This window comes from Eucalyptus grandis, chromosome 6 (genome assembly GCF_016545825.1).
Source record: "Eucalyptus grandis isolate ANBG69807.140 chromosome 6, ASM1654582v1, whole genome shotgun sequence".
NCBI lineage: Eukaryota > Viridiplantae > Streptophyta > Magnoliopsida > Myrtales > Myrtaceae > Eucalyptus > Eucalyptus grandis.
The window spans coordinates 15637091-15709179 of NC_052617.1; the positions used below are offsets into that span (position 1 = coordinate 15637091).

At 40.9% G+C, this 72089-nt stretch overlaps 1 protein-coding gene across 1 annotated transcript; it reads left to right on the top strand.

Annotated features, from left to right (window-relative positions):
• Positions 1–26521: 26521 nt before the first annotated feature.
• On the top strand, positions 26522–40782 carry LOC104451591 (probable leucine-rich repeat receptor-like serine/threonine-protein kinase At3g14840). Its single transcript, XM_039315570.1, is given in 25 exon segments — positions 26522–26624; positions 26851–27037; positions 28162–28233; positions 28357–28425; positions 28497–28568; positions 28665–28736; positions 28898–28969; positions 29062–29133; positions 29219–29290; positions 29384–29403; positions 29406–29451; positions 29545–29616; positions 31169–31237; positions 32289–32354; positions 33250–33306; positions 33437–33469; positions 33607–33668; positions 33947–34326; positions 34523–34718; positions 35390–35533; positions 36436–36554; positions 36676–36886; positions 36973–37210; positions 38758–38908; positions 40133–40782. Coding segments are annotated over 25 exon segments (3051 nt in total). The 3' UTR covers positions 40529–40782.
• Positions 40783–72089: the final 31307 nt, after the last annotated feature.

Consider the following 72089-nt stretch of genomic DNA (forward strand, 5'->3'; position numbering starts at 1 on the left):
CTCTCTCACTTTCACACACCACTCTCTCACTCTCACATCAATATGTAAAAAGCAAAGAGTCTTTGTCTGTTCTTCCTCTTTCGTGAAGACCACTCTCTCCCTCTCTCTCTTTCTCTCTCTCTCTCTTGAAGGAAAATTTGTAGTCAAAGAAAGTTATTGTGCAAGAAAAGTTGAACCAAAGCTCACTCAATTCCAGATGAATATAAATACATAGAAGACTTGGACAAAAGCTTAACAATTCCATTCTAGATGAATGTCCTTACATTTGAGGAAGATTTGGGGTCTCCTCTCTCTCACTTTCAGACATCACTCTCACTCTCACATGCAAACGTACAAGAGCAAAGAGTCTTTGTCCATTCTCCCTCTTTCGTGAATACCACTCTCTCCCTCTCTCCCTCTCTCCCTCTCTCTCTCTCTCTCTCTCTCTCTCTCTCTCTCTCTGGAAGGAAAATTTGTAGTCCAAGAAAGTTATAGTGCAAGAAAAGTCGAACCAAAGCTCACTCAATTCTGGATGAATATATATACATAGAAGATTTGGACAAAAGCTTAACAATTCCATTCTATATGAATATCCATACATTCGAGGAAGACTTGGGGTCATCTCTCTCTCACTTTTAGACATCACTCTCTCACATTCATATGCAAATGTCACAGGCCGAGAGTTTCCTTGGCCTCGGAACGACCCGCGGGCGCCTAGCGAGCGGAATTCGCTAGGCCAGCCCTTTCTTTAGCTGTTCCACGAACGATACGGTGAATGATTCTTCATGCGAGATCCTACCACGCCCAGCTTCACTCGGGCATCTAGTCCATCGAGTAAGACAGTAGTTCTCTTTAGGCATAACAACTGGTTTCGACCTGCCATGGCCTCATCAGGAGAGTGGCATCAGCTCCCGACCAGTTTGTGTACGGGAGGCCTACCCCGTCTTCAGAGCTCCTAAGTGATGTAATCCTTCTATCCTAGAACTCCTAGCACCAACCGTCCTGACGCCACTCCCACGGACCAGTTGTGTTCTACCCTTCTGTCTCACACTCTTCACCAGATAATCCCAAGCGCCACTCACAAGTGTCATGAGTACTGGAGGATTCACGGACCATGACACAAACATACAAAAGCAAAGAGTCTTTGTCTGTTCTCCCTCTTTCATGAAGTTAAGACAACTCTCTCTCTCTCTCTCTCTCTCTCTCTCTCTCTCTCTCTCTCGGGGTTGAAGGAAAATCTGTGGTCAAAGAATGTTATTACACAAGAAAAGTTGAACCAAAGGTCACTCATACATAGAAGAGTTGGACAAAAACTTAACAATTCCATTCTAGATGAATATCCCTACATTCAAGGAAGACTTGGGGTCATCTCTCTCTCTCTCACTTTTAAACATCACTCTCTCACTCTCACATGCAGACATACAAGAGTAAAGAGCCTTTGTCCGTTCTCCTTCTTTCGTGAAGCTAAGACCACTCACTTAACAATCACATCTCTCTCTCTCTCTCTCTCTCTCTCTCTCTCTCTCTCTCTCTCTCTATGCATCAAGCTTGAGATTGAAATGATGATGATTCTCTTCTCGGCTCGATATCTCTTCTCTGTGCTCATCATTCTCAATTGAATTTTGGCAATTTCTCTTCTTGGCTCACTCTCACATTCATACTCCTTGTAGTTTCATTAGGGTCAAACAATTATTTCCACTACAATTGAATCTTTTCAATTTTTGTTAAATTAAAATGTTTTCAAGACCATGTCTTTACTCGAATATCCGTATACTTTCAGTTTTTTTTTTTTTTGTCGATTCTACTCTATTTCTACTCTAACTCTCACTCTCAGACTTTTGCCCTGCCTCCTTGCAGGGCGTGGGAGTCAAAACCTACATCTGAAATTACATCGTCCCCACCCCAACCCCCTTAAGAAGGTGGGGATTTGAACCCCTCACCTTCCCATTCTATGTTGAAAGGGTGGCCACTGGAGCAAACTCTAGTGGTTATATACTTTCAGTTGAGGTATAACTTTTTTTCACATTCATATAATTGAGTCCTTAAGTTAGATTTTGTTTTGCTTTAAGTAAGCCAGTCATTAGCAAAAAAATCATTATTAGTCCTCGTTAAATCTAATTGTCACCTAAGTTGCATAATCGGGAACATTGAAGGACGAGTTTACCGTTTCATGTAATGATACCCACAAATAATTCGTGCTGAAAACTCAATAAGAACTGGCAATTTTAAAATCGGTTAAGAAATCATGTTTGATATGTATTTGAGTCATTCGATTCTTTTATCCATTTATAATACCTTGTAACGAAGATGAAAAACTAGCAGGTGCTTATCAGTTGCATTTGTCTCGTAAGAATCAAGGGACACAATACACTTCTTCCTGTTTTAGTATTAAGAGCATATTTTGCAGTTGATTAGTACCTGAAGCTTGAGAGGGAAATATTTTCACTTTTCATTTCTTTTCTAGGCATACTTTTTGAAGGAGAGAGAAATTTGATGGATCTAGTTGATAAAGGTAGCTCCGATGTGTACTAATGCGACTCAAGCACTCCGCCACGACGTCATCTGTGGTTAGCATGCTTGAAGGCAAGGTTGCTGCTCTAGTCTTGGACTCGAGGCGTTATCATGACTGAGGAGAAAATTGAGGCCATGAGGAAGCATTTTAAAGGTGACGAAGATCATTTAGTTGGTGAGAATATCACCAAGAGTATGTCCATTTGATGGGCCATGGATTGGAACCGCTTCATCTCGCATCTGCTAATGATCTCTATCCAATACTTCGGATACGATTACTGGCGAAGAGAGAGTAAGAAATGGTTTGTTGTGTTCTAAGTATATTAGTTCTTGAATGAACTAGGGCTTTATTTGGTAATCCTTGCGACGGAACTCTTAAATTTTGCTTTGAAGTTTCTCTTTCGCTTACGTTTGAAACGAAAGGTATAGATAATATAAAGAAAACAAGTGTTATGCAGTGCATAAAATGTGTATTGTGAACTAATAAGTGGGGAAAGCCTAAAGACAATTGCTTGTGGTTTGGTGTATGTATTTGTGCTGTCTCTTTCCATATTGTTATTCAAAGAGAAACGATGTTGCAAGTTTTTCCTCTTCACACAATAATGATGTGGATGGTGGCCACTGCAAGGGAGGGAATCTATTACGGAAGCTTTTAATTTGGATGTGCAGACCCTGGAGTGCCATAATCTTTGCACAAAGGACACTTAAGTGCCATAACTTATGAAAGGTACACTTAAGTGCCAAAATCGGAGTAAAATGGATCACTTGAGTGCCAATCCGGCTAAAGTCCAGCCAAAACGTTGACGTGACATTTTCCAGTGAACCGAGCCCAAAATGATGCCATTTTGCACACCGACATAGCCAAATAATGCAAAAATGGCGTCGTTTTGGGCTGACGTGATAAAAAAATTAAAAAAATTAATTGAATTAAATTTAAAGCTAAATTTAGTTAAAATTTTAAAAATAATAATTTTACAAATTTTAGAAAAAAAAAAAAAAAAAAGGAAAGTGGGTGAGGTGGTGGGGGATCGCCCTCGCCCACCGCCGCCACCCCGCCCGGCCAGGGAAGGGCCGATGACGGCGGGGAGGGTCGGTTGGGGTCGACGAGCCACGGCTGGGGCCGGCGACCTCGGCCAACCGGTGGCAAGGGCTTGCGAGCCCTTGCCCCCCGGATCGAGACGAGGGTCGCAGCCCTCGCCCGGATCTGGCGAGGGTCGGCAGCCCTCGCTTGGGCGAGTCAAGGGCCGTCGGCCCTCGCCCGATTCCGGCGAGGGCTCGGTGGCCCTCGCCCGCCGAGCCAGGGCCGCCGCCCGGGGGGCGACCACTGGCGGGCGGCGGCCCTGGCCCAGCCCGAGCGAGGGCCATCGACCTTATTTGGATCGGGTGAGGGCTCACGAGCCCTCGCCGCCGGCCAACCGGTTCTTGACCCCTAGCCAAGGCCCAGCGACCACCGGCCGTCCCTCCCCCCCGTCGTCACGACCCTTCCGGTGGCGGTGGCTGAGGGTTGATCCTCGGCCGCCTCCCTCCCTTTCCTTTTTTTTATTAATTTTTTAAAATATTTTTAATTTTAAAATTATTATTTTTAAATATTTTAACGAAATTTAATTTAATTATTTAATTATTATATTTTTTTCCATGTCAGCCCAAAATGACGCCGTTTTTGCATTATTTGGCCACTTCAAAGATGCAAAACGGCGTCATTTTGGGCGCACTTCACCAAAAAAATGCCACGTTGACGTTTTGGCTGGACTTTGGCCAAAGTGGTACTCAAGTAATCCGTTTTTCTTCGAATGTGACACTTAAGTATACCTTTCATAAGTTATGACACTTAAGTGTCCCTTTGTGCAAAGTTATGGCACTTGAAGCGTTCTTCTAATTTGTTTGAATGGAGAGATGTGCGAAGTGGCACATTCTTACACTGGACGTGTTTTGTTCACGAGCTCAACCGAGTTACTTGTTGCTACTCAAGATTTCTCTTAGCAAATGCGAATTTTTTTCTGTGTTTAGTGTGGATGATGGTCAGCCAATTTCATCTTTCCCATCTTTGAGAAATGATGGAAGAGAAACTTGTATGTCTACCCACAAAAATTTATCTAAAGAAACTTGCTTGTCCAATTGCCGTTTCTTGCAAATGGTGGATTACTACCTCATCATCGACTACTTCCATTCCATCGATGGTTCTATATTATGAATCAATGCCTAAAATGATCTTAGGTTAATGTCAAAAGAATCAAACAAGTTGAAACCGAAACTGAAAGCTTAATGGTTTCATCTACTCCACCTGAGATCTGAGAGGTGGGCGTTGATCCAAAGGAAAAGTGTTAAAAAAGTCATAAACATTTTACATTTGTACCAATTTAATCTTAAACCTTAATCTTTTTATTTGGTGTCAATTCAGTCATTTCCATTAATTTTGGCTGGATTTTGTTGACAAGACGCTGGTCAACGACGTGGCACAATCGGCGTCAACTGGTGAGGCGAGTGGCCACGAGGGCAGCCTCACGTGGGGCAGCAAGGCTTGCCCATGGCTGGCGAGGCTCGACTCTTGCCAGATCCGACAAGGGCAAGCCTCACCGCCCCATAAGAGGCTGCCCTCACGGTCACCGACGAGGCTCGCCGACCGTCGCCTTAGGCCGGTCGCCGAGGTCTGGCGACCGACTAAAAGAAGGAGGAGGAGAAGGAAAAAATAAAAAATAAAAAGGAAAAAAAATAAAAATATATATATTATTAAAAGTTGTATACGTCAACACTAAATCGTGCCAAGTCAACCGAATGGCGTACAGTCAGCAAAATCCAATCAAAATTAGCCAGAAATGATTGAATTGGCACAAAGTAAAAAAGTTTAGGATTAAATTGACACCAAAAAAAAAAGGTTTATGACTAAATTGGTATAAATGTAAAAGGTTTATGACTTTTTTTAACACTTTTCCCGTTGAGTGAATATTGATCAAGTCGACACTTAACATCCCACGACGAAAATTGAAGTGTCCACATCAAAGGCGGGTGATTAGCCGCTGCTACTACCATTACAACCCAGCAAAGCAAAACAGCAGATCTGCTGCAACTTCATGAATCACAATTCCTTAACCGACAGACCTCCACCGAAATTGGAAACCAAATCCTGTCTCCTAAGTAACTAACCGAAAAAGAACAAAAAAGAAGGGGTGCATTAAGTGGAATCCGACAAGCACCTGTATCTCGGTGGACCATTACCTCTAGTAGTTACTTTTTCACTTTCTTATCGAATTAATAAATGGAATCTGACAATTCAATGCCATGCCATTCCTTCCTTCTCTCTCTCTTAACTATGTATTAAACAATTAGTAAAAATGGTTCGTTTTTGTGCAATGCAAAGCAATGAATTTTGGGAACTAAGTGAAGTCAATACGCTATGGAGTTGACATTGACCGTTGCTTTGTTGGATTTTAACTTTTGCAACTTGGGGGGTTAGAGAATGCAAGTCGGACCGCGTTCAATGAGCAGGCCATCGCTATAAGGTAAGATGACTTATTTTTCCATCTATCTATATTTCTTAAATCACTTAGGTTTAGGTCTGATTTATGACTATAGGTGCAATCGTTAGTGAAATTTTATTTAAATAGTGATATTTGGGAATTTTTTTTTGGGTCAATTTTATAACTATCATCAGTTTAATAATTGCATGTCACTATGAAAAAAAAATGAACTTAAATTTTAGTTTAAGATAAAATTGGTGGCAAGCTATAGAGGTAATTTTTTCATGATTCATGAAAGGGTAGGTTTTCAAATGAATACTAATGACCGATATCACTAGAAAAAAATTAATGGTTTAGATATTTTTTTATAGGACATAGGAAGGTTTAGAGATTGGAAATGAGTTAATGTCAAGAAATTGGCAAAGCATAAAAATGGTTTTTTTTCAAAATAAGTGGTGGATCTCATCTATTCACATTGTCTTTTAATCTATGTTCCTCTCATTAGATGATGGCATGTGCATTTAAAATCAAAATAAAGTTAAAAAATATCAAGATTAGAAACATGTAAATAAAATTGGAAAACAAAGGAATAGAGAAATTAAATACGTGTGGGTCATGGGTTTCTAAGATTAGACTTAAGGGAGAAGTGGGTCTCAAAATTTAAGATTGGTCACATTAGATGCTTCGACTGATATTATTTATATGCTGAAAATTATATTATGCCTACCTAATATAATAATTTTCCCAAATTTGACACATTCACCGGTTAAAGATCTTCAACCCAGCCCACACTTACTCTCATTAGTGTCCGAATCAACTTTCAACTGCATTAATGCATGTACCGATACGTTCACAATGCGATGTGTAAACACATTCATGGAAGCACCATGTAGATGTGAAAGATTGACATTTCTTGTGAACACGACGAAATGTCCGCGTGGAAAGTTTTCCTATCACAAAAAGAAAAGAGGTACATAAAAAATTCAAAGAAGCTCATTAGCGTAAATTTCGCGTTCTAGAGTATGAACGCAAAAGCAAATTGCCAAATCATGGAGGTCGGGTTCTTATTATTGGCAGGAACGAATAATTGTCTCTGGAGACTCCTGTTGCTAATGCATATGTCACAGTCCGTGATTCTCTAGTACCCGTAAGCCCTTAGAAGTGAAGCTTGGGATTATTGAGTGAAGAGTGAGGACGCAGAGATGATGAACACAACTTGTTCGTGGGAGTAGAGTCAAGACGGTTGGTGCTAGGAGTTCTAGAATAAAAAGATTATACTATTTAGGAGCTCTGAAGGTGGAGTTGGCCTCCCGTGCACAAACTGGTCAGGAGCTGATGTCGCTCTCCTGATGAGGCCATAGCAAGCCGAAACCAATTGTTGAGTCTAAAAAGATTTGCTATCTCACTCGATGGATTAGACACTAGAGTGGAGTTGGGCGTGATACGATCTCGTATAAAAGTGATACTCACCGTATTGTTTACTGGAACAACTATAGAAGGAAGGTTAGCCTGGCGAATTCCGCTCGCCAAGCGCCGCATGGGTTATTCAATAGCCAAGAAACTACCGACCCATCACAAATGGTATCAGAGCAAGGATCCCTCCAGTAGGTGGGTGATTCGGGGAAAAGCCTATGGTCTTCCCTATCTTGTGAGGGCGGGGAGTGATCGCCGAGGCCAGAGGGGCTCGGACAACATGCGGCTCTCGTCTAGCTTATGTGATGGCAATGAGGGTATAGAAAGGAACCAAATTACTCGCTAAATGGGGCTAACGTTCCTAGATCAATATGCAAATCTCAAGAAGAGGTCTACGATCATGTTTCCACCAAGGGAGACCTTTTGTTGGCTTGTAGAGATCAGGAGAAGCTTAGTAGGTGAAAGAAGGTGCTACCACAAGGGTGCAGTTGGCTAGGGGTACCACACTTGTCAGGGAGCACAAGTGATTGGAGATTCACAAATAACTTTGATCAGGGGAAGCAAGCAATAGAGTGAAGTGACTTGTTCTATTGGGCGAGCATTGTCATTTATGTAAGTCCTAGGGAGTGGCATTGATGGTTAGGGAAATGCAGGGAAGTGATAGAACAGCCTGCAATGAAGGCATTGCAGAATTAAGTGGGGGAGTTTGTCACAATCTATGATTCTTCCATACCTGTTAACCCTTGGGAGCGAAGCTTGGGATTACCGACTAAAGAGTGAGGGCGTAGAGATGATGAACACAACTGGCCTGTGGGAATAGCGTCAGGACAGTTGATGCTAAGAGTTCTAGAATAGAAAGATTACATTACTTAGAAGCTTTAAAGGTGGGGTTAGCCTCCCGTGCACAAACTGGTCGGGAGCTTATGCCGCTTTCCTGATGAGGTCATGGCAGGCTAAAACTAGTTGTTGAGCCTAAGGAAATCTATTGTCTCACTTGATTGACTAGACGCTTAAGAGGAGCTAGGCGTGGTACGATCTTATATAAAAGAGTTACTTGCCATATTGTTCACTGGAACAACTATAGAAAGAAGGTTGGCCTGGCGAATTTCGCTCGCCAAGCGCCACATGGGTTATTCCATGGCCAAGAAACTACCAACCCATGACACATGCATGCATGTTTCTTGTCATAGAATTTTACCATCCGTTAATGATTGTCCCCTCGTTGCATGGTTGACTGGGCAATTCTTGTTGAGTTCAAAAATCACCATGTCAACAATAATAAAAAGGTGTAATTAAAAGGTTTTCGACCCACAAAAAAAAAGTAATTAAAAGGTCAAACATCGAATCACCTTTAAAGAAGCGATGTTATAGTGTAGTTTACTAATAACGCTTTAGGCGACTAGGCAAGTAAACTGACTATGTTCTACTGTGAAGGAGTTTTATTTTTATTTTCAATCCAAGTTGAGAATTATAGTGACTGAAAATGTAATCTTTTGTACTGTCACGCTCCGAACCTCGAGCATGCGTGCATCTCTCTGTGGTCAATAAAATTGCGACATCCCAAAATGCGTCGCCGACCCATTCATTTTATTACATATGTGAAAGCGAATAAACAAATCCCTAAACAACACAAATATGGGATAGAAAAGTAGGATCACAATTTCACCAAAAATCATATTTTCATAGACAAGCTAGTATGTTTACAAAAAGATCTGCTTTCAAAAAGAAGCTGTCCTATGACCTATTAGTCGGATACATTCACCGATTCTTCAGACTCCACCTCCTCAAGCTCCCAGGGCTTCAGGTCCTCCACAACCCTATTAGGAGGATCAACTGCACCCTTGCCTGGAGCGTCATTGACCGCAACGGCAGGGATATTAAAACCCTGAAGGGTGTTGCAGAAATCGTTCCTGAATATTTTGAAGGCGACAAAAACGTTTCCTTCGCCCCAGTCAGGTATTCTGCGGTTTAAAGTCTCGAAGACTTTCTCGATTACCAGACTCAAGATTCAAGACTCAAGATTCGAGACTTAAGACTCAAGACTCAAGACTATTCTCATTGATAGTCTTTCTGATCCAGTGACGAAGGAAATCCAGAGCCGAAGTATATGGTTGAGGATTTAACCTTATCATCTGGAGAAGATCTTTTGTTTGGATATGTATAACGGATTCTTTTGTTCTTATCTAGATCAATTGAAGATCCGTTGGTCGACGAAGTATTCTTGGAATGTTCTATTCTTGGAAACCAAGATCCTGATTGTATGGGCGAACAAGATTGATGGGCTATCGTCAGGTTCCTTTTATAGCTCGAATGATCTTCTTGATTGATTCCATCCAACGAGTAGATTGGAGGAATTCCTTTGGTAAGTGCCAACGGTATGATGGCATAAAGGAGTATAAAAAGGAAGACGTTCTAGTTGTTTTGAGTACGCGATTGATAGAAAAATTCCAGAGTCTGAAGCACCTTGATTATTAGTCGATACAGTCTGAGCGAAATTGTATACACAGAGAGTGTTTATACTTGGTGATACCTTGAGCGAGTGTGGTAGATCATCTACACCGAGAAATCAAGGAAGATCAACACTGTAACATCTCTTTGTTCATAGTGGAATCCAGCCAAATTGGCTGTCAGTGCAGAAGAGTGGACGTAGGCTTGAATCAAGCCGAACCACTATAAACCGCGTGTTTGATTCTCTCTTTCCTTACTTAGTCATACATTGATTATTATTTTCCGCAAATCCTTCAACTGACTAAGTATTGCGCAAGTATACATAAATTATCAAGAAAAATCTTTGTATACCTATTCACCCCCCTCTAGGTACTCGTACTAGCAATATCAAAGGGGATCTTCCCTATACCCATTGAGCCCATGCCGAAACCACGCCCTGAATCGATGAGATACCCTCTGAAGTAGGCCCTCATCGACCCAAATAGTGGTCATAACCAGCTCTTGGATCCAATGACTCCCGGGGAAAGGGACGTCTATACTCCACTCAGTAACCCCTTGACGCTGTCCAAAATGAACTTGAGGGACCGCCATCTAAGGACCTGAAAAGATTGAGCCTATGACGGCGTGAAGCAATGTCTCAGCAAGTTCACCCCCTAAAACCCGACTAAGAAGAAAATACGCATAGAGGTAGTTTAATCACATATCGCATATAACTCACCTCACCTCAGTTCCTTCATGCATGTCATACAGCTCATATCATAAATGCATATAATAAATGCACACATCAATTAGAACATCTCACTCAATCTCAATCAATCATAGGAGTCCCAATTATAGGGCCAAATCATTATAACACATCCCATTCCCTACCACACAATTTTATTCCATAATCCGACGCGGCTATTTCAATCAATCACACATTCCAATTGGTTACGGCCCTCGGGGCACGACCTACTCGACGCGATCTTCTAACGTAACCAGGCATCATCTCACCTCATTGAGCACGACAATGTCTACACGAGATGACAATCTTGAAGGAGCATCAGCCCAGCCTCTACTGCAACCGGCATCCATTATCCAAGGGCATCTCATATAGGGGCAATGTCCACCTGACGCACATCAGGGAAAAGTTCTCATAACCATCACACGATCACTCAATTTCGGTCAAGGACATCGTGCATTGCACTCAAATGTCTCAATTAAGATAATACACTTGGCCTATTTTCTTCGTATTAAAAACACCTAGTGAAAATAATCGTGTGTGGATATACGGTCAGATCGAACTTTAAAAATTGATATCATTCCTTTTTAAATTCCACTATTTGATATAGTATTTAAAAATATTTTCGTGTCAAAACCCGACACTCGGTATTTTCAAATTAAATACTAAAATTTCCTAATTTTGAAATAAATACTAAAAATCACAATCACCACTCAATTTGCACAAATTAACATTCAATTTCATAAACTAAGCACACCACTGCAATCAACACGAAATTTTGGTCACCTGCCATCCCGATATAATTTCCGGAAAATATTAAATAATTAAATAAATTACAAAAATAATTAAATAAATGCAAATTAATCCAATAAATGCACACTTAAGCCTAAATGATAATCTAACCACCTAAATGGGCCTAAAAAAATAATGCACCTATCTAATTAAATACTACACTCTATCTAGCCCTTAATTAATCTAATCTAACCACCTAACAATCTTAATTAAGCAATTAAATCACTAGTTATAACTAACTAACCACATAAGCCATACTTAGCCTAATCTAATTACCTACTAAACGTTATCAACTTCATAAACAGAGTTTAGCAAGTAAACTCAGCGGATTAGCGAGCCGATCAATCCACGGCGACAGCAACGCAACGGCGAAGGACACACAAGCTTGGAGCAACACTAAAGGAGATCAGGATGGGCTCGAAAAAGCCCACGAAGCCCACAACTAGGCTGTGAGCTTCGGTTTCTATCCAAGGCTAAACCGAAGGGCTTCACGGTTGAAATGGCGAGGAGACGGGTGGCGGTGGCTCCAAATGGGTAGCTCCGAGCGGCGAAAGTAGGGTGACGGTTGCTCCGGGCAATGGACGAACAACTTGAACGACGGAGGTGGCTCGAGATGGCTACGACGTGGGCCTGGCTTTGTCGGACATGGGCTCGGGATGGTGAAGACGGGCGCACGGACGTGCGGGCTGGTGCACAGGAGCTCAGGTGACGCAATGGTGCTCGAATGGCGGGCGGAGGAGCGGTCGACAAGGTGGGCTTTCAGTGGCTTCCTTTGGTTTTCTTAAGCTCTCAACTAGCACAACAATGGATAAAGCAAGCCTAAGGAAGAAGAAGAAGACAACAGCTAAGGGGGACCACCAAAATGCCTCAAAGTCTTCTCAAAATATCCCAAATACTCATTTGCTTGGTCCCCACTTGTGGCTGCCTCAATCCTCAGCCATTTGCACACCAAAGCTTCCCCAACAAGCCATTCAAATGGTCCAAAATGTTGCTCCCCTCCATGTCTACGAATTTTGTACATTCCCCCTTTAATTTCATTCAATTCCAACTCAAATCAACCCACATTGGTGCTCATAAATTCAGCCAAAGTGTCAACATCCATCCCGTGATTTTTCCTCATCAATTGAACCAACTTAGTAGCCAAAAGTGTGCTAAAAATGGCCCTCTAATTTTCCTAGTCCAAAATAGCCCAACTTTGGATTTTTGCCAAAAACTCGGGTTTGTAGAAAAATCTTTGGAGGACAAGTCAATGTTCTTAAAATAAATTGTGACATGACATAACTTTATCAGGTTCAATTTCGCGGTTAATTTCAACCGGCTGCAATTTTAACGTGACCTAGCCTACCGGGTAGCTTTTAGAAATTTTTAGCTCATTTGACCCGTGGTTGATTATTTTCGAGCCACATTATACATCTTCGACTCATTGGCGACTCTCAATTGTCGTGAAAATCTCGAGATTTCAAATAAGGGTATAGGGTACATAAATGACAAAAAAATCAGTTTAGTGCCGTTCAACGAGAATTTTGCAATTAGGTGAAATCACCCATACTTTAATCACATGCTTTTGTCGAACCGACCTATCTCCGACCTCTGATCGATTTTGACGATGTTGTATTGACCCTTGTAGATTAGCACGGTCGAGTAGTTGATTTCTGATCGAATTCTCAAGCCTATTGTGTTAAAATCCCTTAACGGCTTTACCAGATAGACTAGTTATCTCGTGAGTAATCAGCTCATAGAAAAAGACTATAGGCGCGTTAATGAAAAGCCCAGCTCATTCAATAAAAAATAGAATCAGAAAATCAGGATGTCACAACTCTTCCCCTTTTATAAAAATTTCATCCTCGAAATTTAAACCATTACAATTCTTTAAACAAAAAGGTGGGGGTGTTGTCGTCTCATCGAATCTTCTGTCCCATGGTGTTGCTAGACCACTTTAACTAACGAGACTGTCTTGATGCGTAGAACTTGTTCCTTGTAGTCCACAATTTGAACCGGTCTCTCCACATACGATACTTTATCGTCCACGTCTAATTCTTTAAAATTCAGCATGTGGGTCGGGTCAGGCTTATACTTTCTCAACATCGACACGTGGAAGACGTCATACACTTGCGCCAATCTCGGCGGCAACGCAAGACGATACGCTAAAGTCCTTATTCTTTCTAGAATCTCAAAGGGATCAACGTACCTCGAACTCAGCTTCCCTTTTTTGCCGAAGCGCGAAATACCCCTTATTGGTGACATCTTCAGAAAGACGTGCTCACTAACTTGGAATTCCAATGATCTTCGACGCTTATCTCGCATAACTTTTCTGGCAACTTTGAGCGGTCTTTAATCTATCCATGATAACTGCAACTGCATCCACTGACTACTGAACCAACTCTGGGCTTGTGATCTTCCGTTCCCCGACTTCATCCTAACAAACTGGAGACCTGCACGCTCTACCATACAACGCTTCAAATGATGCCATTTGAATACGCTGCTAGTAGCTATTGTTGTAGGCGAACTCGATGAGATGAAGCTATTCCTCCCAGCACACATGCTCTCAACATGTTTATGAGAGTCTAAATTGTCCTCTTAGACTAGCAATCTATCTGCGGATGGTAAGCCGTACTGAATTGCAGCTTCATTCCCAAGGCGATCTACAGGCTTTTCCAAAAGGCAACTGTAAATCTCGGGTCTCTATCAGATATGATTATCACCGGCACTCCATGTAGACGAACAATCTGACGCACGTACAATTCTGCATATCTGTCCAATGCAAGGTCTTTCCATACAGTGACAAAGTGAGCCGACTTCGTCAATCTGTCGACCACACCCCAAATGAAATCATTACACCTCTAACTCCTCGGTAAGCCCATCACAAAATCCATCATGATGTGTTCTCATTTCCACTCGGGAATCTCGAGAGGTTGCAAAAGTCCTCCCGGCTTACAATGTTGTGCCTTCACTTGCTGACACGTCAGACATTTGGCGACATACTTAGCGATATTCGCCTTCATATCAGCCCACCAATAGTGTTGACGCAGATTCTGATATATCTTCGTACTACTTGGATGAATGTTGTAACTGCGACGATAAGCTTCTGACCAAATCTCCTTCTTAAGCGCTGCATCGTCAAGCACACACAATCGTCCTTAGAACCTTAGTGTTCCGTCTTTAGAAATCTGAAAGTTAGCATTTCTCTTTTCGGTGTCCTCTTGTAGGATCTTCTGAATCTCTAGGTGTGTTAGTTGAAGTGTCTTGATCCTTATCTGTACTTTCGGTTCAATTCTAAGGGTGGCCATAAGATCTGAAAGGTGGCTTACCTCAAATTTGAAAACCGAATCTCGAGCTCCTTCGAGTAAGACCCACTCTTTAATCACCATCTGCGCAACTGAAGACTTCCGGCTCAACGCATTTGCAACCTTATTAGCCTTTCCAGGGTGATACAAGATGTTGCAATCATAATTCTTGAGAAGTTTCATCTAGCGACGATGTCTCATATTCAACTCCTTCTAAGAGAATAGAAACTTGAGACTTTGATGATCTATAAAGATCTTGAATCTTTCTCCACACAAATAATGTCTCAAAATCTTGAGAGTGAAGATAATCGCTGCGATTTCTAAGTCATGTGTCGGGTAATTTAGCTCATGAGGTCTCAACTGACGGGACGCGTATGCAACAACTCTACCATGCTGCATTAACATGCAACCTAGTCCTCTAAACGACGCATCATTGTAGATCTCGTACCCTCCAAGACCAGATGGTATTGTCAACACTGATGTGGTAGTCAGCTTCTGCTTAAACTCTTAGAAACTATACTCGCACTTAGCTATCCACACAAACTTCTCTTCCTTCTTCGGTAGTCAAGTTAACGGCGAAGTTAAAGCTAAAAATCCTTCCACAAACCTTTTATAGTAACCTACCAAACCCAAAAAGCTTGTGATCTCTGTCACTATCGTCGGTCTTGGCCAGTTGATAACTGCTTCAATCTTGGTCGGGTCCATGGAGATTCCTTCACCTGAAATCACGTGACCTAGGAATACCACACAAGTCAACCAAAACTCGCACTTGCTGAACTTAGTGTACAATTCATGATTCCTCAATGTCTGAAGCACCATCCTCAAATGCCTTTTGTGCTCCCCAGGACTTTTCGAGTACACCAGGATATCATCGATGAACACGATCATAAATTGATCCAGGTACTCTTTGAACACTCAGTTCATCAAATCCATGAAAGTAGCTAGGTCGTTCGTCAAACCAAACAGCATTAGCATGAACTTAGAGAAACGCTGACTTCGGTATGTCCTCCTTTTTGATCCTTAGCTGATGATATCCTATCCTCAGGTCGATCTTAGAGAATATCGACGCTCCTTGCAGCTGGTCGAACAAGTCGTCAATCCTCAGCAGTGAATACTTGTTCTTAATCATCACTTGATTGAGCTGACGGTAGTCGATGCAAAGGTGTAACAAACCATCTTTCTTCTTCACGAACAGCACTAATGCTCCCCAAAGTGATGCACCGAGACGTATGAATCCATTTTCAAACAACTCCCGCATCCGCACCTTTAGTTCTTTCAACTCAGACAACGTCATGCGGTAAGGAGCCCTAGAGATTGGCTTCGTCTCGGGGGCTAACTTAGTCACGAACTCAATCTCTCTTTTACGGCGCGACACTCCGATAATTCGAAAACTCCCGAACCACCGCAATATCTTCAATCTTCGCCTCCTCAACTGCCGTATCCACGAGAGTTGCCAAGTAACCTGGATAACCCCCGTCTAACAAATGGGCTACCTCAAGCGACGAGATTAAGGTAATCGAGGGTCCTCCTCGGCTCCTAATAAACTCGAAACTTTCACCCGCTAACGGGTTAAACTGAATCGCTTTACGATAGCAGTCCATCTTAGCTTGTTGCTTGGTGAGCTAGTCCATGCCAATTATTACATCAAAATCATACATGACTAGAACTATCAAATCTATTATCCCATCTCGCTCACCAATCACTAACATGCAACCAGGACAATCCACCGTAGATAACACCTTATCCTTTAACGGTATAGATATACTAACCGCCGACTCCAACATTTCAAGACTCAATCCTACTAGCTTAACAAATTGCTCAGCTATAAATGAATGAGTTGCACCAGGGTCAAATAAAGCATAAGTAGCATGGTCATTCAATGAGACCGAACCTGTGATCACATTAGGCGAGTCCTCAACCTGTCTCCTAGTGACGACGTACACTCTTCCTTGCGCTCGAGGTCTGTTCAGTCCACCTGGTGGTGCGTTCTATGGTGCAAACCCCCTATTTTGATCCATCGGTGGTGGCGGCGACAACTGTTGTCCCATCGATCTTCTGGGACAATCCCTGGCCAAGTGACCCTACTGACCATACTTAAAGCAAGCGCCCGGCCTAAAATGGCACGGGGCTGATCCATGTCGCCTTCTGCAGAAGCGACATACTCCACCAAAGCTTGGCACTGACTTACCTACCCCCACCTTTCCTGTTAGGTGGGACAGGATACCTTCCTCCGACTATGGGCTTCTTCCCAAACCGGTTGCAATCTCTATTCAAACCAAACCGCGACCCAAATGCGGTAGCTTGCTCACTCAAATTTCTATCTATCAACTGGGCATGTCCATAAAGCTCATCATAATCTTTCGGATCAAGCGGCACCAATGGATTCTTCAGCTCTGGTCTGAGGCCATTCCTGAACCTCCTAACTTTGTCCTCCGGATCTTCCACCAGTTTGGGAGCATACTTCGACAGCTCTGCAAATTTGGCCTCATACTGGTCCACTGTTAGCATCCCTTGATAGAGGTGTTGGAATTCCTCCATCTTCTGCTCCCTTGCGCTACTAGAGAAATACTTGCCATTAAAGGCTCTAAGGAAGGTGTTCCACATCGAAACCACACCTTCAGGACTACTCTACCTCTGGTGGCCCTTCATTAGGTACTTGCGTTACCTTGCAGCTGATATACTGCAAGGACAACATTCTCTTCTTCAGTGCACATCAGCAGTGCAAAGGCTTTATTCAAGTTTTGGATCCAAAGTATTACAGCCTTAGGATCTCCTACACTGGTGAACCTCGGCGGGTTCAACTTTAGAAATTGCTTGATGAGCTTGAGTATTGGCCTCTCAGCAACTAAGTTCCCAGGCAGAACTTTGGCAGGTGCGGTAGCAACAGCAACGATAGCAATAGTAGCGGCTATAGCGGCGACAGTAGGGCAGCGACTTGATTTTGGGCCCGCTGCCCCATCAAAGCTCCAAGTGTCTCAAGCGCCTGTACGGTCCCATCGATTCTAGAATCGCCAAGAGCTGCTACCCCAGCACCGACTGGAGGCGATGCTACTCCACTTGCGCTTGCTTGAGCCGGCACTCTACCACAACCACCTCGAGTATCGACCCTTGTCGACGTCCTACCCCCAGTCACTGGTCCTATGGTCCTCTTTCTAGGCGTCCTTTGCTCTTGATCACTCATTATGTAGACTTTCTTCATAACTTGTTCCCAATTCCATATAGAATTAGAAACTAAGTGATCCCTACAAAACCATCTACTAAATAGCTATCAGTCATATGCATCAGTATAAAATAAAGGTTGTTCCTACTAACTATCCCATAACCCATCGCACTTTATCACTCCAACCACTAACCAGCTCTAGTATCACTCCGGGCGAGGATGTCACACCTCGAACCTCAAGCGCACACACATCTCTCTGTGGTCGATAAAATTGAGTCGTCTCAGGACGCGTCGCCGACCCATTCATTTTATTGCACATGCGGAAGCGAATAAACAAATATCTAGACAACACAAATATGTAATAGAAAAGCAGGACCACAATTTCACTAAAAACCACATTTTCATAAACAAACTAGTCTATCTATAAAAAGATCAGCTTTCAAAAAGAAGCTGTCCTACGACCTACTAGTCAGACACATTCATCGACCATTCGGACTCCACCTCCACAGGCTCCAGGGGCTTTGGGTCCTCCACAATCCCATCAGGAGGGTCAGCTTCACCCTTACCTGGAGCGGCGTTGACTGCAATGGTGGGGATATCAAAATCCTGAATGGGACATTCCCTATACCCATTGAGCCCATGGCGAAACCACGCCCTGAATCGATGAGGTATCCTCTGAGGTAGGCCCTCATCGACCCAGATAGTGGTCACAACTAGCTCATTGATCCAGTGACTCCCGGGGACAAGTGTGATAGCCTGATTTTTAGATTATGTTTTCGATAGAATAAGTTGGGCTTTTCATTGACGCGCCTATAGTTCTTTTCCCTGAGTTGATCACTCACGGGATAACTAGTCTATCGGGTAAAACCGTTAAGGAATCTAAACGCAATAGATTTAAGAATTCGAGTAAGAATCGACTGCTCAGCCGTACTAATCTACAAAGGTCAATATAGCACAATCAAAATTGATTAGAAACCGGAGATAAGTCGATTCGACAGGGGTATGTGATTAAAGTGTGGGTGATTCCACTTGATTGCAAAATTTCTATCGAACGGCACTAGACCGATTTTTCTGTCATTTTTGTACCATGCGCTCGTATTTGAAACCCTAAAATTTTCACGACAATTGAGAGACACCAATGTGTCGAAAATATACAATGTGACTTGAAAATAATCGACCACGGGTCAAATGCGCTAAAAATTCCTAAAAGCTACCCGGTAGGTTAGGTCAAGCTAAAATCGCGTCCGGTTGAAATTAACCGCGAAATTAAATCCGATTTTAAAAATTGAAAATTCTAACATGTCATAATTTATTTTAGGGATGTCGACTCATCCTCTGAAGATTTTTTGGCAAATCAGAATTTTCAGCGAAAAATTGAAGTTGGGTTATTTTGGACTGGAAAAATTAGAGGACCATTTTTTAGCGTACCTTTGGCTGTCAAGTTGGTTCACTTGGCAAGGGAAAATGTGAATTGAATGTGGGCATCATCTTTGACATTTTATCCTTTGAACTAAGTCCAATTGGAGAAGAATTGAGTTGGAATTGGAGGGGGAATGTTCAAAATTCGTAAGTCCATGTGGGGTGCAACATTTCAACAACTTAGGAGACTTGTTGGGGAAGATTTGTGAAGGAAAATGGGCAGAGGATATGGCTGAGGATGGTGGGGGCAAGTGATGAGTGTTTTTGATATTTTGGGGAGACTTTGAGGCATTTGGGTCCCCCCTTCAGCTGAACTCTTCTCCTTCCTCGATGTTGCTTTCTCCATTATTGTAGTGTTTTGAAGCTAGAAAAACCAGAGAGAGCCAACCAAGAACCAGCTAGCCTCACTGCGACGCATGTGCTCATCCGAGCCAGCGAACCGCTGTCCATCATGCCTCTCGCCAGTGACTCCAACAGCTCGTCCTGCGTCCTGCGTCTCCTCCATCACAATTGTAGCCCTGTCCGACTAGGCTACCGTCCACCGTCGTCGTCCCCGAGCCGCCAGCTGCCTTTGCCTACCCGCCTAGTCCAACCTAGCCCATTTCCAGCCAAGCCGAGCCCCGGTCAACCCTTTCCAACCCAACACAAAGCCAAACTCACGGCCCGAGCCGTGAGCTTCGTGGCCTTTTTCGGGCCCGCCCAAACCCCGTTGGACATCATCGTAGACCCAAGTGTCGCTCGCCGTCGCATCGCTATAGCCGTGAACTTTACTGGCTCGTTAATCCGGTAAGTTTACTTGCTAAACTTTGCTTATGGAGTTAATTATACTTAGTGAGTAATTATATTAGGCTAAGTATAGCTTAGGTGGTTAGTTTAGATGGATTAGTAATTTAGTTGGTTAATTAAGATTGTTAGGTGGTTAGATTAGATTAATTAAGGATTAGATAGAATGTACTATTTATGTGGATAGGTGCATTATTTTATTGGATTAATTTACATTTATTTAACTAATTTTGTAATTTATTTAATTATTTAATATTTTTTTCAAAAATTATACCGGGATAGCCCGTAGTTGGAATTTTGTGCTCATTGTAGTGGTGTGATTAATTTATGCAATTGAATGATAATTTATGCAATTGAGTTGTGATTGTTGATTTTTAGTTATTATTTCAAAATTATGAAATTTTGGTATTTAATTAGAAAATAATTTTTTTTTAAATGCAAAGATGGTCGTTTGCGATGAGAAAAAGGGATAGGGCAATGGCACTAATACTTATCTTCGACCATTGATAGAGGACAATGAAGTTATTGTGGGAGGAGGCTGATGCGTTTGATGCCTCCACAAAACAAAGTTTCAAACTGCAATCGACTTTTCAGCGGATGGTCAATGATTTTCTTGCTTATGCTAATTTATTTGGTTGGAATACAAAGGGATGCACTGTGTATTCTCCTTGTGCTGATTTGATAGACTCAAAATGGTTTAGTGATGGAAGGAATTTTTCTTATATGAGACACAGGTGAGGATAGAATTCAAATCATCCTTTCTGATTTGATAAGCAAGCGTGGTTCTTAGTCGTATAAGAAAAAGATTTTCCTCTCAAATTCTTCACTACTCACTTGATTGATGAAGCAAGCCTGGTGCACTAGGGGAATTAGATACATGTATCCTATTGAAGGCTATCATTCCCTCAATTTAGTGGTATGTTCATATCCTTTATACACAGATACCACATGTGTAATGGGTTGTTAATGAGGTTCAAGTCCGATATTCGCAATTGTTAGAATATTTAAATAATAAATCGCGCATTCATCTAATAATTTAAACTCTTAGAACAGTTAATAGTAGCCTCGCCAAATCTCATATAGTATTAGAACTAGAGGTACGTGCCTTCGTTGATGGACTCTTACTTGTTTCCTAACGTCCCATCCACACCCCCCATATTTGGAACGATTTTGGAGCGTCCTATTCCATTGGGATGGCATATATCCCTACCGTGCTTAGGACATTTCCTAAACTATCTTAAATATGCTCGAAAATTGGACACACAGAACTCTAGAGTGTCAAAACTTAGTATGAGAGGACACTTAAATGCTAAAAGTTAGGAAATGTACATTTAAGTGCCAAAATCTGAGCAAAATGAATCAGTTAAGTACCAATGGCGAGAAAATTCGACCAAAATGCTAATGTGACGAGACAAATGCAAAATAACGTCGTTTTGCACGTTGACATAACTAGAAAAGTCAAAATGACATTGTTTTGCATGTTGACATGGTTTAATAAGCAAAAAACAACATCATCTCGTCTTGGTTTGAATTTTAATATAACTTCAAAATATTATTAAAAAAGTATCACATCAACGCTAGTCGTCCACTTTAATAATTTATTGCCAAAATTGGTCGATGGTTTAATTGACAAAAAGTGAAAAGGTTTAGGACCCAACTAGCAAAATTGAAAGGTTTATGATTGAATTAGCAAATATGTAATAAATTTAGGACTTTTTAGATAATTTCCCCATGCAAAAGCAAATTGCCAAATCGTGGAGGTCAGGATCTTTGTGTCGGTAGGAACGAATAACTATCTTTGGAGACTCCCATAGTCAATGCATGCATGCGTGTTTCTCATTGTAGAAGATTGTCCCCTCATTGCATGGTTGACTGGGCAGTCCTTGTTGAGTTCAAAAATCACCATGCCGACAGTAACTAAAAGGTGAAACATCGGGTCATCTTTAAGAAAGGAACGCCATAGTGTAGTCTGCTAATGATGTTCCAGTTGGCTAGACAAGTAAACTGACTAAATCCTCCCTAACGAATTGATTTTTCTTCATCCATTGAGAATTATAATAACAGAAAAATGTAATATTCTTTACAATATCAAATGAAGAGTACATGTGCTTATTTATAGGTACATAATAAGTATCTAAATTAACAAATCAAGATCAATAAAAATATATACAAAACCACATAATAATATATAGAATTATAGAATATCTTAATTGAGAGATCTGCTCCAATCCCAATTAGTGAGGTTGAGGTTAGTTGAGAGCTTGTCGAACACATATGGCAAGGCAAAGGTTTAAGGGTTGTGATGGCACCCTAATGCAAGATCTTCTCCATCTAATTTAAGAGAACTCGTGCTGCAACAAGTGTTGACAGTGCTTTGTGAGTTATCAGCATTCTCTAGAGATCCATGTTTCAAGACGCTCAATCCCTAGTAGCTTGGTTAATTCTAAGATCGTGTTGCATTATTTGTTAGTCATATGGAAAAGATCTTTCCTCCCTGGTTCTTAAATATAATGGTTCACCTGATCATTCGCTTAGGAGATGAAGCGAGCTTGGTGGATCAACACAATCTGGATTCATGTATCCTATTAAAAGGTAATCCTTCCCTCAATTTAGTCTCTTCATGTCCTTTTCACATGCGCACCAATCTAAGCTATATGTAATAGATTGTTGACGGGGTTCCTTTTGATGTTCACAATAAATGTTATGCGGAAGATCGATTGTCTAGGTATACATTGTGAGAGAGTGTTTGACCTTTTTTTTTTTATAGATATATTGATCTCGAAGGTACATTAGTCGATTAATCCTATAGGAACAGCACGATGAATTTAATGTTTTCTAACGTCCCATACACACGTACCATCATTGGGATGTTTGTAGAGGAGCATGCCAGGATTCCACTAGGACAGCGTAAATCCCAACATGCTCAGGCCATTTCCCAATTCGTCCCTAATTACTCAGGGATGATTATTAAATGTCAAAATGTCCCAAACGGGCACGAAAATTGTCCCAATCTGCATGGTTTTGTGAAGTGAAGGAAGAAATAAATTTTAACTTTTTGAAGCTCACCATCGTTGGAGTTTAACATGGAACTTTCAAAGCTCATCTGCTGAATTTAATTGCATCTGTTGACAAATCTTGCGCATGACGTGGTGCGTGGAACGGAGATAAAAGAGGCCATGTGAGTTCAAAGCAAAAAAATGTATTTGCCGTCAAGTACAAAACTCTCCTCGCTTGAGTGACTTATTGGGATCTGCGCGGAGTAACCTTTATTTTAATTTTTCTCATATCCCTTGCGATGCATGCGGTTTGACTTTTTGTTCAATTTTAAATACTCAGAATTTTCATAGTATAAAATATGTTTTTGCAACATAAGTTAGAATATAATTTTTTTCATAATTTTTGAAAATTGGAGTTTTATTTTGCATTTCCAAGCGTCTGATCTACATATGTTATTTTTGTGGCATTACTTTTCAGGTCATTGTTATCATTCCCAGACTAGTTAGAAAGCTTTTATGAGCAGCTCGAGTAAGAGCAAAGTAAGTTTGACTTTTAATAATGTGTTTCGCATATATTCTAATTTGAATGGGTGAGACACTTGTCTACATCAATAAAGACTTAGATATGTTAATATACAAGTAACCATTTATGAATGGGATAGGCTAAGGTGCAAAATATTCCACCAACGTACAACTCTATTAGTATCTGAATAAGTCTTGTGGGGCTATCATACCTTCCACGTGAATTTGAAATTCGAACATGTATGAATTTTTTTAACCACTTTGACAAGGCAGGTTTTTTGAGAGATAATAATTCAAAAATTCTTAAACTTATGGTACGACAACTAATTTGATTATAAACTTTTTAATTTGGTCAATTTATTCCAAAACATTTTGATGATGATTTTCTAATATAGTACTTTTGGCCAAATTTTAACCTAGAATTGCTTACATGATGATTTAGTCAGCACCAGTTGTCTACACAGCATGAGTGGTACTGACGTGAATAATTTTTTTTATTTCTTTTAAATTTTCTGAAAGTTGGCTTTTTTTCTTTTTCCCTTTCTTTATTTTCATTTTTGATAGCTATCTTCGGCCATTGATAGAGGATGATGAAACTACTATGGGAGGGGTTGATAAGTTTGATGCCTCCGTGAAACAAAGTTTCAGTTTGCGAGCGACTCTTCTCTGGGTAGTCAATGATTTTCCTGCTAATGCTAATCTATCTAGTAGGAGTACGAAGGGACGCCGACACACTGCATTTACTTCTTGTGCTGATTTGACTGACTCTAAATGGTTTAGTTATAGAAGAAAGATTTCTCATATGAGACACAAGTGATTATTAAATCTGGGTCATCCTTTCCAAAACAAGAAGCAAGCTTGATTTTTACTCTTATAAGAAAAAATTTCCTCCTAGATTCTTCGCTACCATTATGGTGCACCTGATAGATGAAGCAACCTTCTTGCATGGGTTCAATTAAATACATGTATCCTATTGAAGGCAATCCTTCCCTCAATTTAGCGTTTCTTAATATCTTTTATACACAAACGTCATCTGTGTAATGGATTATTAATGGGGTTTTAATCCGATGTTCACAACAAATGTCATGTGGAGGGATCAATTGTTGAGGTATACCTTGTGAATAAGAGCGTTTGACTTTTTGTTCAAGATATTGTGATTGCAAATATACATTGGTCCATGGACTCCACAAGAATGATAAAAGTGAATTCACGTGTTTCCTAATGTCCCGTACACACATCCCATCTTTGGGACGTTGGTGGGGAGTCCGTGTATTCCATTGAGATGGTGTATATCCCTACGCGCTCAGTCTAGGGACAATTATTATTTGCTTTAAGCCTAAACTTTATTTGACGTGCTGCAGGTTTTCTGCAGTTGGTGTCCATATTTCTAACATAAAACGGAAATAAAAGAGGCCGTGTTAGGTCGAAAGAAAAGATTAGTATCTACCGTCAATGTAACAAAACCTCCTCACTTGGGTTCAAATTCGACCAAAATCTAGAACATACTCATGACTCATTGCAATTAAAAAATTTCAGTCTTTTTCGACGATGACTAGGTACAAAATAATCACCAATCTACATGCTTGGTGCTCCACTCGGACGTACCGTTTACTTGGGAAATCCAAGAGACAAGTACTTGGGTTCATTTTTATTTGCTGGATAAATAAATCATGCTAAATTTGGTACCGATTTACTAAAAATAATAACATGCCAAAGCAATGTATAAAAAATATTCTTTTAATTATAATTGATTATGTAGACCACATCATTTAAAAAAAAAGTTTATTAGGATATTTTTGGTATAGTTTGTATTTTAACTTTTTCTGAATCTCTAACTGAACACGTCTGAAAAGATAAAAGAATTATCTGACTTTTTAGAAGCAAAAATTAAAAACAAAGTAGTGCATGGATACGTGCATCTCCAGACGTGTCTGATCTATGTACATAAATTTTATGGTATCACTTTTGAGCAATATCTGGACAAGTGTTTTTTTTTTGGTCAGAAATATCTGGACAAGTTAAAGTAGCTCTTGTAAGCAGCTCCAGTAAGAGCCTTGTCTAGTTGACTTTGATTAATCTATTTCCTTGTCTAGTTGACTTTTTTTTTTTTTTTTTTTTTTTTTGGTCTCTTCTACTCTATTCCTACTCTACACTCACTTGCAGACTTGCGCCCGCTCCTGCGGGCGTGGGAGCCGCAACCCACTCTCGAAACTTACGCGTCCTTACCCCCATCCCTCCCCGAGGGGAGGTGGGATTAACCTCACCTCCCCTTCCACTGGAAGGGTGGGTGGGTGAAACACTTTTCAAGTCGATAGGAATCGGGCTCGATTGGCCAAGCTCAGTTCAAGCTCCCCTTTATTGAGAAAGAAAAGGGCTCGCGGCTGGGTCCTAGGGCTGGGCCTTGGCCCAATCAATCGATCCTTTGACCGATTCATGGGCTGGTTCATGGGCCAGCTCCTCTTGGCCAGTCCTTAGGCCAGTCGATCGGTTCCGTGGCTGATACTTTGACCAGTCCAAGGTTATGTATCACAAGTCATGGTCAATTTGAAATTAAACCTTGTTGAGTACATTCGATCTATGGCCGATTATTGGTTGTTTTGTAATCGTGTGGGATCGATTGATTCATTCCAACTCACGGTCCTCTTTAATTGACTGATGGTCGTTCATGGCCGGTACAACGACCAAACGAAATAACCTACGATCGGTATATCGACCAAGCAAAATCAAGTCATGACCGTCCACCGATCCATGATGGTACGTGATCGTCCCACAATCAATCTTTATGGTCGAATAACCTTTCCATGGTTCGGGACTATATTGAACAAATTAATTAATGTTCAAGATCATTTATGACATTTATTCTTAAATAAATATCTATAAGGGGAAGACTTTGGGTCGTCTCTCTTGCTTTCACATGTCACTCTTGCTCCTCCTGTGTAGACGTACAAGAGCAAAAAGTCTCTGTCCCCCCTTCTTCTTTTCCTTCATAAATGCATAAAACTGGACCACTCACTTAACAATCATCTCTCTCTCTCGAAATGAAGGCGATTCTCTTCTTGGCTCGATCTCTCTTCTCAGTGCTCATCCTTCTATGCATTACTAACTTCGCTACTGCCACCACTTGTCTGCCCGACGACGAAGGTGATTGTATTGCTTTCCTCGTACCGTTCCTTGTTCCTCCTCCTGTTTTTGGCTGGCGCCTTCACCAAGCTGTATTTGCTTGTGCTTCCTTTCTTAACGAATAGAAAGATGTTCATGCATACATGCAACCTCAGGTGCACGCAGGCAAATCTGACATCGTTTTGTGCTTCTTACGCATGATATATTGAGCGGTCTCTTTGCCTTGTTCGCCTCTTTTCTCTTCCAGTGGCTGCGTTGGAAGAAATAGCAAAGACATTAGGGAAAAGCAACTGGGATTTTGATTTAGATCCATGTAGCAGAACAGGGGTATGGAGTGACGGATCACCGCTAGATGACACTATGAACGACGTCGTCTGCGACTGCGCTTCCACTTGCGGCATCGACAACACCACCATTTGCCATGTCACTAGCATGTATCTCTCTCTCTCTCTCTCTCTCAATAAATTGGAGAGAAGAATCTCTATTTCGTGAATTTTACAATTCTTTTTTGGTCTCATTGTAAGGTTAGCTGGCTGACATGGCGAACACGGAGCCAATATTCTGGGCACCATTTTAGCATTTCACCGAAAAGATCGGCCTATATTTTTAGGTCAAAATGTATTGAATACAAAAAGAACAGGGAAATTCATCGGATTGGGGAATCGAAATGAAATTCGGCCTGCAAAAGCTAGTGAATTCAAGGATTGCTGTTGAAACTTACTCGTGAAAGTAATCCACACTTGTGAATAGTTATTCTCGTTTTTGAAATTCAAAATCATACGGATGAGATGAAATGCGAAGAGAAAGAATATAAGAAACATCGCCACTTGTATTTTCTATCATGTCCTAGTTATATGATTAATTTCTCATCAAACTTTCATTTTTGACAATGAATCGCCTCTAAACAAAATAGGAAAAGTTTTATTAAGGGTAATTGGCTAAAAGTGTTTTTGAACGGTTAGGAGATCTTTAAAGTTTTTTATAAAGCAATAAAATTTCAATTTAAATTAGTGGAATTTAGAAGCGGATGCTTGATTTTGTATTAAAATGTTAAATAATAGATAAATATCATCTTGACAATAGATGATCATTTATTGTATTAAAATTGTTAATACAATAATAACAGTTGCTTATCATTAAGTACAATTATCCAAATTGTCGTAATTTGATTTTGTATTATTCAATGATGTTTATTGCTAATTAAATGAATAAATGCTCAAATTTCTATATAATTATCATTTCAATCATGCTATTAACCACATGCAAACCACCATTTCAATATAGAAGAGGGAGGTGGGGTTCGAATCACCATCTTCTCAAAGAAATGGAGTGGGGACGATATAATTTGAGAATGGATTTTGGCACGTCTTATAATGAGGCGAGAATAAAAAACTTGAAAGTGAGCGTTAAAGTAGGAATAAAATAGGGCCAAAGAAAAAATAAAAAATCATGCTATTGTTTATTTCATCAATTACTATTAATAATAGAATAACATAATTGTTTTTATGTTGAAAACAAATCACAATGGAATAAAGCCTTCGTGTCATTGTGAAAACAGATTTCTGAAGCAGCAGTCTCTAAACGGCACTCTTCCGCCTCGACTGTTCATATTGCCTTTCCTCAAGAACTTGTAAGCACTCTCTCTCTCTCTCCATTTTCCCTTTCTCCATTTTCGATCTTCTTCTTCTTCTTCTTCTTCTTCTTCTTCTTCATCATCATCGTCATCGTCACCGCCGTCTGTCTCTATAAATAGTGACGTCAGCTGGAACTACCTGAACGGCACGATTCCTAAAGAATGGGGCTCTACGAAGTTGCTCAACATGTATGTGCTTCTCTCTCTCTATCTCTCTCTCGAGTGTATCTTCTATTGATTGGGGGAAACGCGGAGTGCAGTTCTGTATTTGGAAACCGATTGACTGGTCCAATCCCAAAGGAGCTGGGAAACATATCCACACTAGAAGTTTTGTAAGTGACCACTCATCCCGACGCTGGCGTTTGGCCTCTTCGCTGTTTTAAATTTGATTGATAGTTTCAAGATTTTAACATTCTCATTCTGCTCAGAGTCGTCAACATCAATCAGCTCTCTGGACCTCTGCCTCCAGAGCTCGGGAACTTGTCCCGGTTACTTCGATTGTGAGTCTCTGGATGCAAATTTCTGTATCATTCATCCAGTTATTTATTCGCTGATGATTTTGTGTCTGGCGAGGGGAATTTATTAATTGGAGTGATCTGTTGAGAGATCAGCATTCGATTTCATTTGACCGATGTGATACCATTGGGTTTTCTTGTTTCAGGTGCCTTTCGTCAAATAATTTCACCGGGGAGCTGCCTCCGAGATTTGCTAAATTGGGGGCATTGCAGGAGCTGTTAGTTTCCAGATTCCATAAACTCTGCTAATATATCTAGATACTTCTCTTCTTTTTTCTTTATATGAATCTTGTGGTTTAACGCACTGTAGGCGACTCAGTGATGATAATTTCACGGGACAGATACCTGATTTTATTCAGAACTGGACAAATCTCAGCAGACTGTAAGGCTTAATGCTTCTTCACCTTTTAAGTCGGTCTCTATAGATATACCCCCAAGGTACTTCAATCTATGAATTGTCTCATCAGGGCTATTCAAGCAAGTGGATTGCAAGGGCCAATTCCCTCCGGGATCGCACTTTTGGAGAAATTGTCTGACCTGTCAGTATGGAAGTTTGGCATTTCAATCTCATCTCTCCTTTCTTTAAAATGGTATCAATCTAATAAAGTTTCCTATTTGATTTTGATGTGCAGGAGAATAAGTGACCTTGATGGACTGAGTCCCCAGTTCCACAACTTAAATGTAAAGATATTAAGACATTGTGAGAGCACTGCCCCTCCACAAATAGTTTACTTAATGCAAGAGAGCCAAATCGTCTTAGCAATGTGACAATATCAGTGCTTTTCCCTTATAGGATTCTGAGGAGCTGCAATCTTACAGGAGGGCTACCTGGTTATCTAGCAGATTTGACAAACTTACAAACATTGTGAGTGGAAAATGACTTACCCCTTTTCCTTGTCCTAGCAGAATGATAAGCTTTCCCTTAATGAGTGAAATTTCTACTAGTTTACAGTTGAATATTGGTTGCAGTTAAAGAGGCCATTTAAGATAGCTTGCATCAGCTGTGCCATACTCACTTCAAGGGTGTTTTGATCTTTTCTGTTGATATTGATGAATTGTGAATCGTGATGTGGCACTTAAGTGCCTGGTGATTGTGGGCCTCTGCCGTAGAATGTACAGTTTCTCGCAGAAGTATATGGACCTTGTCTCTCTTTGTTTTCACTTTTCTAGGAATAGAAATGACGAGAGTTCTTACCTTGGTTGTGTTTCCCATTTTGTACAATTTACTAACTTCAATGGAGGCTTCTAGTGGTTGATCATCTGGAAACTTTTCTTCTAGTGGTTTGCAATATCGAATCTCAGCCCCACAATGTCTAACTGGAGTTTTATGCCCGACTGTTGTATATTTGTCAGCCATAACATTCTCTGTTTGAACAAGAGCATGGCTTCAAATGCATCTCTACACAAGTCAATTCTTCTTATTCATTTGGTCATGTATGTAAGATTTTACAAATGCACTGTTGACCAGCAGTTTTTTGCCATTCTGTCATCTTCAGCCATCGATGCTTATTCCTTGTTTTTGTGACATTTTGAATAATGGAGTTTCTGTGGTTCTGGCGAATTATCATATACTCCATTTCCTTTTCTTTAGGTTTGAAGAATTTTAGGAGAAATTGCTCTGAGTTTTTATTCTCCAGAGAATGAATATTTACATGAGGCATCTAACCTTTTTATAGCTGCTGCAGCACCCTAAAATGCAATAAAAAAATTCCTAAAAGCTAACAACAAAATCTGGAAAAATAAAATCTGGAAAATCTGGAAACAAAATAACCAGAAAATCTGATTCTGATTTTCAACAAGGTTCAACAAGGTTGTAATTTCTCCATCCATAATTATATTGGGCTGCAGAATCATGCTTTCCTTCTTCTTTTCTTTTTTAAATCCTCACTTTATTTTTTATTTTTTAATCACTGAAGCTGATATTCTACTTTCTAAGCAGCCTAGAATTTAGTCATCATCCCTTTATTCATGAATCAAATGTTGTGGAGGAGATCTGTTCAATAAATAATGATGTGCTTTAGTTTTGGTCCTCATAGATAAATGGAATTCAATTTAAACTATACCATGTTGCATTCCGAGGGATGCATTCAATTTAGTGCCTGAGTAGCATTTCAAATTACTTAAATTGAACTTTCCAAGTCATAAATTTGATTTACAGCAGAATTTTTGTGTAATTACAACGTGCGACCAAATTGATGAACATGGATTTTATGCAGTGAATGCCTCTGGGAACGAATGTTTAGTAGAAGGCATAGGCAACCAGGCAGTTGACCTGTATATCTAAACATCTGAACTGGACCTGTAGGTTCATTGATGTAGCCTGTGTTTGTGCAATCCTCCAAAGTATACTCAAAGAGTGTCAGTTGGAGTCAGTTTTCTCATAATAGTTGTCTTTTTTCCATTCGATTGTTTTGCAGAGACCTCAGCTTCAACAAACTGACTGGCAACCCTATCTCCTCTAGCAACCCGGAAAATGTAGATAAAATGTAAGTACTTTGATGCTTAACATAGGCTTCTTTTTCGAGTTTCGTCTAGGAATCTAAAATCTCAAGTTGTTCCAGTGGCCAAGCGATAGGCAACTCTTACTGTAAAGTACTTGAGCTATCAGTGGAACTTAGACGGCGATAACATGTCCAGTCTGTGACCCTTAAAGGCCTTGTGTCTTGAATGATTATTATTTCACCATCCAAATTTTACAATGATTTGGAAAATTAATATATGATATTTTCAACTAATTATTTTGGTGGGACTCTAGTCTTGGAGCAGACACAGATCGATGATATTCTGTTGCTTAAAGAGCACGATTCACAAGTTTCAACAGAGTTACTTGTTTATGCTGGAGGAGATGAATGGATCTGTGTTACTTAAATATTTGACAGTTGTATGTGTATGTACTTAATGCATGTTGTGTGTGTCAGTTTTGTGATGTATAGGAGATTTAAAGATAGCAAAAGTCCTTAGGCTCTCTATTTGGTTCTTTCCACAATAATGGCCATAGATTGCTTGGTAAGTGCAGTTTGTACGTGCTACCTAGAAGGTCTGCAGGTAGGACCTTGATGCCTTGTCCCTAGTCCTGAAAATGATAAGAAACTATAGTCCTAATCTTCTTGGACTGTTTAACAATGGTACATCTATTCACCTTTTTGCTCAACGATTGACTGTTTGACATTGGCACATATTTCCTCATTATTTATTTTATGTCTTAGAAGGACAAGAACATTATCGCAAGTATATAGTTAATGAGCTAGCATGACAGTATCCTTTCATTATGTTCAGCTTTCTGTAACTAGTTTTATGGCAACCCATGCTCTCCAAGTTTTGCTAGGATCAATTTTTTCCTCTGTCATTGATTTCCTTTATCTCTCATCTCCAGCTGAAAGCTCTATATTGATATCGTGAGTTAATGGATTTTTTCTAAGGCCTCCAATAATTAAATGTTTTAATTTGCTAAATGAGGCATAGGTATAAATCTATAATTTTTCGGTTTGAGTTTGTAAAGCACACGAGGAACTGACTCAATCAAATAATCTTGTTTAGCTATCTGACTGGAAACCAATTGACTGGAGAAGTGCCTGAGTGGATCCTGGAGAAAGCAGAAGATGTGTAAGCTTTGCTGCCTGAAGAAAATGTCTTGTTTGATTACGAATTTCCATCTAGCTCTATCTCACTAATTTTGCACTGTAGTAAGCAATTCTGCATTCCCATCTTGCATGTTTATGGTTTGTAGCCTATGGATTTAAATGGAATCATCATAGGTACCTTTCTCCTTGTTGGGATCTGTTTTGTGGAAAGTTATATATAAGACAAGAGGCTGAATTGTATAGTATGCATGAAAGAATATAAAGCAGATTTTCTTGGAAGTACCAAGTTAGCCCCTGCTTTCCCCTATACAAGAAGCTCTTCACAGCTCTAGATCTTTTTCAAACTCTTGGAATGATAAAAATGATTTTTGGAAAATTTTTGCTTCCTATAAATCCTCTTTGAAACTTTGTCTAACGCACCGCCCACACAATATGATTAGGTGCTTGGGCATGTTTATGGGTTTGTGTATTTAAGAAACTCTACAACCAAAATGAGTGTACCAAGGAGTAAGTTGATAGTATCTTATGGGCATAAGAATTAATCTTTTATGAGGTAGTTTTAACAATAAATGGTGGTCTGGATATTTTCTAATAAGAAGATTCGACTTAGGAGTCATTTCATCATGTCTGTTGTACTGTTACTGGGTAAAAATGTAATTATGCAATCCGACTAGTTCTCAAGTCTCCGTTCACTCCATTAGTCTTTCTCGCTTTAATATTTTAAGATAAGATTTCTTGAATAAAGATGACATAGTACTTTCATTACCTTGTGATGTTTTCGCCTTTCCACTTGCCTTACCTGTCCATGTTTTGCATCTGATCTGCATTTTTGTACATAATAATCATTTGATGTAATGACTTTCAGTTTACTCTTCAGATTGATGATTTTGGAAACGGTTGACTATTTCTCTGTGTAGTGACCTATCATACAACAAGTTCACCGCTAAAAACTTAGGATGTCAAGTACGATCTGTGTATGTATTACTTCCTTCATTTTAAGTTGAGGGCTTCCCTCAAATGTGCGGTTAGGAGTAACTTATAGTCCTGCGAGTGCACAAAATTTTCATTACTTTACTGAATGTTGATTTTGTCTTTTCTCTGCAGCAACTTGTTCACAAGCTCAGCGGTTGACAATGCGTATGTTTGAGATAAAAAATTTCACTAAGAGACTTGGACTTCCAAGGACCTGCATTTTAATTTTTTAAGTACATAGCATTGAACTTCATTCAGAATGATGATGATTATAACATTGAAATGTTTACTGACTTGCTCAGAACCTTATATCCTGCCACAAGTGGACTTATCTCATGTTTTAAAAGTCAGGATTGTCAGAAAAGTAAGTGGATCTGCTGCATATCCTATCATTATCATCAGATCCTGATATTGCATCATACTCTCTGTGTATCTCCTTGTAAACTCTACTCTTGGCTATTGTGTCAATCTTTGATGGTTAATGCATATAGAAATTTTAAAAGCCACCTCCATGAAATAATGTGTTGCTCATAAACTTGGGAGTTTCTGTGTGATTTTCCAATAAATGAATGCTAGTTTATTTAATAAAAGAAAGAAGAAAACTCAATTTTTTCTCTGTGGCTATTTCTTTACTCCATTCAGATCGGTCTAGCCTCTTCATAAATTGTGGTGGGAGCGAGGAACCAATAGGGGACAACACATACAACGGTGATACAATGTCGCCTACGCATGGTGCAAGTTCCTTTGAGAGTGAAAATTTCTGGGGCTACAGTAGCACCGGTCACTTCCCGGATGATGATACCGAGCCAGATAAATACATAGCTGACAATGTATCCGTACTGTCCATGGAGAATGCCCAGCTTTACATGAAAGCACGACGTTCTGCTATCTCTCTAACTTATTACGGTTTTTGTCTGATGAATGGGATCTACAATATAAGCCTTCATTTTGCGGAGATAATGTTCACAGACGACGACACGTATAGAAGCCTTGGAAGGCGAGCCTTTAATATTTATATACAGGTAATTGTTGGACGTCAATTAGTGCTGGTTCTAATATATAAAGCATTTAATGAGTTATGGTTGGGTTGTTTTATCAAAATACCTCCTTTTTGCAAATCATGATCTGATCACAATCTCTACATTCTATTGAGACTGATAGTTTCACCTTGTTCAGTGTGGAGACACTCAATTTGAATCAAATTAAACATTATTTCAGGGGAAATTGGTGTGGAAAGATTTCAACATTGCGATTGAAGCAGGTGGAGTTGGAAAGCGGGTCATAAGAAATTTTACTGCGAATGTGACCAAGGGCACTCTGGAGATACGCTTATATTGGGCTGGGAAAGGAACTGATGCTATACCTACAAGAGGAGTCTATGGTCCTCTTATATCTGCTATCTCCATCTATCCTGGTACGCAGACACATGCTTCCATGTTTCACTTGGTGCTTCTCTGCGTCTCTATTGAAAAAGTTACTCATATTCATATTGGAAAAAAGTACCCTTTTTTTTTGGGTCTTGCATCAGAAGTTATCAATAGCCTATTCAGTTACTTAGTTTGGTTGCAAATGTCCACTTTGGATTCAGGCCATTGGCATCTGTCACAGTTGATGAGATAAATTTCCATAGTGGCTGACTAGGATCTATTATTTGTCTTTTCAGAAGAGGAAATTGGCTATGGTTTGCTTTGTTTTCTTTCTATCTGAGCATGTTTTCTCTATGTATCTTTAATCCTTCTATTCAAACTATGAAACGATAGCCTCATTTGCTTTTCTGCTAGGGATCAACGACCATTGCACCTGTATGATATAGTACAGCCTCGAGAATGAAGAATATATTTCTTGTTCTTTTTCTTTTTCCCTTTGTAGTTAGTATCACATGTTCCAAGGTGCTTCTTAATCTGATAGTTTCTGTGGAGTGTTTACAGAGCAGTTCTCAAGTCCTCTTGATTCTCAATTGGTGTGCCATCCCATCTGTTGGTTTCTGTGTTCACCAGGAAGCTACCAATATTTTTCTGCATGTATGTCTACCTGATTTACTTGAACAGTTGTGGGTAAACATATGTTGTTCTCTCTTCACTGCATGCTTTAAAATCCCAGGAGAGTCAGCCAGCATATCTGCTGGCACTGTAGTCGGGATTGTGGCTGCTATAGTTTTTGTAGTTTCTCTTTTCCTGGTTATCCTTTGGTGGAGAGGATGTCTTGGACATGAAGATAAAATGGCACAAGGTAATTGCATACCTGGAATCTCTGTTATATTGTTCACATATATCTGTCTAGAAATAGAATGTTATGCATTCTGAATACATTTCTCCTTCCCCCTTTTTTTTTTCTTTTTGAAGTAATGGAGGGGTAGTCACATCTCATCATTTATATTTCACACAGTTGTCCCATCAAACTGTTGGTGCGTGACTCCTTCTTCTTACCTTTTCTGGTGGGGAAGGGGTAATCACAATGCTTCATCAATACTGCAACTAGGTTACACTATTCTCCTGTACAACTGTTGATGCACGACATTTGTGCATTGCATTGGAAATTCTATTTGACACAAAAAGAAAACAATTTATTGTTAACCCATAATACAGCTAAAGTGTCATTGACCATTTGTTACACTTAACGAAGTAAATTTTTATTTAGAAATCTTAAAAATGTAGAAATAGATAGCTATTGGAAGAGGACAGTAGATTGATTCTTAGATGTATGTGTGTGTGTGTGTGTCTATTGGGTCTCCTTGGGGGCACAATTGACCGTATATATACTAAGTCTGTGTTTCAAGGTGTTGAAATAAAATGCTGGAACTTCGGATGTACGAGATATCGAAACATACAAACCTTGCCTTACGTTTCCAAAGTGAGTTTTTTCTCTGATTTTTCTTGCTCCCCACTACTATATACCCTGAGGACATTCTCAGTTCATTTTTCAAAGTACATACTTCCAACTGAAGCCAGAGTTTCCTAAAAAATGAATTTCAAGATGTTAGAATATACTGTCCTGAACTTGCTCAGACAAAATAGTTATAATAAGGTTTTCTAGTACATTGAGAAGGAATTGCTACATCTTTGTTAGATAGTAGATTACATACTTTAGCTGTTGAGTCCTCCAATTCTTAAAAGTTCCAAAATGTTGTGCAGATTTGAAGGTTCTAGCATTGCAAATTGGTTCATTTACCTTGCAACAGATTAAAGCTGCCACAAACAATTTTGATGCTGCCAATAAGATTGGAGAAGGTGGTTTTGGTTCTGTATACAAGGTATGCTGGAAAATCGGTCAACTAACTTCCCCCAATTCCCAACAGAAAAGAATTGTAGAAAGCAGCATTCAATGTATCTAAATCTTCACAGCATAAATCTTAAGCCAAAGTTCAATTGCAGGGTCTTCAATCAGACGGCACCACTATAGCAGTGAAGCAGCTTTCGTCCAAATCAAAGCAAGGAAATCGTGAGTTCGTGACTGAGCTTGGGATGATTTTTGCTCTTCAACATCCACATCTTGTGAAACTCTATGGATGCTGCATTGAAGGAAATCAACTTTTGCTGGTTTACGAGTACATGGAAAATAACAGTCTTGCTCGTGCTTTATTTGGTAATTTGATAGCACATTGTGCCTCACTGACTTCAGTTAATGACATGGCACTAAAGCACTTTTGATGTCTTCTGATACAATTGAAGGTCCTGAAGAATTTCATTTAAAGTTGGATTGGAGGACAAGACACAAGATATGTGTGGGTGTTGCCAGGGGGTTGGCATATCTTCATGAAGAGTCAAGGCTAAAGATTGTGCATAGAGACATTAAAGCTACTAATATTTTACTGGATAAGGATCTGAACTCTAAAATATCAGATTTTGGTATAGCAAAGCTTGATGAGGAGGACAACACACATATTAGCACCAAGATTGCTGGAACCTAGTAAGTTTCTTTTTTTATGTTCCTGTTAACCTAATTAGGAGTCAGTGACAACATAAAAGAATGGAGTAGAAAAATCTCGTCTGATTTAAGAAAACTGAGTTGAATGGAGCTGTGTGGTTGACTCACATCATCCCAAAGCATCATGCTCAACAAATGGGGCTTAACTGCAAAGCTCCACGCCTCTCCCACTGCTCTTCATGTTAACTAGGAAAATAATGTTAACTATAGTACATACTCTACCATTAATATTAACTTATGTAATTGTTAATTTGGCTATAAGTTGATATTATAGGCAATACAGTTAAGCCTATGTTTCTGTTGCTTATTATATAAGGAAATTATTTTTTTGCGTATAGAAGTCGTATACGCTCAGAAAAATATGTAATAAGCATGTTCAAATGCTTCAAACATTTGCGTTGACATGTGTAGAAAGTCAACTTGTTCATGAAAAGAATGTGATTCATTAGGGAAAAGATAGAACCGTAAGTTCCTTCTACTAACTCTAACAGTAGTTACTTAACGAAAAATAACTATTACATTAAACAATTCCATTATCTTAACAAATTTGAGATGATCTAATACAGTTTCTGGAAAAAATTTATCTGCCTACCTGATATATTAATCAAAAGATTGATCTTATTCTAAACGCTTCATTTAATACATTAAGAATAGTCAAGAAAAACATTTTGGAAGGTAATTCAGTATGGCCTACCTAATATATTCTCTCATGCAAAAAGCATATGAAAATGTTACGATACAATTATGATGCGATACTTTTTAACAACCTATGTTGACATGTAATTTAATTGTTTTTATTATGTTTTTCCAATGACAATCTACTTAATGTAAAACAATCTAATGAACAAGAACAAATACTATACATTAAGGATTTCAATGTAACTTATCTATATCTATTCCTCTGCATGAAAAGTGCAATTTTTCGTGAATATATTTCACATGACATAAACATAGATTGTGCACTGTCAAGTGAATTACAAAAGAATAAAACCAAACTTACAAAGCAAGCACATAAATCGCAAAGGTTAGAAAGCTAGTGAGAAAATGTAAGGCTGTTTTTCTATAGCTACAGTAACATCGACAACAACAATATTAAGAAGTTTTCTTGCCCCTGGGCTTGGCTTTAGGAATCCTCCTACTGCTGCTGCCTATGTATTCAGACGTTGTCTCAGCCTGTTTCCAACTCCTTTTTCAGTTGATGAGCCTCTTTTCCAAGTTATAAGGATGCGCTTGTTTCCCAACTACAAAGCTATATGTACACTGAAAGTTATATAAAAACCACAAATGTCGTTCTTTTTTTGTTGAAATATTCTCAGCGGAATCCTATTAAAAAATTTCTAGAATGCACTTGTTTTTTCCTTGACTCTTGAGACCATGGTGTCATGATTAGGAATATCTCCTTATTTTGTATTTTAGGAAGATAAGAGGGACAATCGTTGGAAGAAAATATTAGGTGAAGAAAATATTAGGTAATTGCTATGTAAGACATTTGCCATGTTGCTAACACCAGCTGTTTTCTTGTTATGCAGTGGATATATGGCACCAGAGTATGCAATGTATGGTTACCTCACTGAAAAAGCCGATGTCTATAGTTTTGGCATTGTTGCCTTAGAAGTTGTTAGTGGCCAGAGCAACACCAGTTACCAAAAGAAGGAGAAATGCTTTTATCTACTCGATTGGGTAATTAACTCTAGCATTCAAAAGTTTCTTATTATGATTTTTAAATCTCTGCTTGTACTGGTTGAGAGATGGATTAAGTGTAAACATAGTATAGAACTCCTCATATGCACTTTTAATGGTTGCAAAGAAGAGTTACAGTTACTAGCTATTGAAACCTGTTTAACGAATTGTCATGCCATTAAGTGCAATTTGTCATTTAAAATTAATTCAATTATTCTCGTTATGTTAGTCTATACTGACTTTGAAAGGAGCAGGTAATCCTTGCAGTAGCTGGCCTATGTGTTCATGGTCAAGATGAGCGACTTGAGGTGGGGGTGGTCACGGATAGTCTGGTTCTAAGAAACTGAAACTGGAATTTATCTAGTGACACGTTGAGACTCGAAACGATGGGCTGCCTCCTGAAAGAAGGAATCATGTAGATTCTTTTTTGCATTGAAGACAATTCTATTTATTGAAATTTGGGGGCCTTAAAATTTGGGTTGGTTTTGTTTTAGTCTTTATAGTTTTATCCGTGACATTCATACTCCCCGTAGTTTCATTAGTGCCAAACAAGTTGGTCGAGTACTTTGCAGTTTGGCAATTAGTATTGGATTTAAAAAGTTTTCGAGACCATGCTTGACGCAAATATTGATATACTTTCAATTTAGATTTGACTTTTCACACCATGTAATTGAGTCCAAAAATTAGATTTTATTGTGCTTTGAGTAAGCCAATCATTAGGTAAAACAATCATTATTAGTCCCTGTTAAATCTGATTTTCACCTAAGCTGCATAATAAGGTAATTCTTGTTAAACTAGAATTGAGAGTAAAAGGCAATGAATGGTGTAAACCATTGATGGATGATTCTCCTGTTTCATGTAATGACAAACTGAATTCCTGCCAGTAAAACTCAATAAGAGCTGGTGATTTTAAAGCAGTGGTGGTAGTTTTTTGGCGACCGGTGAATGTTAGTAAGTGATTAACAAGTGTTTAAGTTTACTAACTTCTACGTAAAATTGGTAAAGAAATCATGTTTTATCTGTATTGACTTGTTCGATTTTTTCCTTCCTAGTATAACTTATAATGAAGATGAAAAACTAGCAGGTGTTTATCAACTGCATTTGTCATGAAATTATTGAGGGCAGAATATATCTCCTTCCTGTTTTAGTATTCTGAGCATATTCTACAACTGATCAGTACCTGTAGCTTGAGGGAAATATCTTCCTTTCCATTTCTGTTTCTAGGCACGAGTTTTGAAGGAGAGAGGAAATTTGATGGATCTAGTTGATCAGAGGCTGGGTTCTCATTTTGACAAAAAGGAGGTGCTGGCGATGATAAAAGTAGCTCTGCTGTGTACTAATGCGACTCCAGCACTCAGGCCACCGATGTCATCTGTGGTTAGCATGCTTGAAGGCAAGGCTGCTGTTCCAGTGCTGGACTCTGAGGGCGCTATTATAACAGAGGAGACAATTGAGGCCATGAGGAAGCATTTCAAAGGTGACGAAGATCAGGCAGTTGATGAGAATATCACCAAAAGCATGCTCACTGATGGGACGTGGACAGGAACTGCTTCGTCTACATCTGCTAATGATCTCTATCCGATAAATCTGGATACTGATTTCTGGCAGAACAGAAAATAAGAAATGGTTTGCTATGTTTTGAGTTAATTTGGTTTTGAAAGAACTAAGGCTTTATTTGGAAATCCATCGAAAGGAACTCTTAAATTTCACTTCTTAGTTTCTCTTTTGTTCACATTTGAAACTGAAGGTATACATACTATGAAGAATATGACGACTATTATGCGGTGCAGTCATTGTGTATTGTAAACAACTTATTGGGGAAAGCCAAAAGACGATGGCTTGTTGTTTGATGGTTGTATTCGTGCCGTTTCTTTTGATATTGTTAGTCATACGACGACGATGTTGCGACTTCTTCACGTAATTATGTTGTGGATGGTTGCCATTGCCAGGGTGGGAATCTATTATGGAAGCTTTTCATTGTTTGAATGACAAGATGTGCGGAGTGGCGGATTCTTGCTCTGGATGTGTTTCACTCCCCAAGCTAGGTTTGTTATACGTTGCTCCTCAAGAATTATTCTAACCAAGTGCGGGATTTTCTCTCTTTAGTGTCAATGATGCTCCGCCAACTTCATCTATCCCATCTATGAGAAATGATAGTACAAAATACCACATCCACAAAAAAATTTATCTGTAAAAGCTTGCACGTCTAGTCACTGTTTCTTATAGATGGTAGATTACTGCCTCTTCAGCACACTACATTTCTATTAATTGTCTCCGTGTTCTGAGTCCTTCCCTTGGATTCTTGGTGACGGTTAAGCGTGTTCACTTCCTATGCATTTGATTTATAGAGAGGCCGGACTCTATGGATACATTTCTTATTTTTGTGTGTCAGTGCCCGCATATCCCATATCCCCAATTGGTCAGTATCTTTATCGAACTCTTTATCCGGCTTTACCTTCTTGGTATTCTTATATTTAGGAGATCTCGATGTGTGGGCTAAATCCTAATTGAAATCTTTCAAGGACATATTTTTAGGTCACCAAAAGGTCTTATGTTAATGTCAAGAGATTTAAACAAGTTAGAAATCTCAATGGCTTCATTTGCTCTCTTTGAGATCCAAGGGGACTAGCTTGCCATCCCACGGCGAGTTGGTTGACCCCACCAATTCGAAGTGTCAACATCAAAGATGGTGATTGGCTGCTACTCCCCATAACTACAGCTCAACCAAGCAAAGCCAAGTCATTAAAAAAAAAAAAAAAAAACAGATCTGCTGCAACTTCCTAAATTCTATATAAATTTCTAGTCCCACCATCCACCGAAAATGGAAACCAAATCCTGTTTTTTAAGTAGTTAACCAGAAAAAGAATAACAAAGAAGGTACATTAAGTAGAATCCAACACTGCCCTTTATCTCAGTGGACCCATGACCTCTGGTTTTTCTCACCCCCTCACCCACCTACGTTAAATGTAGCCCAGAATCCAAAAACTCTCTCTCTCTGCGCAAAAAGAGCCTTTTGGGCTGCTATGTTGCAGTGAAAGAAAAATGGGTTGCGGTTGAGGCAATGCAGATGGGCTCCTCATCCTCCTCCCCCTCCCCCTTCACATTCTTTTCGCTGGAAACTGGCTCTTCTGACGTTGATGGTATGGGAGGGTGCGGAAGCAGCCTGGGGAAGCAGCAACAGAGACCCCTCGAGGTGTGATGTGTTCCAGGGGAGCTGGGTGGCGGACCCGTCCTCCCTCTCTACGACTCCTCTGTCTGCCCCCTTCATCGAGCGTGAGTTCGCCTGCCTCCGGAACAGCCGCCCTAACGTTGCCTTCGGCGTGTACCGTTGGCAGCCCCTTGGTGGCTGCTGCTCCTTGTCCAGGTATTGTAAGATGCAAAATGTGCAATCTCATGATGTCTATAACTAGAGCAAAGAACACGGATAATCGAATAAAAATATTAATGCACCTGTTTTGGAATCTATTGCTCTTGATGCGGAAGCGGAAAAAAAAAACAATGAACCACGTACAAGTCATTCTCCTCTCTTATCCTTTGTATCACTATGTGATATCCGGATTTCACTGGATCTCGAGTACATAACGGTCCGTGACGGGTCGACGGTTTGTCGTCGGACTACGTCATTGGCACCACTTGCGGCCACCGTTTCATCACCACCCTCACTGTACCAAGACGTCATGTATCGTCATGTTCTCGCGATAGCACTTCATCTAGAAATTTCCTCATGCAACGCCACTTGCGAGACCAACATCCCCACATTTGTACCTTACTAAGCGAGCTTTTCATGTAAGCATCCGACGTCTCCATGCACACCCCCATTCAGTGGTCAACAAGATGGAGATCTTGACCATGCATGAAGGACCATGCAGTCACGCCAACCACTCCTCCTCCATGCTGATTATCAGCCCATGCATACGTCCACTAGGTAGTCAATGAAAGGGGAATGGTTGACCACTTTGCAGCCATGTCAAGCTGCCCTTTTTCCCTCATACACATGAAGACTTATGACTTCAAAGCTTCAGCCGTGCGTTATTCCTTTCTATTGACCATGCAGCAGCCATGCACCCTAAAGAATTGATTGACTAAAACGCCTAAGGAATTTTCTGCTCGACCATGCAAAGAGGTGGCTGCTCCTTCACCCTAGGCTGGACACGCACGCCAGCTGGCTTCCCTCCGCTGCCAGCACTCCACGAGCAGCCACCAAGACCTCTTATTTTGTTGACCCACATAGTCAACAAGCGGAGCTTACAAGGCAGAGCAGAGGGCCGTCTCTCTTCTTCTTCACATACACTCGGCCTTGCATCACTTTGAGAAACGATTCCAGTAAATTTCCAAGCCAAAAACCCCATCTTGGCCGTGCTTCACCGCCAGCCACCGACCGCCGTGCACCAGGCCCATCGCCACCAGCCGCACCTCTGTTCAGCTGCACCGCTCGCTGTCCGTCGCTTCACTGACGCCTTGCCTCGCCACAGCCGCGCCCACCGCTCACACTCCAAGAACCCGAGGCAAGTAGCGGTTCTGTTGAGCTATATTGCATATCAACACCCTACTCGCATGTCCGGTATAGGATCGGCTAGAGTCCGTGTCCGAATATGGTAGATTACTCAAAATTACATTTGTCTGATTGTTGATTAGGGTTGAGTCGGGAGACGGGTGTGCACAGGTTGTCGGGTGTGAGGTGGCCCTTACCGTTTGCATGTTGGTGAAGTTAGGTGCATAACTGTCGGCTAGATGAGGTGGAATTAGCATCGATCGATTCTCGTAGGCGGTCCGATCCGAGTATGTTACTGTTCAAGCTTGGAATAATGTGACGTCTAGGCGATACGGGAGTAAACGGTCCTGTGCTAGGCAAATTAAGTCGAAGGCATGATTGAATTGTCTTGTGATGTGTGTAACAATCATTGGCACGGTCGGCACTAGTTAGGACATGGATCCGTGAGTCTAAATGGTGGTAGGATAGATTGTACCGGTTTTCTTAAAGCCGAGTCATTGATGGTTCGCCCGGCTTTGTCGTTGTTGTGTTCAGGATTAAAGTTAATTGAGCGAGTGTCGAAATGTTATGACTGTTTGATGTCTTTTGGCTTAGGGTTTGGATTAGATGTGCATGATGGCTTTAATAAAACCTGTTAGGTGCTGCGTCATGGTTGGATTGATATTGATGCCGGCAGGGCCCTTGTGATGACGATGCCCCGAGTGTCGGGTTGCCTGGAGGGTCATGAAAATGACACCTTTGGATGCCTAGGGACAGTGATGAGCCTCGGAGGTGCCCCGGGTGTCGGGATGCCTGGAGGGTTGTGAAGATGATGCCTCTGGATGCCTCGGGACAGTGATGAGCCCTGGAGGTCCTCGTGATGCCAGGTAGGATGCAAGATGCCTGGAGGTGTGATGTAACATGCTCCAGATGCCCAGGGATTGAAATATGGAACTGGAGGTCCTTGTGATGCCAGGTGGGATGCGAGATGCCTGGAGGGATGCAAACATGGGTCCCTCTGGAAGATGGCGGCAGTTATAATTAAAGTCTAATTGATTACTGAATTGTTTTGATGGTTTATTTTGCCTTCTTAATGTCTCATTTATGTTGTTCTTTTAGAGTTTTGGTATCCTATGTTGGAAATTTCATATAATATGGGCTTACATTAATTAATTGATTTTCTATTTTAAATAATCGGATTAATGGATATTCCAATATTTGTTGAACCCTAAAATGATCTGATTGAATTGGGTATTGGCATCTATTGATAACGGGCCTAGTTGAGCAGTAAAGTGTAGGCAATTGTGTTTGACTGAAGCCCATAATGGGAAGGGCCTAGTTGACGCGCTATTGATTAGGGTTTGCTAGGTCCCCTCTCTAGCCTATAAAAGGGTAGGTTATACCTATCAATTACTTTAATCCCATTGAAAGCTGCTATATCGAAATAGGTCATAGAGAGGAAGATCTGGCATTCGAATAGATCACTGATTATCAGAGTGATCTACTTTTCTTCAAGTGAAGTAATGGCTCAAACAGGTACGCTTTAATTTCGCTGTGTTTATTGATCTCGGTGTTTTACAATCATATATGGATTCGTTTTTCTTGATTGATTAGTTGTTCATGTGAATAAATTTTCTACATGTGGTATCAGAGCATCTTCTGGAAATATCTCCTCGAAGGAACTACACTGCACAACAAGCACTTCTAGATTGGGGAATCCCTGGAGAAGGAAGTCGGAGAGGAAAGCGACATTTTCATCGTGGTAGCACCCCAAAACCAGCTCTCTGAGATTGCCAAAGATGTAATGTTGCGGCAGCATCGCAACATCCTCCCTCATTAATTCCAATAGCTTCAGGTGAGGAATGACCTGTGGGAATCCATTTTTGAAGGAAATTTATTCACATGAAGAAAAATTGAGTGAGAAAAATTCTCTCCTTTTCCAAGTTGTTGCGCTTGTTCACTGCTCTATTCACTTTGCTTATAGCTGAAGTGGTTGTGTTTGTCAAGACAATTTGTTTAGCGCTTATTGCTTCCTACATCGCAATCATTAAAATCCTATAGCACTACAGGTTTTATTGAACTAGAAGTTTCTTGAGCAATATTGCCCAGCTCTTCCTCTTTCGGAGTGAAACCAACACACCATTATTACCACTATTCAGCTGTCCGAAAGCAACTTTCCTCTTAATTTTTTTTATCACGTATATGTGGATTTTATTATTATATTCATGGGGATATTTATGTATTGAATATGGTTTGGGGCTTATGTGATTCTGATCTCGTAAATACTAGAAGGACATGAAAATTCAACGATGCAAATGCAGAGCCTCTGGATGAGGTGGAACTAGAGATACTTCTTTTCAATTGTATCTTATCTTGCTGTTTTTTTAGGTTTAGAGGTTCTAGTATTGTGTTTTATTGTTTGATTTTTTGAAGATGAGTAGCAGTAGATTGAAGCTACAAGACAAGAACAATAATTTCTTGAAGCTTGGATATGGACAATTTAGTTCTTTTTTTTTTCTTTTCTTTTCTTTTCTTCGATTAATTTATCTTGGATTTTGATTGGGTGCAAGAGTGTCTTATTTATTGAAGGACCATGGAGATTGATAAAGATCCCCAATCGAGCCGCTAGCCCTATGCATACGGAATGGTGCATGGGGATGTGTTTAGGGTCCTCTGAGACCCATTTTGTTTCAATTTTTTTTAATATGCCTAATTTTTAATTTATGTGTGTTTTTTGGTATGGTAAATTTTAATTTTGGCATATTTAAATATTTATTTGGAATTATCTATTGTTATCCGTATTTAATTCAATGAAAAATAATTTTGTGCCTATATTTCCAATTTTTAATTTATGGAAATTTATTATAGGGTATGAGGAATAGTATAACAATATCCACTTTCCCTAATTTAGTATAGATTATCTATACTTTCTTGTAGAAATAGGCACATAAAATTGTGGCAAAAATTGTTATTTGATAAATGCAATATGATCTTGGGAAGCACATGTTGTAAAGTGTTTCATATTATTTGATGAATTTTGGGCATAAATTTTTATTGAAGTTCATTCTTGATAAAAAAAAAATAAATTAGTATATACAATCGTCTGCCCAAAGGGGGTTATTGTGTATATTAATTTGAAAATCGCATGAAGATAAATTCCAAAATTGAAAGATGGAGATGTATGACTCAAAAGATTTATCTGCCCAAAGGGGATAAATTTTTGAAAGTTATGTGTAATTCTCCTCTATATTGATATATTAGAGATGAATGATGGGGATGTGTGACTCAAAGATTTATCTGCCTAAAGGGGATAAATTTTTTAAAGTTATGTGTAATTCCCCTCTATATTGATATATTAGAGATGAATGATGGAGATGTGTGACTCAAAGATTTATCTGCCTAAAGGGGATAAATTTTTTAGAGTTATGTGTAATTCTTCTCTATGTTGAGATAATGGAGATATATAATTTAAGGGATTTATCTGCCCAAAGGGGATTGATCCTTGAAGATTATATGTAATTCTCATTTGTTGTCTCTATATATTGATATCATGGAGATGTATAATTTAAATGATTTGTCTGCCCAAAAGGGGATGGATTATTAACAATTATATGTAATTCTCCTTGTTGTTGCTTTATAAACTTCATGCTGTGAAAAATAATTGTGCATTATACACTCTGCCCAAAGGGGAGTTTATAATGTACTAATTATTTTGTTGAATTGCTCATTGCCCATACTTGATCTTATTGCATTATGTGTGATAAACAATTACTTTTGCTATAAATAACAATAATGCCACAGTTGAAATATTAACTTGATTAAATATTATATTGTTAAGGACTTGGTTAAAAAGGGAGATATTTTGATTGAAAATATCATAATTGAGTCCATGTTTGCTAATCCTCTAACAAAAGGCTTACGACCCATTTTGTTTAAAGAACATGTAAAGAATATGAGTGTTTTAGATTCTTTTGATTTCTTTTGTTAGTGGGAGTTATACAAATTGTATTTCTGGATATTATAGTTATATGCAGACTGATAATGCTTTTTATGATGTCTATTAAAGCATTTATTTTCATGATTGCTGTTTTTTTTTTTTTTTGGTAAAGGTAAGAATATATTGATAGCTTAGGACAAATGAACAAAAAACGGCACCAAAAGCTTACACTCTCGATGCAAGAGCATAAGAGTGGAAGGGAGCCACGTAAAAGCCATAAAAGGCAAAAGCACTAACTATAACAAACTCTGCCCAGCCAAAAACTTGGCCACGTAACCACCAAGGACGCTAGGGAAGTGAAGGGGAAGAGCGCAAGGCAGGACACGTAGAACTACCCATCCACCAGCTTCAACCATAAACCTCCAAGGACGGCCGTGAAGCAATTGTGCAAGGCAGGAACACAAAGGCCAGAAGCGACCGAGACGGGGATCAAAAGGAAGCAAAACGGAAGAACAAAAGAACTGCAGTCTTACACAAAGATGGCTGGGTCGAATCCCCAACCTCTCGAAGGCGCCGATTCCTTGGAGTGTCGGGCACATCTCTATAAGTAAGGGTCTTTTCCTTAACCATCCTAATCAAACAGTTCTTGAAATTGGGAATATCCAACGAATCCCCTCGGAAAATCATGGCATTTCTTTTCTTCCAAATAAGATAGCACAGAGCACCAAAGGAATACCGAGAGAGACTATGAAAGAAGTCCTTACCAGCAAGGAACCTCCGGGCCCAATCAAGGTTTTCTTCCCAGTGCCATTTCTCCACGGTAAATTGCATCTGGTAGCCCAGAAGTAAACTAAAGTTGCTGGAAAATTGCAGCCAAAGTACAAGTGGTCAATTGAGTCCGGCTGAGAATTGCAAAAGGTGCACACCGAATAGTCAATTCTTCCATGAGAGAGCAAAAAAGCCTGGGTAGGCAAATGTCTCTTAGTGGTGAGCCATAAAAGAAACTGAAACCGAGGGGCTAAGTCCTTGTCCCACACAAAGGAGGTCCACGGAACTCTTGCTTTAGAAATTCTAATAAAATTCCAAGCTGAGGCCACTGAGAAAGAACCTGAAGCATGTTGATGCCACACAAAGCGATCATTACTAGCCGAGAGATGGAAAAGAAAACCCAAGATCCTCCGGACACCGTTTGCAAGACCCGCCGGTGTGCGAATAGAGAAACGCCACGGTCGCCTTAGTAGGAACGTCGGAATCGAGACAAAGTGCTCGGAACCCGTAGATGGAGAGGGCCACTTTGGGCAACCAATTATCAAACCACAAGGAAATAGAGTGGCCATTACCGACTTCCCACCCGAAGGACCGCTCGAACGAGCCCCTTAATTGAAGAATTTTTTCCAGCTCCAAGCACACATTGAAAGCTGCCGGGCAACCCGAAGTTATGCTTTTTAAGAAGTTGGAGTGAATCCAGCGGCACCACAACGATTCCTTATCGCTGAACAAAATCCAAATATATTTCAGCATTGAGGCCTTGTTGCAATCCTTAATAGATCGAATACCCAGCCCCCCTTCCTCCCTAGGCAAACAAATATCCGCCCAAGCAACTTTCACACCTCCCGTGGCCAAAGAAGTACCTTTCCACAGGAATCTACGTAGAATATTCTCAATCCCCGGGATTACCGAAGCCGGCAAAGTGAAAACACTAGTCCAAAACGATTGAATTGCATGAAGCACTTGACTTTATAAGCTGGAGCCTCCCCGCAAAGGAGAGAAATCTGTGAGACCAGGAGCGAACCCGCGAGGTGATGCGGTCAATTAGCTGAACACAATCTCCCTTGCTCAACCTTTTAGAAATGATCGGCACTCCAAGGTACCGAACCGGGAGTTTTCCTTCTTGGAATCCGAAGGCCGGGAGGATTACGCTACATGAGAAGGATCACCTCCCGAAAGGAAAATGTCGCTCTTTTCTTTGTTAGGAAGAAGTCCACTCCAAGAAGAGAAAATGTCGAGGCTTCTTTTCAGGATCGTAGCCGACTTCCAATCCGCTTGGCAAAAAAGAAAGACATTGTCTGCAAAAAATAGATGCGTGAGTTTGGAAGATTTACATCTCCAGAAGTATTTGAACTCCTTGGCCGAGGACCTTCGGTTCAAAATGCCTGAGAAGATCTCCATGATTAAAGTAAACAGATACGGTGACATTGGGTCACCCTGCCTAAGACCTCTGCCTCCCGGGAAGAAGCCATGAAGCTCCCCATTAATAGAGATAGAGAACCTGGGTGTACGAACACAAGCCATAATCCGAGTGATGATCCACTGAGGAAACCGAAAAGTTGTAAGTGTGAGCTCTAGGAAATCCCAATCAATGGTATCATATGCCTTATGGAAATCCACCTTTACCGCACATCTTGGAAGATATGGGTCAAGGTGAAAACCTGCAAACAACTCTTGGGCCAATAAGATATTATCCCTAATTCTTCTTCCTTTAACGAATGCATTCTCGTAGGGACTGATAAGATCCTCAAGTACGGGTGCTATTCGATTGGCCAATATTTTAGTGATAAGCTTGTAGACAAAGTATTGCAGCATGCAATTGGTCTAAAGTCATTCACTTCACAAGCATTCGGCACCTTAGGGATAAGGGCTAGGATAGTCGCATTGACTTCCTTTAGAAGAAAACCTGAGGAGAAGAAATCTTGCACCGCCTCAGTAACTAAGGATCCCACAATATTCCAGTTATTCTTGAAGAATTCTACTGTAAAACCATCTGGACCAGGGGCCTTTCCTTTGGCTAGCGAGAACAAAGTATTCTTAATTTCCAAATCAGACACCGGTGAGGCTAGAGAACATACCCGGCCCTCCGTCGGTGGCCTCGGAATAAGAGAAGTCAGCTCTTGAAGATCTGGTTTAGCCAAATTGACCCGAGGGGCAAGGAGATCCGTAAAGAAGGAAAGGAAAACTTTAGGCACCAAAACAGGATCCGAAACAACCACACCTGCAGAGTCCTTAACCGAGAGAATTCGGTTGTTGAGGCATCTAGCTTTGACATAGTTGTGAAAGAATGTTGTATTACGCTCACCTTCCTTCAACCATCTAATTCTGGATTTTTGTTTGTAAAATGATTCTTCTTGACGACGAAGGTCAATAAACGCACTCCGCTGACCTCTTTCAAGTTCAGCAAGCGGGATATTTTCAGGATCCGACTAAAGGAGCATCTGAGTAGAACGCAAGTTTTCCCTCGCTTGAAGGGTTCTCTCGTGAGATATCCGAGAAGGCTTCCGTATTAAGCTCCTTTAGCGGGCTTTCACCACCTTTAGCTTAGAAACAAGTCTAAACATCGGAACACCCCAAACCCGACTATTCCATGCATGAGAGATTGTAGACCGGAAATCCCGGATGATCAACCAAGAAATCAAAAAAACTTAAAAGGCTTTCTCTTTGGCTGCGGATCAACAACCCTAACAACCATAGGGGTGTGATCTGAAATTCGGGGTTGAGAAAGGATGCCTCCGAATAAGAAAAGTCCATCCTCCACTTAGAGTTCACAAGAACTCGTCGATCTTCGCATCTTTCGGCTTCTCCCGCCGAGGTTGACCATGTGAATGCGAGGCCGAGTACCCGAGATCTTCAAGTTCCGTTTGATCCAGACAAAGCTTGAAGTCATCAAAACAGGGGATCCAAGCATTAGAGCCACCAAAGCGGTCAGAAGGATCTTTGATTGCATTAAAGTCACCCGAGACTAACCAAGCAGTATCTTGAAAGAGCTCATCACAAAAGATAAGATCATCCCAAAGAGGCCTCCGACGCACAAAGGTGTGCTCACCATAAATAGTAGAAACGCAGCAAGAAAAGTTGGACGAACTCATATTTAAACGACCATGGATGGCTTGGTCATTAAGGGATATCACATCAAAATCAACGGAAGTTGGGTTCCATCCAATCCAGTTCGCCTCTAGGAGCATAGTCATAATTAGCAAACCAACGCCATCCTCTTAGAATAGAGGATGAAATAGAATCAAAAGCTGCTCAGGGACTTTCGTCTCAAAAAGGCCAATAAGGCTCAACTTATTTACAGCAACAAGCTTCCTAACCTCGGCCCTTCGCACAGGGTCCATGATTCCTCTCACATTCCAGAATCCAAAAAACATCAAAAAAGGGATGAGAGAACCTACTTTCGCTTGTGGGCTTTGCGACTTGACTTAGTCGCCTTTGAAGTCTTCGGTTGTAACAAGTCAGGGGGATCAGGGCGAATCTGTAATAGCTGCTCCTGGATGGATCCCTCCGCAAGAGCCGAGGGAGCTTTAACAGACTTGACCGCAGCTGCATCTTCTCCAGGGGAGAAATCGCAAATCTCATCTTCCTGAGTGGGAGAAGGAGCAGCAGTGGAATGATCAACATCACCTGCAGCTCGTGAGGAACGGCCGGTGCCATCCTTGCCCACAGCTTTCGAGGGTCGATTGGGGTATTTCTTTTGCTACATAGACTCTGAAGGCCTAGGTTCCTTCGGATTTAGGAGTTGCCCCCCATCACCCGGCGGGGACAACTCAAATGAGGCTGCATCTACTAAGAACTGTTGCTTCTTCTTCTTCGGTTTTACCTGATTCCAGCCGGCCTCTCCAGGGTCAGAGACAGGAGGTAACACAGAATCAGGATAGCCTATAGGCTATCAGCTTTATGAGATTCCAAGACACCAGGAGTCACCCCCAAAGCCGAGATTCGAGGGTCCACTGCCTCCTGTTGCACAAGCTCTGCAACCAGGGTTGTTTCCTTTACGTGCACTATCTTGCTCTCCACGAGAGAAGTCATGTGCAGCAACCGCTAAAGACCTCGGGTCCTCATTGATCTCGCTGTGAACTTCCCTCTGCACGAACGAGGCTGCGCCTCGACAATAGGATGAGCTGCCGCAACAGCGGGAATCCTTGGCTTTTGGAAAATTTTTCCCTGCACAATTATGCCCGAAGACACCACAAATAGCGCAAGCCGAAGGTTTCCATTCAAACTCAACTCCTATCTCACATTTTTCACCATTGTAAGTTGTCTCTATCACCTCATCAAAGGTCTGGTTTGCTGCAATTTCAACACAAACTCGAGCGAAAGAGAGGCTCTTAAGTTGTTCAGTTCGCTGATCAACATAAACGGAGTTTACCAACCGCACTTGCAACCTTTCCTATGAATTGAGCCGACCAACGGGAGAAAGGTAAATTGGACGATCGAATCCATACAGGGACGGTGGGATGGTTTTCCTTCCTTAGCTCAAGGCTTGGAGTCCACTGCTGAAGGATGAGGGGAACATTAGCAACCGTGACACGGCCACCTTCGAGGACATTCCTGCGAAAGTCTCTGTCTGGAATGTGGAACATATACAGTCCCTTGCTGTTCGACATAACTTCGAACAAGTTCGGCCCCCATAGCTTCTTAATAGCTTCTTCCACAACTCTAAATGGTAACCTATGGCCAATAAAATGACCCATAAGGCACTGATGCATCTTCGGATCAACGGCTTCTAAGTCCGATCGTGATTTCAATGACAGGCTTATTATTTACTAAAGTAGGTGGTGTATAAATCAAGTCATAGCCCTTTGCAACTGTCCGAGCCACAGCCACCCAAGACTTCTGCTGAGGATTCCTTGAATTACTTCGGCCAGTAGGCCTCTTTGAACTTGACCTTCCCCTGTTCATAGGCCGCACATCTGCAGACGCTTGGGATGGTCGCTGGACTTTTCCATTAGAAGGAGCAGTAACAGCATTCCGAGAATCCGAAGGCAAGGTCGAAGAGGGGCCTTCAACCCCAATCAAAGGGGATTTCCCACGGGAAACCATCCCCTCATCCGCAACATGGGGTTATCCCCCTCACAATCCAACCAGACATCAACTTCTCGGCGGATCGGCGGGCGAAAACCCTAACCAACGAAGCCATGCGAACCGAGAGGGAAGGACATACCGGGGTCAACGAAATGGGGTTTCAAAGAGGGGTGGAAGGCGCCACTTTCCACCGAGTAACGGCCCCAACCACCGATCAACAGTCCACGGGCCGGGAGCACGAGAATGCACGAACCGGAACAGTACACCCGAGAGAAACCTGCTGAAGTGGCTAGGTCCGGACTTGAAGGCCACCTGCTGCAAAACGGTTCGGTGGGAATGGAAAGGGGTGCAAGGCGACCTCACCCTCCAAATTTGAGCTCAATACAACCACAGGAACTCCCTCAGCAACCAAAACACTAGAACACAGGCCTGAACTCGCGAGCACACCTAAGGAAGGGGAGATCTCGAGTTACAGGTCTACCCACTGGAATTCCTTCGGTGGGAATCTTCATGATTGCTGTTATTGACTCTATTATTATCTTTTCTCTTGTTGACTGAAAAATGGAAGTATAAAACAGTATCTTTAAACAAATTTTAGTTTAAAGATGACTGTATGTCATTGATTATGAGATCTTATGTTGGATTGTGACATAATTGTGCAATTTCATGTTGTTTAGAAATCGCATTGAGGCAATTTCATGTTGTTTAGAAATTACGCTAATGCAGTTTCATGTCGTTGAGAAATTGCATTGAAGACCGATAAGAAATAGTGTATATCTTTATCACATGTTGGCACTATTTCTTACTACACTACTAGGCCCATGATCCATGAAAATATAATACTTATTATATGTCATTATGGAAGATCTTGTGTTGTGGTATTTTCTTAACACATTGATCTCCATAGTCCTATACTAAGATTATATAGGATTGGATTGGTATTGAGATGCCATTATTGGAATATTTTTTTTTTTATAAAGTTGTGGCCACATAAAATAAAATTTTAGTTATTAACCCGATAGTATCGTTTTCAATATAAAATCTTTTTCAAAATAAAATAAGTTAATTAATGTAGCCCAAGTGGGAGAATGTTGGAATTTCCTATAATATGGGCTTACATGAATTAATTGATTTTCTATTTTAACTAATCGGGTTAATGGATATTCCAATATTTGTTGAACCCTAAAGTGATCTGATTGAATTCGGTATTGGCATCTATTGATAACGGGCCTAGTTGAGCAGCAAAGTGTAGGCAATTGTGTTTGACTGAAGCCCATAATGGGAATGGCTAAGTTGACGCGCTGTTGATTAGGGTTTGCTAGGTCTCCTCTCTAGCCTATAAAATGGTAGGTTATACCTATCAATTGCTTTAATTCCATTGAAAGCTGCTATATCGAAATAGGTCATAGAGAGGAAGATCTGGCATTCGAATAGATCCCTAATTATCGAGTGATCTACTTTTTTTCAAGTGAAGTAATGGCTCAAACAAGTACGTTTTAATTCTGCTGTATTTATTGATCTCGGTGTTTTACAATCATATATGAATCCGTTTTTCTTGATTGATTAGTTGTTCATGTGAGTGAATTCTCTACATCCTAGTCATTTCGTTTTACATATTGCACGTTTAGAATGTATAGATTGAGTAACGGTAGACTTGTGTAATATGGTTTGACAAGCTGTTACTGCTGAGTAGTTGTACTCACCTATTGTGGGGCTATCATATTTCAGAGACATAGCCATGCCGCTGCAGCCCGCGTCTTCCAGCATGTTCTATGGCATTCCCATTGACCTGACATGGGACTAGGTGGAGTATGCCGACTTTGATTTTCCGAGCGTCACATTTATCCGGATCACGGTGATCCTCATCGTGGACGCAGGTCTCACCATGGGCCTTGTACTTATGGGGTTCATTGTCTTGTATGCTCGAGTCAACAGGCGTACGGTGGGGCCATTACCGCTTTCGGAAAATGATGATGACGGCTCATGTGGAGTCGAGTAGGTGGAGGACCCAAGAGGATGGCAGCACTTTTTTGGACGCCAAGACGTGATGTCAAGATGACAGTGTAGATAGATCGCAGGATAGTTGAACAATTTTGGTTTAGCCAAAAATAGGAACTTTTTGGCCTATATGTACTGACCGGTGTTGTCTGAAAATTATAAATAAATAAAAGTGCCTGGTTTATATATCGTGTGCATCATTTTAAATTAAGATGGAGTTAGATGCCCACTTCCACATTGAAACAAGCGCAAGGACCAGGAAAAAAGGGAGTGGCGGACCCTAAGGGTCGAGGATCATCGGCCGGCCCCTTACAGGAGTGGTATCAGAGCTTTGGTCTATCTGGAGTGATAAGGTGTACTAGTTGAAAAAGGAGGTTACAATGATCACACACGATAAGACACTAGGTATATACAATTGATTTGAATTGAATAGTGGGTGATTGATTTCACTCGTAAAGTATCAATAACGATTGTGAGTTACCTTTGCATGCCAGTAACTTTTGTATGTTACTTATATAACCTTAGTAACGTGTGAACATTACTTTTATTTTTAGTCGATTAGTGACATTGGGTCACTAATTGTTCCCGAGGTAAATACTTGATGACTTGCCGAAAATCATGGTACGAACGGGAAGTTCTCACCCATCAAGGATTGAAGCTACTGCTTCAAGGGCAGAACCCCGAATGGAAGATATTTTGCAAGCACTGGCCAATATAGGGAATTTGATGGAAAGACAAGCTCAACAACAACTAAGAGCGGAACGTCGTACTCAGGGATTGGCGAAACAATTCTTGAAGTTGAAGCCACCCACGTTTACAGGAATGGGAAGTCCTGAGGAGACGGAACAATGGATCGATAGGATAGAAAGGATCTTCTGGTTGTTGAATTGCAATGGCACTAAGAAGATAGCCTTGACATAGTACTAATTAGAGGGAAATGCTTAGTATTGGTGGAGAGCCTCTAGAGACACGATCTTTCCACCTGATACTGTTGTAAATTGGGATGAGTTTGTCAGGGCTTTCAATAGAAAGCATTTTTCTGACTGTGCTAGGGACAAGAAAATAACCAGATTTGTTCAACTAGAACAAAAGGAGCTGATAGTAGACCAATATAAAGCGAAATTTTCTGAACTATCTAGGTATGCCCCTAGATTGGTAGAAGACCGAGAGGAGAAAGCTAAGAGATTTTTGAAGGGCATAAGGATGGACATCAGGAGACAACCGGTGCCTCTGAATACGAGAGATTATAATGAAATTTATGAACGGGCTTAGCTTGTAGAACAAGAAGTAATAAGGGAACGAATGGAGTCAGGACGACAAATGGCACTAAGTGATAACCGATGGGGTAAGAGACCTTATTCAAACCAAGAGCTACCTAGGGATTTTAAGAAAAAACGAAATTTTGGAAATTTCGGGAGGGCCATGAGTGGTCATACTCCAGGTAAAGTGCCATATCAAAATAATTCCTATCAAATGTGTGGTAGACAACATGGGCCATGACCCTGTTTAGAAAACCAGAGGTGTTTCTGATATTGCTAGTATGAGTACCTAGAGGGGGGTGAATAGGTGCATAAACAATTTATCGATATATGGAAGCGATTCTTAGCATATGATAGAAAGTAAATTCTCTCTTAATTAACAAAATGAAATACGATCGAGGTAGAGAGAATGAGGAAGAGAAAATTGAACACAGGATTTATAGTGGTTCGGCTTATTCCAAGCCTACGTCCACTCTTCCGCACTGACAGCCCACCGGCTGGATTTCACTATGATCAAAAGAGAAGTTACAGCACAGCTTTGCCTTGAATCCACAGTGTAGATGTTCTACCACACCTCCTCAAGGTCTCTCACAAATATAGACTCTCTTTTGTATACAAGTATTCGCTCAAAGGATTTATCTAAACAAATAGGAGCTTCAGACTTTGGAATTCTTCTATCGCGCACACCTTGAACAACTAAGACAGTCTTCCTTATATACTCCTTTATGCCATCATACCCGTTGGCACTTACCAAAGGAATTCCTCCAATCTACCCGTTGGACGGAATCAATTAGGAAGATTGTTCAAGCTATTAAAGGAACGTGTTGATAGCCCATCAATCCTGTTCGCCCATACAATCAGGATCTCGGTTTCCATAAGCGAGAACCTTCCAATAATACTTAGGCAATCACCGGATCTTCAATTATCGAGTCAATCTTCGATCAATCAAAGGACTCCGTTATGTCTTCTCTAGCCACGAGATCTTCTCCAATTGATAAGGTCAAATCCTTAACGAAACATACAGTTCTGGATAACCTTTCTTCAATGGATTAGAGATCAATGAGGATAGACTTTGAGTCTTGAGTCCGGCTGTCCGGAGGTCTTCGGACTTTAAATAGCGAGTCCGCAAGCCTTCGAGACTAGGCGATAGAAACGTTTTGTCAACTTCAAAACACTTCAAGAAGATTTCTCCAACAATCTCCCCCTTTTTGATGGTGACAAAACTTTCCTGCAGATTTGGATATCTTTGACCTGCAAAACATTCCTCAAACACATATGCATATCTTATAGAGATAAATGGCTAACAGAATAACACTAGAATCTGCAACAACAGAAAATAGGTTAGTCCAGTATATAATGAAGCCATTCATAAGATATCAATATTGGTTAATAGAAGCAGTTAAGTCCAAGTCTAGTTCAGTTCTCATCCAGACACAAAACAAAGTCAAACAGGTTCAAACCACAAATCACAAAACAATCCAACAAACAAAAAGTTTAATGAATGAAAAGTTTTTGTTTTTGATCAAATCTTGCATCTCTCCCCTTTTTGTCATCATTAAAAAAGATGAGATGAAGTTAAGATTGCTTGGGAACGCGGACAAGCTGGAAATCTTCCATAGACTGAACGATGCCTTCCAGCCTCTTAAAGTCTTCCTTTAGTTGTGCAATCTCCTCACTTTTGGCATTGGACTGATTCTGAATAGAGAGGGCTTGCATTTTATCATTCAATGAACAGGAAGAAGCTTGACCTTCATTCTTCAAGCTTTGAACTTCGCATCCCAAGGCATAAATCTGACCTCGCATCTCTAAGAGAATATCCATGATTCTACGAAAATCTGCTCCATTATCAGTCTGAGTACTTGCTTTGGCTTGATCTGATGGAGTAAATGCAGACGATGGTAGATCAGCATAATCTTGCAGGTTTGGCGATGACACTTCATGACCTTCTTTTCCGGAAACCGAGATGCATAAACATCCTCTCGGGTCTCTTTGGTGAGCGGCCCGACTCCTTCACTTGCATCGGGACATGAAGACTTCACTCCTTTCTCCTGATCTCCCCCTGTTTTCATGCCTACAGGTGGAGAAGAGTGTTCCTCATGTTCTCCTTCTTCTCTTCTTTCTTCTTCTTCTTTTCCTCCTCTGTTTCTTTTTCAGCTTCTAATTCTTCTGCTTCCTTCTCCTCTCGCTTCTTTTGTCATTTGTTCCGAATCTTGTGGAACAACAGACGACTTAAATTCTTCAAGGCCAATGCGAGAGATGGTGATGTCTTCCTCATCATCTTCATCCTCAACGAGGAGAGCTCTTCTTCTCTTGGATGGAGCAACCATGGGCTCCTTCCCTTTTCTTTTAGCTGCGTAAGATATTTGATGAGATTTTGCAGAGTCTTCTCCTTGAATTTCTCCAACTCCTTGCTCGTTCTTTCGGACGCATTTTGGTCACCATTTTCAGACCTACCACCATATGATCGCATGGTCGAACACAAAAGATTTGTGGAGGCTGAATATTCAGATGTCTGAATAACTTTGTAACAAGGCTTGGATAAGGGAGTTGACCTCTGTCCTTCATCATTGCTCTATACATGTGAAACATCACAGTGTGAGGGAGAGAAAACCTTTTTCCAAAAAGAATGGCATACATCAGCTTGGCCTCTGAACTTGAAACATCTGTCTTGGAAGTTGATTTCGGTGGGAGGCAATTAATCACAATCTTGTGAAGCAAGATGTTGAATGCACCCATCCTTAAGTAGGTGATCTTTTCATCTGTTCTCCTGTCCTTCACTAGTTCAAGAGTAGCCCGAGCAATGGAAACTTTGATTGTTTGATATCTTCCTCTTTCGACTTCTAACACATCTGTCAGCATATTCATATCCACAACATAGTCTTGATCTTTTATGCTGAAAGAGAATCTATTCGCATCCAAAAGCTTAGATTCGAATAGAAATATGCGATTAATTCAGCATATGCCTCTGTAGAGTCGAGCGTAGAACTTTTCAAGTTGAAGATAACCGAACTTTTCCCTTAAGTTCACATTCACCGCATCCCAGAAAATCAAAATCCACACTCCTAGGGTTTATTACCCCACGCTTCAAGCAATTTCGAGTACGGATCCTTTTGCTCCTTTGATTTGAACAAATCTCCCCTTTTTCCTTGATTTTCAACCGCAATACCCATTTTCGATTGAAATTGACTGTATAATTTATCATCATCATTCCCATCTACGAGGATTCGGCCCCCAAATCCACGAGGATCACTTGGGATATTTGCAAGGGTTTCCTCGGCCACCCCTTTTCGAGCAATTCCCAAACTTTCCATTTTTTTCGAAAAGATATATTCGTTCCCATGTCCTTTGTCTTTAAGAAAATCATCAATGTATTTCAAAGGAGTACGAATTCCTTTTAGGGCACGATATATCTGGTAAATATAAGCGGGCTTTTGAACTCTTACGGGTCTCGCATCCTCGATGATTTCTTCCCGTTGTTGATGATCAACTCCTTGAGGACTAGATGGAGGAGAATGACGCTGTTGAGAATGTTGTGGGCTCGATTGCTGTGCAGGTCACTTCATCTTCGCAAGATCGAAGTGCGTAGGCCCCTCACTCATCCGCCGTGGTCCCCGCTTGCGATTCTTGAGGACTTTCTTGAAGATGACATCTTTCTCAGTTTTTGGAAGATTCCTTGCTTGACTTTCCTAGGAAAGATGACAACTTTTTTAGGATTGAACGAAGAAGACAAACGGGAATGGAGGATCGATGCTTTCTAGGGTTTTTGAGAGAAAAGTGAAGAGGAATCGACAGTGCACGATCGGTTAAAAAGAAGGGTAAACGAACCGTCACAAAGGATATAAAAATATGCCTTTTCAAAATAACTGTCTTTTTTTCCGCAAAATAGCTATTTCAAAAATAACTTCCCTTTTGAAAATGAAGCGATGCAATATTTACGTCAATTAAATATAGCAACAATTTAAATACAGTCTGATGATCGTACCTTTTCAAGATGAGATTCAAGGGAGAAAGACTTACAGTCTGACGGACGTACCAAGACTGTCTTTCAGATAAAGTCTTGTAAGTCTGAGTCTGAAAGTCTTTAGACTTTGATATCCTCATACCTCAAAATGTTGAGTCTGGAACGAATAGACTCAAATTGATTTTTCTCCAAAGGCTTTGTGAATATATCCGCCAGTTGATTCTTAGAGTCAACAAATTGAATTGAAATATCTCCATTTTAAACATGATCTCTAATAAAGTGATGTCGAATCTCTATATGCTTTGCTCTTGAGTGGAGAATTGGATTTTTGGTGAGGTTGATAGCACTGGTGTTGTCGCAATTAATCTCCGTGCATGAGTCTTCAATTTCAAAGTCCCTTAGCTGTTGTTTTATCCATAGAATTTGCGAACATCAGCTTCCCAGGGCTACATACTCAGCTTCGTTGTTGAAAGAGACACGGTGCTTTGTTTCCTTGAAAACCAAGACACCGTCCCCTTCCAAGCAATTGGCGGAGTTCCCGAAGTGCTTTTTCTATCAACTCGCAACCGGCCAGATACGTATGAATATCCTAGAAGATTAAAGTCTCCCTTCTTAGGATACCAAAGACCGATGCTTGATGATGAAGCCACGTATTTAATGATGCGTTTCGCAGACCGAGATGGGATTCTCTAGGATCCGATTGAAACCTAGCACAGATGCAAACACTCAACAAAATGTCGGGTCTAAAAGCGGTAAGATAAAGAAGTGAACCAATAATGCTCTGTATGCTTTTGATCAACTTTCTTCCCTTCTTCATCTTTTTCTATCTTCAAAGAACTTGACATCGGTATGTCGGTCTTTTTGCACTTTTCAGTCCAAATCTTTTGACAAGATCATTAACATATTTTTCTTGATAAATAAAAGTTCCTTCCTTCAATTGTTTTACTTGAAGACCAAGAAAGAATGTTAATTCTCCCATCATACTCATTTCAAATTCATCCTGCATAGACTTAGAAAATTTCTTGCACAAATTTTCATTAGAAGATCCGAAAATAATGTCATCCACATATATTTGAACAAGTAAGAAACTTTTGATTTCCTTTTTGATATATAAAGTCGTATCTACTTTACCTTTGACAAAACCATTTTGTATTAAAAACTTACTTAATCTGTCGTACCAAGCTCGAGGTGCTTGCTTTAAACCATACAAAGCCTTTTTCAGTCTGAAGACTGAGTCTGGCTTCTTTGGGTCTTCAAACCCTGGTGGTTGTTCCACATAAACTTCCTCATGGATAAATCCATTTAGGAAGGCGCTTTTGACGTCAATTTGGAATAACCTAAAATTCTTATAACAAGCAAACGCAAGTAATAGTCGAATAGCTTCTAACCTTGCTACTGGAGCGTAAGTCTCATCATAATCTATTCCTTCTTCTTGCGTATATCCCTTGGCCACGAGTCTTGCTTTATTTCGTACGACTTTTCCTTTCTCATTCATCTTGTTTCTGAACACCCATTTAGCTCCAATAACAGTTTTACCTTTTGGTTTGGATGTCAATTCCCAGACATTATTAATGCTGAACTGTCAAGCTCTTCTTGCATAGCTTCAATCCAGCTTTCATCAGACAAAGCTTCTTCTATGCTTTTTGGTTCAATTTCAGAAACAAGAGCTACAGCACTAGACTCTTCTTGCCTTTTGGATCTGGTGCGAATTCCTTCATTAATTTCGCCGATTAGAAGATCTTTGGGATGACTGGACTTATGCTTCCAGTTACTTGTTGATTTGTCTGTTTGATGCTCTCTCTCTTTGTTTGAAACTTCACGAACATCCTGATGCTGATTTTCCAGAGTCTGAGATGCTTCTTGAGTTGTAAGCTTTGGAAGGTTCGGAGCGTTCGACTCTTCTTGATGAGTCTCGACTTGATTCATCTTGTGTTGAGTCTTGAAATTTGACATTCATTGACTCCTCCACGACGGCTCTTCTTGTTATAGACTCGAAGGCTTTGCTTGATGTAGAATATCCAAGGAAGATACCTTCATCCGATCTTTCTTCAAACTTACCAACTCGATCTTTTGCATTTTCAATATAAAACATTTGCAACCAAATACATGAAAGTATGAAACAATAGGCTTCTTTTCTTTGAACAATTCATAAGGGGTTTCTCTAGAATAGGTCTTAAGAAGACTCTATTGATGATATAACAAGCTGTTGAAACAGCTTCAGCCCAAAATTGTGAAGAAATCTTGCTTTCTATTAAAAGAGTTCTAGCCATTTCCTGAAGAGATCTGTTCTTTCTTTCCACAACTCCATTTTGCTGAGGAGTATATGGAGAAGAGAACACATGATTAAAGCCAGATTCATCACAAAATTTTGTAAAATCTTGATTTTCAAATTCACCTCCATGATCTGTTCTTATACAAGAGATAACACATCCTTTTTCATTTTGAACCTTTTTAGCAAACTTTTCAAAATACGAGAAGGTTTCGAGACTTACTTGCAAGGAAATATACCCAAGTAAAACGGGAGTAATCGTCCACAATTACTAGGCAATATTTCTTACCTCCAATACTCACGTGTTCTGTTGGTCCGAAGAGATCCATATGCAGCAACCGTAGTACATGATTAGTAGAGACATGATTTATTGGCTTAAAAGAATTTCTTACTGTTTTCCCCGAGAATACATGGAGTACATGGATCAGTCTTTTGATAAGGTAATCTGGGTAGTCCTCGAACAAGCTGTTTTGATGAGATTTTGGCTAATTGCTTCATGTTGACATGACCAAGCTTTCTGTGCCATAAGCTTGCTTCGTCTTGAATTGAGATAAAACATTGCGAATCATTTGGTTTCACATCCGGAAGATAGATGTTTCCATGTCTACGACCCATGAAAGATCGAGTAGAGTCTTTGCGATTCCGAACATATTCCTTCTTGAAAGAAGATCTTGAAACCAATATCACACGTTGACTAATGCTGAGAAGATTGTAATTGAGTCCTTCCACTAAGGAAACATTACTTATTGTGAGATTTCCAATTTTCACAGTTCCAAATCCCACAATACTTCCTTTGCTGTTTCCTCCAAATGAAACTTTTCCACCATTTACTTGAGCAAGCTTTATGAAACATTTTGAGTCTTCTGTCATGTGTCTTGAGCATCCACTGTCAAGATACCACTTTACATTTTTCTTGACGGTGACCTGCATTTAAAAAAGAGTCTCAAGCTTTCTTTGGTACCCAAACTTTCTTGGGTCCTTTGGTGTTAGTAACATAAGTAGTATTAGCCCATATTTTCTTAACAAGTTTCCAAACCATAGGACACTCTTTTTCAAAGTGATTCGGACTGTTGCATTTTGAACATCTTAGAGCATTTCTTCCTACAGATTTTACAAAAACCTTTTTGAAGTGATTTTTGTAAACCTCACTCGAGAGTCTTTTCTTAATTCTTTCTTTCACTTTAGGAAAATCGATCAAGGGAATTGTTTCTTCTGTCATACCTAGATTGGACTTATTGAAGTAAGGTCTTTGTGCTGAAAGAATTTTCTCAAGTTTTTCAGACCCTATTGAAAATTTCTTTGATATATTTGATAAGTCTGTTTTAAAAAAAAAACATTTTCTTTTAAAAGATTGTCTTCATTTTCTTTAAGATTGGAAACAGACAAGTCTAGACTTTTAACTCTTTCTGCTAAAACATTTTCCTTTTGTTTTAGAGCTGAGTTTTCCTTTTTCAGTTCGGAAATTCTTTTGAGAGAAGTCTTAAGACTAAAGCATAGTTCATCAATATATTTAGAAACTTTGACAGGAATTTTAAAATTACTTGCCTCAAATTCACCGTCCGAGTCGATTCATCGAGTCTGATTGTGCCATCAGACATAGATTGGCATATTCATTATCACTTTCTTCACACTCTGTGTCACTCCAGGTTTCGGCTTTGAGAGCTTTTCGAAATTTTTCAGCTTTTCCTTTCTTCTTCTTCAGAAGAGGACAGTTGGGTCTGATGTGTCCCTTTTTCTTACATTCAAAGCAGACTATGTCTTTGTTTGGTTCCTCATCATCAACAGACTTGGTTTGCTGTCTTTGAAAGCTTTGTTTCTTTGAGTTGAACCTTCTTCCTTTTCTATTCAGTTTTCTGAATCTTCTTATCATGAGAGCAAGCTCCTCATCATCCATATCTTCTTGAGAATCTGTATCATCGAATCATCATTTGATTTCAATGCAATGGATTTCTTACCTTTTGGATCTTCATCTTCATTGATTCGTTCCACTTCATAAGACTGAAGAGTTCCAATTAGCTCGTCGACAGATAGTGGCATAATTCTCTGCGTCTCTCTTATCGAAGTCTTTATGTGATTCCAATCCTGGAGAGTCCACGCAAGAGCTTGTTTACCTTCATGGGATCAGAAGTTGGTTGACCTTGATTTTCAAGACCATTCACAATATCTGTAAAACGACTAAACATGTCAGATATAGATTCTCCTGGTTTCATTCTGAAGGCTTCGTATTGACCAAGAAGAATGTTGATTCTTGTTTCCTTCACTCGATCTGTTCCTTCATAGGTGATATGCAATCTGTCCCAAACTTCTTTTGATGTACCACAAGAAGATATTCTATTATATTCAGTTGGTGATAAAGCACAATATAAGGAGTAAATTGCTTTTGCATCGAGTGTTTGTCTCTTGATTATTTCTTCCCGAGACATTCCGCCGGTTTCTTCGGTTTCTTTTCCTCTTTCGAGACTGATGCGATGGTAGGAGTAATTCCTTTTCTACAACGTCCCATTCCGAGGATCCTTTGATCGTAGGAAAGCTTTCATCTTGTTCTTTGTCGCGACCTCTTTTTTTCGGCACCCACAATCAGGTACGAGCGCCTAAGTAGGCTAATGGCTCGGCTAAATTTAATTATGCCCGGACCCTCCCAAGTCCACCAATTCACAACTTTAATAGTCTGAGTTTTTAACCCGTAAATCAATTTTTAAATTGGAGTCGCCACTAATCGATTTGGGGTGGGTTGATTAGAAACCCAAGTGAAGTATCGGAGAAATACTCACTCTGCGCAACCTTGAGAAATTAGGATTGGGAACTTGATTACACTAGTTAATCACTAATGCCCTTTCGGTACCTAATCTTGTTTAAACCCTAAGGCTTTTGGATTTTGAAAGATTTTCCATGCATTTTGGGAGGAAAAACATTTTTTTGAGTTTTCTCATTTTTTGACATAAAAGGGATTTTTGGTATTTTTTGGAAAAATACATGTCTTTTTTTGGCTTTTTATGAATTTTTTGGCTTTTTTTAATGAATTTTTGGCTTTTTTTATTTTTGGCATTTTTTGAAAATAAAACATTTTTTAATATTTTGGAAAATAGAACATTTTTTAACATTTTTAAAACATTTTTCGGTTTTCCGGAATTAAAATAAATTTTCTTTTAATTTTTTTTTTTAAAATTTTTTTATTATAATATAAAACGAACCGGGTCGGATCCCAGGGTTGGGTCCGACCCGCTTCGTCCGCCTGAGACACAGACGGGCCCGCGTTTCGGGCCCGACTCAGCTTTTTCTCCATTTTCTTTTAATCGCAGCCCACGAATAAGGGACACCCATCCTCGGGCCCACGGGAGATCGGCCCACACGCAATCGGCCCAACCGACTCGCAGAGACCCGGACGCCCGGCTCGACGACCCGACCCGGCCAAACCCTACCCGATTAGCGGGTTTCGCCGACCGCTCGCGGCGCGACCTCTCTCTCCCACCTCTCTCTACTCGCGGCGCCTATGGAGACCGAAACATCACCGGACAGATGGCGACGGCGACGGCGATGACGGGCGACGAACCGACGCGGCGCGGCGAGGAAGATAGCAACGGCCGACTACTCGACGGGGACGCGGTGCGGCGGTTCGGTCGGCGTTTACTGGCCGTAGCAACGGCGGGACGTGGCGGCAAATGGTGGTGGTCGGGACGACGGGCGCGACGGCCCCCTCGGCTCTTAGATCTGGTGCGACTTTGGGCGAATCGATTGCAGCAACGGCGTCGGGGTGGTCGGGAGCGCTCGGCTTGGCGCAGGGACGGCGTCGGGCAGCGTCGACCGTAACTGCTTTCTCCTCGAATCCGACCCTCTCTCCTTCGGCTTCTCTCGTTCAGCCCTCTCACACTCAGATCTAACCTCTTCGCTTCTCAGCCCGACCCTCTCCTCCGGATCTGACCTCGTTCAACCCCCTCACGCTCAGATCTGCCCCCTTTACTCCGGTTTCCCTCTCGCTAAGCCTCTACCCACTCGGATCTCTCCCCAGGGCTCGCTTGCCGCCGGCCTCCCCCGAAGTCTCTCGTCGACGGAGGTGCTCCTCTATTTATAGGCAAGGAGCAGGCCGGTCGACGGAGGTTCGGCCGTCGGCTCTCGCACGCCGACCGGAACCTCCCGGCTGAACCGACGTCTGTTCTCAGCATTAAAGGCGCGCATTGAAGGCGCATGTGCGTCACCCTCCCTTTCGGCCCTACCTCCGTGCCTCTCTACCGTAGGCTACCCTTGAGCGCGTCGCCGGCAGCCGCGCGTGATGCACGAGGTGGATGAGGAAGAAGAAGATAGGAGGAAGAAGAAGAGTGGGGGGCCGAGTCGTGCGAAGGGAGAAAGAAAAAGGGCTGGCTGCTTTTTTTTGCTTTTTGCTTTTCTTGTTTTTATTTGTTGTTTTTGTTATTTGTTATTTATTATCTAAAAAGTAAAAGAAATTAAGACCTAATTAAACTTAATCAAAATTTTAGGTGTCAACAGCTGCCCCTCTTTGAAGGTGAGTTCGCAGAGGTTGCATTCAAAGACAAACCCGATACCTAAATTTTGTCTATACATATGCAAATAGATTGTATCATATTTAGGACCTAGTGTCCTATGCATAAAATGAGCAATATAACATTACACATACTAAGACAAATAAGAAGATACCTGTAGTTACTTACCGGGAGTGAGTGAGATAGGGTGTGAACCCCGAGTTTTGGCAAGTATCAAGGCGTCATCTTACCTGTTGCATGAGGAGATTGCTTTTCCAAGACCCGAACCATTCTTCGGTCGCCTGTTAGAGCAATAAGTGGTTTGTCTAGGACCCGAACCTTTCTTCGGTTGCCTTAACGGGGAATTGCTTTTCCAGGACCCGAACCTTTCTTCGGTCGCCTTGACGGGGAATTGCCTTCCCAGGACCCGAACCTTTCTTCGGTCGCCTTGACGGGGAATTGCTTTTCCAGGACCCGAACCTTTCTTCGGTCGCTTGTTAGAGCAATAAGTTGTTTGTCTAGGACCCGAACCTTTCTTCGGTCGCCTTGACGGGGAATTGCTTTTCCAGGACCCGAACCTTTCTTCGGTCGCCTGTTAGAGCAATAAGTTGGTTTTGTCTAGGACCCGAACCTTTCTTCGGTCGCCTTGACGGGAGATGCGCCGACCTTTCTCAGGGCATCTGCTTGTTGGGAGATAGTACTTGGATGATCACTAGTACAAACTCTTGGGGGATACTTGGATGATCACAAGTATCGAAGGGGTACCTGGACGATCACAGGTACAAACTCTTTGGGGATACTTGGATGATCACAAGCATCGAAGGGGTACCTGGACGATCACAGGTACAAACTCTTTGGAGATACTTGGATGATCACAAGCATCGAAGGGGTACTTGGACGATCACAGGTACAAACTCTTTGGAGATACTTGGATGATCACAAGCATCGAAAGGGTACCTGAACGATCACAGGTACAAACTCTTGGGGGATACTTGGATGATCACAAGTATCGAAGGGGTACCTGGACGATCACAGGTACAAACTCTTTGGAGATACCTAGATGATCACAAGCATCGAAGGGGTACCTGGACGATCATAGGTACAAACTCTTTGGGGATACTTGGATGATCACAAGCATCAAAGGGGTACCTGGACGATCACAGGTACAAACTCTTGGTAGATGGAATATTGATGACGTACCTAAGATATTCGTGAAGGTCTCTCACCTCCTGGTATGTGGGAATATCGAGGATAGGTCTTGCATATTCATGAAGGTCTCTCACCTCCTGGTAATTGGGAATATCGAGGGTGTACCTGGGATATTCGTGAAGGTCTCTCACCTCCTGGTAATTGGAATATCGAGGGCGTACCTGAGATATTCGTGAAGGTCTCTCACCTCCTGGTAATTGGGAATATTGAGGGCGTGCCTTGGATATTCATGAAGGTCTCTCACCTCCTGGTAGTTGGGAATATCGAGGACGTACCTCACATATTCATGAAGGTCTCTCACCTCCTGGTAATGGGGAATATCGAGGGCGTGCCTCACATATTCATGAAGGTCTCTCACCTCCCGGTAGTTGGGAATATCGAGGACGTACCTCACATATTCATGAAAGTCTCTCACCTCCTAGTAATGGGGAATATCGAGGGCGTGCCTCACATATTCATGAAGGTCTCTCACCTCCTGGTAGTTGGGAATATCGAGGACGTGCCTCGGATATTCATGAAGGTCTCTCACCTCCTGGTAATGGGGAATATCGAGGGCGTGCCTCACATATTCATGAAGGTCTCTCACCTCCTGGTAGTTGGGAATATCGAGGACGTACCTCACATATTCATGAAAGTCTCTCACCTCCTGGTAATGGGGAACATCGAGGGCGTGCCTCACATATTCATGAAGGTCTCTCACCTCCTGGTAGTTAGGAATATCGAGGACGTGCCTCGGATATTCATGAAGGTCTCTCACCTCCTAGTAATGGGAATATCGAAGACGTACCTCACATATTCATGAAGGTCTCTCACCTCCCCGGTAATGGGGAATATCGAGGGCGTGCCTCACATATTCATGAAGGTCTCTCACCTCCTGGTAGTTGGGAATATTGAGGATGTGCCTCGGATATTCATGAAGGTCTCTCACCTCCTGGTAATGGGGAATATCGAGGACGTACCTCACATATTCATGAAGGTCTCTCACCTACTGGTAATGGGGAATATCGAGGGCGTGCCTCACATATTCATGAAGGTCTCTCACCTCCTGGTAATTGGGTCGCATATTCATGAAGGTCTCTCACCTTCTGGTAGTTGGGAATATCGAGGACGTACCTTGGATATTCATGAAGGTTTCTCACCTCCTGGTAATTGGGAATATTGAGGACGTGCCTCGCATATTCATGAAGGTCTCTCACCTCCTGGTAGTTGGAAATATCGAGGACGTGCCCCGCATATTCATGAAGGTTTCTCACCTCCTGGTAACATAAACTTGAATGTAGCACGAGGCTTACCTGGATGGCCACAGGCACTTAAAAGGGTGGAACACCTGGATAGCCACAGTGTACAAAATCTGGAATACTTGGATGAACACAAGTATTTAATGATACAACCAGGACCACTCGGTTGGTCCAAGTGTAAGAAAGCATACACAGGTAGGCGCGGACACACAAAAGCAAAGTGGAATGCTTGAACAACGCTATTATTTGGATACAACTTGGGCAAGTTGAGTGTCATGAAAAGGAAGTACTGGACAACGGTGGGTACTTGACGATATGAGGATACCTAGACAGCAGTAGGTATTCCAAGAGATACTTGGTCAGTCGCAAGTATCAATACTCTAGAGACAACTCGAACAGGTCGAGTGTCAGGAAAAGGGAGTATCCGAACGGTGGCCGGTACTCAAAGACAAAGGATACCTAGACAGCAGTAGGTATTTCAACGATAAAAGGATACTTGGTCAGTCACAAGTATCAATACTCTGAGGACAACTCGAATAGGTTGAGTGTCAGGAAAAAGGAGTATCCGGACGGTAGCCGATACTCAAAGACAATGGGTTGCTAAGACAGTTGCAAGCATCGAAACTCAAGGGACAATTCGAATAGGTCGAGTGTCAAGAAGAGAGTACCTAGACAGTGGTAGGCATTCAACGATAAAGGGATACTTGGTCAGTCGCAAGTATCAATACTCTGAGAACAACTCGGACAGGTCGAGTGTCATTAAGAGGGAGTACCCGGCAAGTGGTGAGTACTCAAAGACAATGGGATACTGAGACAATTGCAAGCACCCAAACTCAAGGGACGACTCAAATAAGTCGAGTGTCAAGAAGAAAGTACCTAGACAGTGGTAGGTACTTTAAGACAAATGGGGATAGGGATATGCTTACCTAGCAATACCTCTAATCTCTGAGAGTATGTCTGCTATTTGTACAATATGCACACATGATTGTATATGCTGTAAATTCATGAGTTCAAATGAGATTCATGCATGATAATTTTGTCAGTTTTGCATCATCTGATTTCCACTGGGGAAGATTTTGAAAGACAACCTTCATTTAGAATGTAGATGTCTTGAGCGTGCCAAATGAGGGACTTTCGATGCCGAAAGGACTTTCCGCTCACTCTCATGGAAAAGGCTATCCTGACCATTGATGCGGGATTTATAAGGACCACACTATCTCACTGTCATCATGTCAGCAGGGGTCCGAGTATTCTCGCAAACAGTACGACTTTACCAATGTGAGAGGTCTTTGTCGAAACTGTGATGAAGTCTTGGTCATCGGCTCATCAGAGGGGACCATCGAGGTCAAGGCTCATGAACGAAGTGCCGCACGATCATCTCCAGGTTTGCAAGTCAAGAGTCCTGCGAAAAGAGATAGAATAGTCTTGCTCGTACTTCTTTGAGCGATGCTTATAGACATATGAGATCCTACATTAATTGAAGTGCCCCTAGTTTGAAGAGACTTTGACAATGGGATGCAACGTAGGCTTGATTCATGTGTAAAAGGTAGAGCTGGTGATTGCCTTGGCATTTGTCACCGTCTTTTTTACTTGTCAAATGGAGGTTCTATGGACCACAACAACATTTTCTTGGCTGCATTTTTGACTGGGGCATTGGCCTTGCTTTTACCGTAGCACTTTTTTCATGCCCCTATTTTTATTCCAGTTCTTCATTTATGGGCATTGACCTTGCTTTTACCAGGTACACTGCTTTTTTATGCTCATGTTTTTTCATTCTTGTTGCTTGAGAGCTGATTTTGACAAGCTTAATCGAAGCACCGTTATTAGACTCTTGAGTCTTCATCTTCAACTGGCGCTCAGGCTATAATAACTTCTGCTTTGTCTTGATGTGAGGGTAAAATTACAAACTCACTTGGGTTGTACAATGAATACAAGTGCGTAAAGAAAGAATTGCTATTCATGACTCTAGGGCACTTAAATTAACGCGAGTGTTCATATGCAATAAAGACACTCGAAGATTGATGCAAGTGCAAGCAAGAAAATTTATATCCCCTTTCTCACCTTGTGATGCTGACTTGTTTTCGACTTGCCCCAGTGTGGGGTGGTTCTTGACAGGGATATGAGAGAAGCTTCACCAATGTATGGGGCTCAATGGGGTGAGCAATGGAATGCCTCTCACTATTTTGGTTATCGTACCATTCGCGAGAGAACTCTTTACCCTGCAGCCATGGAATCTTCTGCACTCATCTCACAAGTGTATAGATGGGGGACTGTGTGTAGGATATGGCTTGCCTGTCATCATTCTGACACGCCTCATCCAGCATGCTCAATTAATCTTGTATTCTTCACTTAGCTGTCTATTATGATAATCCTCAGTGGAATCAGTGACTTAGACAGACGAAATCATCATGCATAATTCATCTGGAAATGACATGCAACATTTTGAATATGATGGAGTTTGAACTCTTCAAAACAAGTGAATGGTTTTGACTCGCAAAAGACCCTATTGACAACTTTAGGGGCTAACATAATGGTGTTTCCAAATATGTTAGATTTTGAACATCAAAA